Genomic DNA, 70457 nt, shown 5'->3' with positions numbered 1-70457 from the left:
ACCATTGCAACTCTGGTTATGTAGATGCTTCTGCTCTCGTTGAACAAACCAAATGTAGCTGGTTTGTTCTATTGTGACCATAATCACAATCGCATCCTGCTGTGGGGTCTTGCATTTTGAATCCAGGACTCTTTGCTGAAACATAATTTCTGGTAGTGACTTTAAATGGCTCTAGACAAGATTGATGTCTGTGTGCTGAGGCATCTTAAGCAGGGCATTGTTTCTGGGTGAGGGAGAGAACAGCAGTGACAGTCTAATTGTCAGGAGGATAGAGGAAGGTCTTTCAGCATCCATCATCTTCACACAGAGCACCCTTGGGTCCAACCAGCACCCTCATCTCTGTATCTCCTCCCGGATCAAACAGACCTTGTAAAAGTCCCGCTCAAACAAACAAATACAATAAACACACCCAAGGTTCTGTGCTCGGCTTCAATGAGGCAGCGCTGTGCCCTCCGCCATGCGGTCGTTCAGCCATACATATGTCTTCATTTATTTCAAGGAAGCTGAACAGATGTAGTCTCTCCATAAAAAAGCATCCCATACACATAGCTTTAATCGTGTGAGAAGCCACAGGTTACCACAGCTTTTAAGGATCTGGTACACTGTACTAATCCAGACTGTTTTATTTTCTGTAGATCCATAATCGAACTACTTACATTCCCTTGCAAAACATAAATTTTTAGTATCATCTTTAGTAGATTGATTGTTGTGCCGCACTCTTTTCAGTTTCTGATGATGGACCGAGATGTGCTTCATGAGATATCCAGAACTTGGAGTTTTGTATTTTTGCCTTAAACCTCTGCACAGCTTTATCTCAGAATGGGCCAGAGTTCTGCATTCGGTTTGTAGCAGTTTCTAAAAATGAATCTCATCACCGTTCCTTTGAACTTCTGTTTGCATTGAAACAGATTGTATCTTAGAAATTGGATTGATCATTTTAAGCAATATTTTGATAGTCACTATGTGACTCAGAAAAATCTGCGCTATTTGTGTCTCACAAGAACAGAAGTTCAGATCTTTTCAAATTCATAGGGAGCAGAAGTGTTATCATCGCAGTTAAAAAAAACGGTAAAAACCGACTACCGGGTGGATGGAGAATACATTTAAAATCTGCATCGGCACACTGATGGGAGATGGATGGAAAGATACAAGGATAGCAGTAAGAAGCTAAATAAAAAAATTTGCCCTCAGGAAGTAAACAGCCAGCGGGGCTCGTTCACTCGAAGCTTATATGATTAATGGACTCAAGACAGAAAGAGACAACGGAGAGGTCCAGCATTGCAGCACGAAGCACTGCATTTGTTTTTTTTACCTCTCACCAGATTGGACAAGTGAAGGAAAATTGCTCACTTGCCCAAACACAGGGATTAATTGCCTGAGGCAAGTAGGGGCTGGTAAAGTCAGATCAAGACTCTTTTTGGTCCTCAGTAATAATCTTGGCAGTTTTAGAACAAAGGCTGTAAAATTGTTATATTCTCTGAGCAGTGCAGATTTTGTTCACTGCTTCCAGTGACCATGTGCATTTATATCTCAGATGTGCTTATAGAGCCACAAAACACACTACTGATCTGCTGTGTTGGGTATTCAACGGGTCTGGAGCCACACTTCAAACAGATGTCTCCAAAAAACCCCACACATGATGTGTTAAATTTTAACACATTTTAACAACACATGTTGTGTTTTTCATGACAAAGCTAATGTGTTTGTCATTTTAACGGAACAATTTTGACTGTCAAATCAACACAAAAGTGGGCCAAAATGTGTTATTTTGACATAAATGTACATATAAAATGTGTTTTCACAGGTAAGATTAACTAAAAATTGACATTTCAGTTGAGGATAATAGAGATACTTTAGCACTTACATTCATAAAGCTGGAGCAACTACTTCATGGCTCAAATATTTTAAAAGAAATATGAATCACCAAGTCAAGCTTTTTCAACGTTATCTAACACCACACCTTTTCAACAATCCTATACTGCCTTTGTAATAAAATATTTGTGTAACATTCAGTGAACATTTATGAGAACCATGACAAGAAATTTAATAAATAAGATCATCCCTGCCCCTTCCAACATTTATCAGTGTTTCAATTATACTCAGTTGGCAGCATGTGTATATATCGTCAACCTGATCCATGAGGGAAGCTAGAACTGAGGTTTTATTTTATTTTATTTTTTAAAGTTCAGAAATTCTCCTCCAACTTTGTAACTTATCTGCTTTAAGAGTTATAACCAAAAATATGGGGGTGGGGTGGGGGGTGGGGGGTCGGGGGTGTGGGGGGGGGGGGGGGGGTCGAGGAATATTTGAACAATAATATGACTCAGCATCAAACGCACAAAGCATAAAGTGACAATAAATAAGTAGTTATTTCAAATTCAGATCAGGACTCTCAAGTTTGCGCTCTAAGAGACATAGCAATGCATATTTTCCATCAGTGCATATTCATGTTGCATCTGCTGAACTATGTGATTTAGCCGCATCAGTATATGTTATTCATCAATGCAATCTCTGCACAGAACAGTTTGATCTTGAGCATCGTGTCTCACCTTCATCTGATAAGCTGCAGCATTAGAAATGAGGTGAGTAAGGAAGTGAGTGGGAGTAATCTGCGCGCGCTCGCTGCGCTTTTTTGGACAAATAAAGAGCAGTCACGATGAACCTGGATTTCAGGGAGATGTGGCTGAATGAGATGGGGAGGAATACAAAGAAGAGCGGCTGCTGATCAGAATGTGGAGTCATTAAAGAAAGTCCAAGTTAAAGTCATCAGGACTCTGAAGGATGTTGAACTGTGTTCTCATGACAAATAATTTACAAACTTTTTTAATAGTCTGAAAGTTTTGTAATGGTATTCTGAATTCACACATCGTCAATAGTGGTAGTAATGACTTTAGCAGTGGCCAACCTGGGAAGCAGCTCCCCAGAATATCTTAATTAGCTCTTAAGTACTTTAGGCATGGGCAGGTCTTGGGTTCAGATCCCAGCCTAAGGTCTATCTGCTTGTTCTCCCAGTGCGTTGTGGGTTTTCCTCTCACGACCCAAAACAAATCTATAATTAATCTATAAGTGTGTGGATGGTTGTTCATTTTGTGCGTCTCTGTGATGGGCTGGGAGCCTGTCCAAGCTGAATCCCAACGACTGCTGGAGATACGCACCCCTTCCCCTCATGACCTGTAAGAATTCAAGTATATTTATCTACTTTTTATCCACCTACTTATTTAAATAATTGCTGGGTTTTGGGGGGTTTTGTCTAGTCATTTATTGGTTTGTGCTTATTCTCCAACTTACTGTCTCAAATATGACTTGAATCTATGTTCATTGTTGTGTTAAAATCAGAAATAAATCACAATTAGGAGAACAAGGTGTATAGATAATGGTTGGATGAAGGTTGAATACCCCTGGTCCAGTTAAATCAAGCTCCATGCATCCTGTTTTTGACACCATCAGTTGGTGTCCTTGTCTTCTTCAGGTGTTTTCTTATTTTTTGATTTTCCCTACACTCTTTTTTCTAAGTTTTGATTATCCTCATCATTAGTAAAAACTTTATTTTTTCACTTCCATGCCTCATGTCTCCTGCCTGTATCTGACTTCATGACAGATTTGAACTCAACATTGTAGTCCAATGATGAGTTTCAGTAGCTTTCTTTCAGCCAGCTGACTGGCAGGAAACAGCAATTAGGGTTAAGGAAGCACCACTCTCCATGCTCTCAGAGACAACTGGTGACTTTTCCACCATCTGTTATTAAGGTTAAGCTGTATGAACCCTATAAAATAAAGTTGTAGTAGTTTTTAGACAGTAACTGTTTAAAACCTAGTGTTCCCCAATATTGATAATTCATCTATAACTTTTACCAATTGTTCAAAAATGTGCTCTACTTTCTCTAATGAGTATTGAAGCACAGATCCACTACTATTGATTTATGGAAGTGTTTTACAAGATACCCTTATTCCTTAACTACAAAAACATTCTCAACAACTGAAACTGAAAAAAAAAAACAATCAATAAAACAAGGACTAAAAATAAAATTAACACTCTTCAAACTCTTTGAAATGTCCTGCAAACCGATGCAGCTCAGCTGATACACGATCATGTATTTCACAGTCATGATGCTTTGGTTCTCTCACATTACAGATGTTCTCCTCTGCTCAAAGGCTCTGTTTCTAACGCAGTAAGGTTGACACAAAGGCTCCTTCGTTCGCCGTCTGCCAGACCGTCAATGCCGTGATCAACCTATGACTCAGACACACTCACACATGCGTGCACCAGCATGACCGCAGCACGTTCATGTTCGCCTCTGCTGGTGTTTATCCTCCACCCCAAACAGGCTGGAGAGTCTGTATTATCTAGGATGGCAGAATACCCAGGGCGTCTCCCTTCTCCTCCTCAGATATCCCAGTATGATCTATTTCTGTCCTTGCATCTCTGCTCTCAGCGAAGTGCCTCTGACGTCTCTGCCTGCTCTAAACAGATGAACGCTGTCAGATCACAGCACACAGCAAAATAATTAAATTAAATCCTCAACCTTTTTAATTTTTTTTTTTTTTTTACCAGATTATGTTTACCATCGCAGTCACTTTCCTGGAACAGGAGTGATAATAGGACCGCGGATGTGTGATTTAAATCAGCTGTCCTTCTTTGCTTTAACTGAGTCATTATCGCAATGAGTTGTTATTTTTGCACACAGAATCAATTTAGTAATGAGACATGCAGAGTCATTGGAAGCAAGCAGGAAAAGTGGGGGAAATTGAGTGTGAAAAGGGCACAAAGGGAGTGAGGGGGGTGGAGAGAGGAGAAATGAGAAGAGGAGATTATTTACAACAAAAAAAAAGAGATTTATGTCTTAAATTGCTGACTCACAGAAAGCTGCGGACTCTCTTTCTTTCTCCTTCTGGTGTTCGTTTTCTCACCCACAGGCCCCACAACAAGTCACAGAGCTTGTCCCCCTCCGCCCCTGAGAAAAAAAGGCGCACTTACGCACACACTGGCAGCCCGGGAGGAAAGGGGATGAGGAATGTTGTTCCTACAAAGCTGCACTGTTGTATTGACTTTGCTGCCGTCATGTGGATTTATTCTGCCTAAAATAGAAAGCAAAAATATATATACGTATGCAGAACTAAATCAACAGATCAAAGGCCTCTCGGATGTGACTGGTTGGTGGGAAGTGTGCATGCTTTGGATGAATTCAAAAGCACCATATATCAGCACCACATTAAATCAATTTAATTCAGTTTATTTGTATAGAGCCAATTTGCTGCACATCATCTCAGTTTGCTCAAATTCATATTGTAATCTAGAAATCCAATTAGCACCTCATTGCTTCTATTTTACACCAGACACAACTTAAGGACAACAAACGTTAATGTTTCTAGTGGACATCATAAAATCTTGATCTTAGTTCCATAAAAAAGTTTTGTTAAAAAGGTGAGTTCAAGCAAGGCAGCCTACAAACCTGATCCAGTTACACTACTTCTGTCAGGAGAAATTTTCCAGCTATTGCAACATGGAAAAATACCCAAAGCATTTGATACTTTTAAAGAGCTAATAATAACCAAATACTAAAGAAATGTTGGTAAAGTTGTGAATTGAAATGTTTTCTTTTTCTAATTATTTTCCTCATTCTAAATTTTCAAAAATTACCAAAAAGATTTGCTGGTAATTTTAATTGACCTAAAACAGTGTATCTGGTTTTAACTATATAGATACTGATACTGAAATACTTTAGTAATTATTGTTTGGTTTTAAGCCAATGAAACATTTCTAAGAATTCATGAAATTTTGGCATTTCTCTTTAGAGACTTTTGGGAACTGAGGAGACTGACTGATGTACTTTTTAGAGAAAAATGTTTCAACATTTTGACTGACAACATATCTTTAGTGTTTCTTTGCTTCATGGCCTTGTAAATTATGCTTAGGAAACTTTTTGAGTGTCCACCTAAAACTAATTTGCCCACACCACTTCTTGGTTAACTAATGTCATCTATAGCTACAGATTTCTTTATTAGAGGTTAGATAAAAATTGCAAACACACATCTATACACAAACAAGCAGAGCTCCCATGGCATCAGCACGCAACATCAGAAAGCAATTGAAGGTGCAGCACCCTCTGCTGTCTGCGTAACAGGAAAAGAAACCATTCAGGAGAGAAGAGTCGGATGTGATACAGTATGACTCAGGGCTATGAAGTCAGAGAGGGTTTATGTGGAGATTAAAGGATTGAGCTAGGGAGACAAAATGTGGGCAGGAAGACAGACAGCGAGTCTATGAGAGTCATGAAGCCCACTGGAGAGGCTGCAAAAAGCAACGCAAAGAGTTTTTCTTCCAAATTTATTCTAATCAAATTCAAACAATGTCTGTGCAAAACACGATGTTTATTATCTCAGGGTAAAGTGCATTCTTCTGGGTCAAATCTCACAGATAACTGAAGCAAGTTTCTGCATGCTTTGACTTTTCCAATACAAATAAAACATTTTCATTCAATCTCTTAATGTCATGAATGCCTTTTGGAGAGCTTCGGAAAGGTCTCGATTTTCCGTTACGTTTTTCCTATTAAAAATACTTTCACTGCAAAGTAATCTAAAAGTATCTGTGTTTTATTTAAAGGACAAACAAGAACAAAGGTGGTGTCATGTTTGTCCAAAAACAGCAGGTACAACCAGTATTTTAAATTAAAACCTTAACGTAGCGCTCATCTTCAAAGGAGGTCCCTAATAGTGATGAGTCAACAGATTGTTATCTGCCCTCCGAGTTGAGCTTGGTTGGTTTTTGGAGCATCTTTTCTGTCGCTGGCTCACAGCTTCTCTCCTGCAGCTCTCCTCGGGCTCATAAACTCCACAAGCTGTTTGAAGCACGATTAAGTTTAAAGCGTTACTATGCTCTACCTTTCCTTCGTCAAGCAGCCTCTGAAGGTAGCACGATATTTAAAATTTAACCAACAATGTGAAGGAGCAATTTGAATAATGTTTAATTTGTTTTGTTTGGGGGAGAGTTCAATAAAATAAGAAGAAAGATATACATTTCGGACGCAGGATCTTAACAAAAATGAAACAGCAGGTGCAGGAGAGTTATTTTTGTCTTTTGTTTGCAGAGTGGCATCAACTCCAGGACAACCATTGGCTTATTAACTAATCTTTTTTTTCTATATAATTAATTTCTTAAGGTAAAAATTATTATCTATATGGATCACAATCTTGCTAAATACAGCAGAATGCAGACAAAGCTCCAGCTCGCTCAGACTGAACATATTTGTAAACAGGGGTATTTATTAAATTACAAACTGGATTTTGGTCTGGGCTCTGATCTTTACTTTGACTGGACTATTTTAACACAAGAATATACTTTGATTAACACAACTTCATTGCAGCTGTGGTTGTATAACTGGAGTCTTTCTCTTGCTGAAAATGCTCCTCTGCCCCAGTCTCAGGTCTCTTCCTGCTTATGGTTCTTCATACAGGACTTAATCATCTACCTTTCTGTTCTGTCAATTTTATGAACTTCGCTTTGTAAGAAGAAATTTTGGTGTCTTTGCATTTGCCATTTTTTTGTGTTTTCTTCTGTTTTTTATGGAAACAAAATTGTGTTGCTCTATGCATGTCTGCGGCCTCTAGTTCACCCGCCTCGCCTGCTCCTGGTGGTCAGAGGTAAATCCCACATTGTGTTATTTTTGTCCGTTTGGTGTGCTTGACTTGATTGGGGTCAAAAGCTCCTATGTCACATGCACAGACACAGAAGTGTGTATTCATGTTAAAGAGGCGGTATTAATTAGAGGTGTGAGCAAATGGAGCCAGATGTACCTCGACCCTTTCTTAGGGTCAATTCTCTCTGACAGTAAGAGCTTCAATCCTAAGACCCAATTAATATGAGGATTTACTTATTATCACACTGAATGAATGTAATTAGACTGAATCATTCAGTGCTACAGTTAAGTGCAGGATAGCAGATGTTACCCTTAGCTGCTGGAAAGAACAATTAGTAATCATGCAGTTATTTCTGTAGCACTTAATTCATACTTTGCAAAAGCCGTCATTATTTAATTGCCCACTTCTGTCCTGGATATATCCCAGTATTTCAGCCTGAAACAGCAGAGAAGCAACATGATCTGAGAGTTGATTTGATATTTTAAAGAAAAAACGACGGAAAAGATAAACTTACAAAAACATAGGAACACAGGAACCGGCTCCGAGAAAACAGCAGGGTGTAAAGGAAGGAACCAGCAAGGAGAGAAGGTCAAATATTGAGAGAGTAGGGTGTGACGTGGTGGCGGAGGGGTTAGTGCGACCCACATTCAGAGGCAATGTGGCCTCAACGCGGCTGTCGCAGGTTCGACTCCCAGACCCGACGACATGTCTTTCACCCTCTCCGTCCCCCTTTCCTGTTAGCCTACTTTGAAAAAAGGGACACATAAAATATATATATATTGAAAGAGTGAATGCTGGAACAGTGGACCGGGCTGATTGGCTAATAGGTTGCAGGTTTGACGAGAGAAAGGATGGCACAAGGGGGCAAATAAACAGGGGAACAAGGAAAATGACCAACTGTAACAAAGACAAACTACACAAGGAATAAATACACACAATCCCTTCCTTTCTTCCTTCCTTCCTTCTTTGACTGAACAGCTGCCAGCATAATAAAACCTGACAGTATTGTGGCGATTACTACTTTTCCCACTCTTGGTTCCAGGAGAGCTTCAATAAATATATGATTAATGTAATTACAGTGGGTGGTTTTGGGATAATAACTGCACATCTTTGTGCAACTATAGTGTCCCAAAAAGTATATTTCAAAATAGGTGTGTTTTTTTTAAGTGTATTATTTGTGTTTGTGGGGATATACGGTTAGCTAAAAAAATACTGAAAAGGAGTTGTAATACTTGAATAATTACTTTCCCCGTCATTCCAATACGTACAACAAAATGTTGTGGTTTATTTTAAGCTCATATTGTCCCATATTTTAAGTTATATATTCCCAAGTGTTATGTTATTTTCTCCCTGAAACAATAACCCACAGCTATGATGTTTAAAAAAGTTATATTCTGCTAACATTGCACCTGCTGTTTAATTAGTGTTTATTTCTTAGAAACAATCTGAAATCATCCCCACACACGGTTCCAGTTAAATCTAGAGCTAGTCAGAGGTTTTGTTTAGAGTTTTTCCAATAACTAAACCAACCTGCTCTAACGTTTGTCTTTAAGCTTTTGTTTTAATCGCACTGTAGTCTTTCAACATTGACATTTTTTGACCAATTCTCACCACTATTAACAATGTTTGGCAACTAGACGCCTGTTCTTTCTGCTGAATGAAGAAGTTTCCAAGATGGGGAAACAGCCTGCTCTATAACAGAGAATCAGCTCTGATCTGCAGAAAAACAAAGCACAAACAGGCTTTTTCAGCTCATTACAAATATGAACATGGGCAGTTTAGCATACACAGATCTTGCAGTCTGTCATAATTCTATATCTTCAAAGTCAAAGTGTACTTAAGATGGAGAATCATGGTGATTTGTGGTGATTTGGCTCAAGATGGTTTGTTTTTCATTCACTAAGAGGAAAGGTACATTTGCCACACACAGAAAAAAAACAAAAACCCAGATACAGTACACAATCTGCAGCACCTCTCGTTCAACATCTACAGGATTTCTTAAACATACAAATCGGCATGATTGCAGTTCAGCTCTCGAGACATTTCAATGCAGCATCCGCTCGTAATGTTCCCTCTTTTGGAATTATTGCTAGCAATATTGGTTCCTAAGAGCCAATCTTATTTTGTGCTCTTTAATCTCCCAGCAATATATGTTTAGTCTCAATGAATGAGTGGGCAGATGATCTCTGTGTCCTTCATCCCGTGAAGCAATGCATAGATATTGTACACACAGATGAACAGCGGAGACTGAAGGAGAGGAGAGGGTTCCTCTATTTTTGGAGTCAGTGTTCTCATGGGTTTCCAGGAGAGAGGCCCGCTGAGGGCTCTCCCTCTCCTCTGATGGCAGAGCAACACAGAAACCTGCAAGCTCCAGAAAATGTCAGTCATCCAGACAAGTAAACACAGGGCTTTGCATTCTTGGGGGTGCATGTAAAAGCAGAACATCCGTTATGACTTCAAGAAGTAAAAGGCAGAGTGCTAATGTGAGCAAATAAAATTTTGATAGCAGATGAATATCCTCTGATTAAACAGATGCTGTAATGAGGGGCAATAGTGAAAAAAAATTGAAAGAAGACGGCCCAATTTTCCAGCATCCATGTTTTTCTGTTGCTGTGACAACAGGAAGGACCAGAGGACGCAACCTTGGACACCAGACAGCTTTGTGTCAATGCAACACTGGCTTCTTCACAAAGTGCCTTGAGCTTTTCAGTGCTCCAGCGTTGACACGTCTCAGAAACCGTCTCTCAGAAATGACTCTGAAACTGGTGCAGCCACACAGTTCAAACCCAGATCTCTAATTTCATTCATTCATTCATTCATTTCAGGCCTGGTGTGTAACCTGAAATGTCACAGATGATAAAATGAAAGAAGCAGGAGATTGGAGTTCAGGTACTCAGAGTACTTTGTTTATTTAGGGATCCCCATTCATCTCCACCAGAGAAGAAACTATTCGTCCTGGGGTCCACACCATAAAATAAAATTAAATCATCTTTTACAGAGTGTAAAGGTCCAATGTCTGTAAATTACTCAAGAGGTCCCAAAACTCGATGAACTCATTTAGAGAAGCCATCTCCAGGTCAAATCATGGTCCAAAGAAGAAATTACATTAGTTATGTTAACATCATGGCAAGAATGACTCCCATCCTTGCATGTCTTTCATTTACATCAGGAAACTTCTTTCTGACACTTACAAAATATGGCAAAAAACCCCTATATCTCCAAGCATAACCATGTTTTTGATTGTTGGATTCAAATAAGTGATCAAATATTTCACATTTTTGTGTTTCTCATTATTGTTGTGAACCTTAATATTTAGAAAAATGAACAGTTTTTCATTAGTCCAGGTATTTAAAGTGAAACCAAATAAACTGACAGAAACAAATGCCACAGTTGCAAACGTGTTAGTTAAATAGACTAATAAACAATAAACAATGCATAAGAAATAAGAAAGCAAACATAACCTGTAGATATTATAGACTGAGTTGCAATAAGAGTTAAAAAAAAAAAGATGGTCTGTTGGTTTGTCGATGTTCGCATGAAAGAAATTCCAAAATCTTTCCTCCTAAAATAGCCTGTCAAGTGGATCCCAGGATACTTGATCATTTACTGTCCACGCTGGTTTATGATCACAGTGTGTTAGCAGCGGCAGGGACAAAGATTCTGTGTTTAGAGGGACATCTTGTGGATGAAGTCTATATTTCAGCAACCAAAAGACCATTTACGACTCATGACAGCAGCTCATCTAAAAAAATATTGGTGATAAAATTCTTGTACTGCAGTTTTGATTAAATAATGTAATCTCTCAGGATGTAAGACAAAATATTATTACAGTACATTTTTGTTTCGCTTTTTGATCAAACAGGATGTAAACCCATAAATCATACAAAACGTCTCCTTTTTGGTCAATTTATAATTTAAAACAATAAAGACATTTTTTTTTTTTTCAGATTTTCAAAAAGTTTGTCTTCACATTCTGAAGTTTATTTGCTAAATAAGCACAAATAAGCACTTTGTGAAAGCTTGGATGATGACGTCATGGCTTTGTAACCTTCTGAAAGGTTCATTTGCATCAGAGTTAATTAGATGTATTCCAAGACAACAGCTCAAACACAAAGCCTGAAGATGCATGGCACTCAGACTGGAAACCACCAACCAGGAAGGTGGCAGCATCCTGTTATAAGATCGTTTTGCCGTCGGAGGGACTTGGTGAGCTTCACAAAACAGTTGGCATCTTGAGGAAAAAAACAGTTTGGAAATACTGATGCAAAATGCTAACACTTCAGCTCAGATGCAAATAGCTCTTCCTAAACAAAATGACTCTAAGGATGCCTTACGCAAACTGAAAAATCTGTTTCAAAATAGATTTGAAACATATTTCAGAGTAGCCATCATAATGCCCTGATCTCAGTACTATAGAAAATGTGAGGAGGAATGGACCAAGGTTCCAGTAAACTACTGTAAAAGGATGTCCAGAAAAGTTTGATCTAAGTCAGGTGATTCTACTAAATAAAAAGAAAATGTATGTAGGGCTTTGATTTAGAATAATAATTTAGCAAATTTTCGTTTTGCTGGAATTTAGCAAATATAAATAATTTTGGTCATTTTAAATGATGATCATCAGAGTTTGCAGATATGATATGAACAAAAATGGTTCTTTTCATGCAGCGTCTAAACAGACAGGATGCTGGAGATTAAGGACCGAAGAGGCTTAACCAGCTTGTAAAAAATGTGGCCTTTGCAAAAGATAAATTATTAAGTACAAGTGGAGACTTATTATGGATGCTGCAGAAGATAAAAATCATGTCTAACTTCGCCTAACTAGCATTCCCAGAGGGCTTTGCGAGCTGCGGCAGCCTCCTGGTAATTGTAGTTCCTAATACATTGTCGCTTCCGTGTAGCCTACGTTAGGTGGAGGAATCCGCTCAGCAAAGACAAATCACATGTGAAATTATTGATCGGGCAGGACAAACGACTTCTCCTGACGGCTCTTGAACATTTGACCCGTCGTCCTGGTAAAGGCTGTCAGCTCATTCAGTTTGCCTGGTTCTTGTTTCCATGTTGTTGCTGTCGCAGAGGTGCAAAACCAGCGCGTACATGGCGATGCGTTTCCTTTTGTTCGGCTAGCTGCTTATGTGCAGCAATGTAGAAACCACTTTCTGTAAAATGTGTTGTATTTTACAGGAAGTGGCGACGCGAACGCTCTCTGGGCTTTAGTCGTCTGACTTTGTTACATGTTGAACATGCAGTGGGGTTTTCTATTTTTGAATGACCACGGTTGTGTTTATTTAGCAGCACTGTGCTAAGTTATTTAATAGCCATATGGTTAGCAGCATAAATATGTAACCTGTAGTTAGCTTCAAACCAAGGTAGTTAGCTCTGTGGTTGGCTTGTTTACATCCGGTTCTCTGGTTTCCTCTGATATTTTGCATATCTGCGGGTGATTAAGCTTGAACTGCTGGGCTTAACTTGATCACTTTAACTACTTTGAATGCGGTTTTCTCCTCAGTGACTTTATGAGCTTGAATTATTTTTCCGAAACTTATTTTTGAACTAACCAATTATTGTTTTACAGGGCCGTGTGAATTTATGGAAACATGTCAAAGAAACGTGGCAGGTAGGCTAAACTCAAGCAATTCCGCCTTATAATAAAAACATGTCTTTTCAAATGACTGACAATATTTGACAGCTTAATTAGGATGTTGTCCAAATTTGCCAGACTTGCCTGCCAAAACAAATAATTTAATTCTGTAAGGCCAATATGAGAAAATTCAAATAATTTGAGGTAATGTGGTTCTGCTGTGTGGAACAGTTGGTAGCATTGTGATTTTTCAGCAAGCTGGTTTTAGGTTCAAATCTCAGCCAGAGGTATTTCTGCTAGAGGTTTTCATGTTTTCCTTATATCCACGGGTTCTCTCTGGGTACTCCCTCCCAAAGTCCAAAAGCATGACTGCCAAGATAATTGGTGTAATAAATTGGGCTTAGGAGTGAATGTTTCTATGCATGATTGTTTTGTCCTGTGTGGGTGGTAATTTATGAATGTCAAGTTCATAATGTGAAGTGAAACTTTAGTGAAAACACAAGAGCAGAAATCACAAAATGTACATATTATTGTAAAATGTTCAAACAAACCCATGTTTGATTCATGTTTCCTTAGTTTTTCAGCAGGAAGAAGAAATATGAGTTAAAGGTAACAGTGTTTCAGCAAAAAAAGGCTCATGTTCTTTAATGTAGCATTTTATTTTGTCATTCAAATGTCACATTTATTTACATAGCACTTTAAAACAGGTTTAAAACTGCACCGCAGTGCTGTACAAAAATGATGATAAAATAAGTTGATGAAAAGAAAAAGAAAAATAATGCAAGAAAAATATATGTATAATGTTAAAATAATCAGAGTAATAATAACTGAAGAAAAAAAACAGCTACAGTTAATATTTTGCCTTGAAATAAAACTTTTTCTTTCATAAATAATTTCTTTATCAAAGCAAAAATGACAGTTCAAAGTAAAAATTATTTCCAATTTTGTACAGAATCAGGATCTTGTGCTGGGTACTTTAGCTGGTTGATTAAATCAGTCGACTTTTAGCACATGTTGTTTTTCTTCCAGTCAACATTTGACATGTTCATGATTAAAACTGACTTGTTTTGCTTTGTTGTTTTTTTTTGCATGCACATTGTTGTTTGTGTCAATAGAAAAAATTAGGTTAGCTTCCCCTTCTTTTTGTCTCTTGTCTCTTAATCATAGTATCTAAGAGACATGTAAAATTAACACTTTCAAGGACAAATTGACCTTAGTCAAGAAAATTAAAATAAATTTCATCTCTATTACTCTTTAAAAAAGACAAACCGTAAGCCCTTAATCCAAGTTTAATGGGGATTCAAACTGTGTCTTTAATGTGATTTTATGCATAAAAGCATTTGGATCTGTTGATTCTCCAATAACAGTCAATCAAAAGTCAATTTTCCCTAAATTGACTTCCTAAAACAAAGATATGCTCTGTTGTGATTAAAGGAAGCGTAGCAGTGGAGAGCTGAGTGAAAGCTCAGCGTCGACCTCGAGCCCGGACCCGGATAACCTCTTGGGCCGCAGGATCCAGCACACGTGGAGGGAAAAGGGCAACGTGACCAAATGGAAAGGCACAGTCCTGGAGCGCCTCACTGTCAACAACTCCCTCTACATGGTCAAATACGATGGCTTTGACTGCATTTACGGCATCGAGCTCTTCAAAGACAACCGGGTGTCCAACCTGCAGGTTTTGGCAGAGAAAGTCGGTGAGCCTGTTGTAGTTCAAGTCTGAATCTTTTAGTTTTATATTGCAAGCATTAATGTAACTGTAAACCTATCTACTTTTTTTATTTTTTTACTTCTGTTTATAAAAATGTATCATTTGATGCCGACCGACTTAGAAAACCTTGTCGGACGAGTAAACTGTACAGCGAATGTCAACTTAGCTTCTCGCTTTTCTAAGATGGGAAGCAATTTCAACTCAACTTTTAAAATCTGATATTAGCTAATGTGAAGCAATTTTCAATATATTGCACTGATGTTGGTATTTTTATGCACCGATTAGTTATTTTGGATCTACAAAGCTTTCAGGCTCATTAAAGTGACTTCTCTCTCTGTCGCAGTAAACAATAAGATCAAGGTGCCTCCTGGGGCCGAGGAGCTTGTGGGTCGAGCGGTGGAGCATCTGTTCGAGAAGGAGGACGGGGAGAAAAACGAGTGGCGGGGCATGGTTCTGTCCCGAGCCCCCATCATGACCCACTGGTATTACATCACCTACGAGAAGGACCCGGTGCTGTACATGTACCAGCTGTGGGACGACTACAAAGACGGAGATCTCCGTGTCCTGCCGGAGTCAGGTACAGTAAAGAGCGCTCTGGTATCGCACTGAATGTTTTAGGACATTTTGTAACAGTTTCTAGTTCAGGGAAAAGAATGAATTTAAATAGTCTGAGTCAAACAATATCACTTTACTGCCTTGTTGTCATCATGTTCATGTTTAGCACATTTTTCGTTTAGAATTATTTCTTATGTTCTTTTTCATATTTATTTCATTTTTCCAACCACAGCTTTTTTAAGGATTTAATGTGGCACAGCAACACAAAGTTAAATGTAATTATGACTTAAAAAGGAAAATTACTTTTTGCTGTTTTTTATTTTTTTCTTACAAAGCTGAGCAAGGAAAGTATTAAACAAAATAACAGCTAAGAGGTCTGTGGTAATTCTTGCTTAATTGGTGAATAACTGACTAGTATAAAGTGCTTTGGAGTCATTTACTAATAAAAAAAATATCTAAAAGAATAAAGTTTGCCTGAAACCAGGTAGAGATCAGACAGTTACATGTAAGAAGGTGCTTTGGTCAGATGAGAATAAAATCAAACTTTAAGTTCTAAATGAAAATAATTTTGCGTCGACTGAAACAAACCCTGAACACAACATCCTCACAGTGAAACATGGGGATGGCAGCGTCATGCTGTGTTCTTCTTTAGCAGAGACGTGGATGCTGTTGAGAGTTGATAGGAAGACACACATTGGGCAATTCTGGAAGGAAACCAGTTAGGGGCAGCAAAAGATTAAAAAAAATTGGGCTAAACACACAGCCAGATAATAAAATGGTTTAGATCAAAGCATATTTATGTCAGAATTGCCAAGTCAAAGTCCAAAACTTAAGGAATTTAGGGCAAAAGTTAAACATTTGTTTGCGCAGATACTCATTATTCATTCAGCTGAGTTTGAGCTACTTTGCAAAGACCTGGGTGGAAAGCTTCGGTCTTGATATGCAAAGCTGGTAGAGACATACACCAAAGGACGTGTAGTTGTATATGCAGCAAACTGTGTTGTTTTTCTTTCAAATGTATTTTAGATCCAAATGCAAGTTAGCATTGTCAGGTTTTTTTTTATTTTTTAATTTTTTTATTTAAAAAAAAACAGCTTTAACACCAAAACAGCTTTCTTTCCACTTTGCAATTTTGTGCTACATAAACTGCTATAAACTGCATGTTTCAGTTGTACCGGTCTGATGTTTCTTTTTTTTCTATCTGCTTCCAGAGAACAAACACCTGCTGCCGGCAGACAGGAAACCAGGTGAGGAGCCAGAGAGCCTTGTGGGTAAACAGGTGGAGTACGTGACAGATAACGGCCTGAAGAGAACGGGGCTGGTCATCTACCAGGTCCCGGCGAAGCCCACCGTTTATTACATCAAATACGACGACGACGTCCACATTCATGTCTACGACCTGGTGAAGACCACCTAAAAACTGTGTCCCCGTTTCAGCCGGTGCTCATGGCTTTCGCTCGCTCTCGTCCGTCGTTACCTGCTCAAGTGTTAAAGATGGACGTTTTTTTTTCTGCAGCAGGAGGAGAAATGTCCAACTTCAAAACCCCAAGACTTTTCTTCTCCTTTGCCTACTTGCTTTACTCTTGCTTTACAACATTGCTTACTTTAAAAAAAAAAGATTATTACTATTAATTTTCAAGTTTAACTTAATATATTACTTACATATTTTTCAATGTAAATAAGTCATGTCTGAGACCTGTGGCGTTAGACATGTGTTTTAGTTAAATCAAACTTCTTTATTTCAACTCCAAAACTCCAGTCTCAATCAAACAAAGAAAAGTTTATTTTCCTGCTTATCCATCTGTGTTTCACTTTTGATTTCATTTGACTTATTTATTTTCACGTGGTGCACCTTTGCCTTGCTGCTGGTACCAAAACGAGAACTCGGCCGTGCTTTATGGCACTGAGTCAGCCTCAGTTTGTTCAATATCGGAGTAATATTCATTTAACTACTGTGCTTGTTTTCTCCATCCCGGTGAACTCCATTTTTTTTTGTTGTTGTTGTTGAAGTGTGACGGCATTCATGAGACTGTGTCTCACATTGTGAATAGAAAACGGTGTGATCTTTAAAAAAGAAAAAGCAAAAATTATGTATCATATTTCTGTTTAGTTTCATCATGCAAACCATGTTTTCTACACTATGATCTTGTATCAAAATTACTGTTGTTCATGTGGGGCTGTTTCAAATTGTTTGTGCTGCACACTATCTAGTTGGATTTGGCTACTTACATTGCTTAGTATTTTCAACTTGCATCTTTATTATTTGCCAAAAAAAAAAAGAAGAAATACTACTCAATGTGATCCTGACTATGTTTTTGTTCTGTAAATATAATTAAACATTTTTAAGAACATAAACATATGATTTAAAATCTGTTGTGTTTATTGATAAATGTTTCTGGTATGGATGGATGTTTAGTTATTTCATGTGGGTGTTTAATTGTACAACGGTGAGTGAATCCCTGTAAAAGTACACTTAAAATATACAGTTAAAGTTAACATACATATTTATTTTCTCACTTTCTAACATCGAATCACACCTCCTTTAGGTGAGCCAGGAGTACCTACTTTTTCTTAAATATTTTTTTGATTTTTCTGCAACTCTGGGCTTGCTGAGACTTTAGCTCAGGTTATTAGTGACGATTGCATGAAGTTCCTCAGACTGCAGAATAATCTGCAAGATTGTTTTGATGACATAAAATTCACCTGTGATGTCAAACACATTAAGTAGAAATTTGCGTTGGTAGAATGATGTATTACCACGTTATATATAGTTTTTTAGACAGTGTGAGTTTGCATCTGATTCAGCTGTACGTCACTTTGTGCTTAAAGAATCCAGATAGCACACAATATTCATGTTTTGAATTAAATTACAGAAATAGGTACACTTTTTCAGTAGGGGTGGGCGTTTACAGTACCATTTATTATTTATTGTTAAAAGTTTCTTATAAGAATGTTGATGTTTTTGTTACGATAAATTGATGGTAAATTTATAAAAACTAACGGTATGATCAGAAATGTTGCTTTTGCTCTTTTCTCAACTGTTTGTTCCACGAGAGCATCAATAAGTATCAGTAAATCCGAAAATATGATTAGATGTGGTTAATGTGAGTAGTTTACTGAAAAAATCACACTTTTAAGTCAGAGCTTCAAAAAGAAGCCAATTTCAAACTGGAATATTTTTCAAGAACAATATTTGTGCTTACAGATACCTAAAATAAGTAGTTAATATTTTATCATAATCTTTATCGTTGTCACAATAATCCCACAACATTTTGCGATAAAATTTTAAGTCCATGCCGCTTACTCCTGTTTTTGACTACTGACTTAATACCATGCACCACCAATAAACTGTATTCTGAGATTTTCAAGTCCTCAAATAATTACGGTGTACACTGTATATCATAAATTGCACATTTTTAAAAACTAACGTCGAGCCATTGTTTATGTTGTCCATCATAAAGTGATAAAGCTTTCTCTTATACAGAGATGAAGAGAGATCTCTCCTTGGCCTTTAGGATTTCGCTAAAGGCCAAGGAGATAAATGACGATAAATGAGTTCAGACACATTTATATATTTAATCTGAAATGTTACTTCAGTTCATTTTTACCAAAACACTCAACTTGAAACATTCCTTGTCTTTTGACAAAAAAAAAAAAAAAAAGCATTTTAGGAGTTCATCAGATATTGACTCGAGCCTCCTGAAAGTTATTATTTTCTTCAAGGCACTTGGAGCGGAGTTTCAATCAGAGATTCAACCTTACTGTAGCTTGCTCCATCAGAGTAAAAAGAACATTGAAGGACAGATTCATCAGAGGTTACTGGGTTTAAAAATGCATTCATAATTTCTGAGGAACAGTTCAGCTTGATCTTTTAGTATAAATAGATCTCTGTTGGTAGACAGACTAGTGTTCAGTCAATGAGGAAGCCGTGTGAGATCTTTTCTCTTCCATTTCTGACTTTTAATTGTGTTTTACTGGTAAACTGGTCCTGCTCAATTGACTGACTGATTGATTGACTGACTGACTGATTTAATTGATTGGCCTTTTTCTTTTGGTATTTAAGAGACCGCTTAAGTAAACCATGAGACAGGAGCTGCTGTAGTTCAATAACAAGATAATTTGGTCAGAAATTGCATGTCAGTCATTACGTTAAAATAGAATTGGTAAGAAATAAAGAGGCATCATTTCAATAAAGGTGATAAAAATATGCAATAGTCACTTTCCTCAAGAAAAACACCTTTAGCATGGAGTTTACTTTAAAACATCCCGTTAATATTCTGCTTTTCTCTACATTAGAGAAAATCAGAATTTACATAAAGTCAAACATAAACTAGATGCTACGTTATGTTGTATGAAACCGCCTGCAGTGATTTAGAATAAAGATGTTCAAGAATCCCCTGAAATAAATTCTTCTTTTCTTGCGTCGATATAATCTCTTACTGAAAGTAACAAAACTGTGAATAACACAACTAGGAATCAACAATGCATGTAAATCTGATGCATGCACTTTTGTGAATGGAGTACCTGTACAGGAGTAGTTTAATTTTGATCTTTTGCCTTCTTGTTAAGAATAGAAATGGTAACAAACCACCTTTTGTTCGTGCATACATTTTGAAGCTGTACACTTTCCTCAAAAATATCTAATTTTCCTCCACTGCACTTAGGGCACTTTAATTAGTTTTGAAGGTATTTTTCTCCTAAATCACAGTGCATGACTAAGTGACATTTAATCACGGCACTTGAAAAATTACAGGTCATTCTGATATCCTGAGGTAAGATGTTAAATTATAGCCTACTCAATGGTTGTTTGTAGTAGCAGATTCAGCTTATGACCCACAAAATAACAGTGGAAGACCGTCAACTATCGCTGATTAAAGCAAACAATTGTCACTTTCAAGCCGAGTAAGAAAGGACACCTTGTACACTTAGTGAATGCTATTTTTGTCTGCTTAATCAAGCCTTTCATTTTCTATAACACCTATAGATCAAATATTGCAAAAGTTTTATCAGGCTCCCCCTAATATCTCATACGTTTTTGCTTTATATCCCCAATTTTTTAAAACTATTCATCTAGAAAACTAGCAGATGTTGCCAACAGCTTATGATCTGAACGCTTTAGACAAAATAAAGTCAAAGCCAGTGTCTTGTCATGCCCACCTGAGCAAGAGAGAGAATAATTAACCTAGTACCTTGGTGCAATTAGTGTTCAAGATTAATATTATTAGTATTGTGTTTTTATTATATTTTAAGTGTAGAGCTAGCAAAACCTCTTAGCCAGGCTGCCAAACAATAAAATAATATCCTGTCTGTGTTGTGCTTTAAAAGTCAAGTATATACTAGTCAGAGTTATCCTGGCGTCTGCTACAAAACGCTTTTGATGCTCATTTTAATCAAATTCCTAATTAGCTTCAGCTTTTAAAGGCCAATAAAATTAACACAGAGAAACAGCCCTAAATCACACCGTAACACTGAACCAGCTCTTTTAGCGGGGCTTAATTACTCTACTTTGATGCCTTGCACAGGGAACTCTGCTTTTTCAAATGCTTTTAGACCCGTTTGGGGATGTGGATCATTATAACCAGATTCACATTTGGTAAACCTGCTTGATGAAGTTTGATCCTTTTGTTTGATACTGGAACACCTGGTTGGAAACAAAATTACTAGTTCCTGACAGATCCAAGTTTATCTGTTCCCTTAAGAGACTGTACCTGTTCTATGTCACAATCCGTTAGTGCTTGGGTTTTGATTTTCATTTGTATTTGTGTTCTTTGTTATCTCTTAAAAGGTCTTGCCACAGTTAGTTCATTATTACAAGGTTTAGCCTTATGGGTTCTTCTCTAGATTTCCTGATGGATTCTTTTGTCTTATGTGGTCTGTTTCCCCCCTTGTTTATGAAATAATCTTAGTGCATTTCTGCTGTACATTCTTTTACTTTATTAAAGTACTCTGCTTACAACCATTCTGAACCCCTACTCTGTATTTGGGTCCTTTTACAAAAAAAAAAAAGAAAAAGAAATTCTGTTGCTGCTTTCAGTTTTGGGGTTCCTCAGGGATCCCATTTGGGTCATTTGTTCTTTATTCTGTATCCCCTCTTGCGACTATGTTTTTGAGAAGCTCATTTTTGTTAAATTGTTTTGTTGTAAAACATTGAAACCAATAAATAAAATTAAGATATACAAAAAGGTAAACTTTCTCAATCTTAACGAGCAAGACGGCCCAATAATTTTACATGAGAAATTATTTTAGTCTTTTTGTTGTCATTTGTTCTGCTGTTATGAATTTGGGTGTGAGACCTGACATCTCTAGTAACTTGGATAAAAAGATAAGACATGTAAAATTAATGTGTTTTTGCTTTCACTGACCTTGAAAAGATTTATTTGTGCTTTTATTACCTCAGGTCTTAGCTGTTGTGCGTTGTGTCAGGGTAGCTCGGTCCTCGATGCGGCATTTTTGAAACTCTTCGCACACAGCAGGTTATAAACTGATATAAATGTCCAATTTTTGCCTGGACTTTCTGTTCTACATTGATTTTCAACGTTTCTTACTTAATTTCATGGTTCATGGTTTATCCTCCTATTTTTTATGTGATCTTTTCAACATCGAAACACCTGCAGGACCGGGCGGTTTCTCTTTTTCCAAGATCCATATTAGGTTGCAGGGCTGATCGAGTTTTTCCAGCAGCTGTTTCAAGACTATGGAAAAATATTCCTCCCCCGTATGCACTGCTTTGAGTATAGATCCATTTAAATCTCTGAGAAAGATTCTTTTCTTTTCTCTGGCTTTCAGCTTGAATACATTGTGGGACCTTGAATAGATTTTATGTACTAGCAGTCCATATAAATCCTCCTTGTCATTTCACTTGTGCACTTGATATATATTATACTTTTTCTGTTTCAATGTCTTGCTTTGTTGAATTGTATACCTTTCTTAGCTTTCACGGTTTTTATTTGTTCTCTGAGTAGCGATATTAAGGTAGGTTAAATCACATTAATGTTCATAGAGCAGTCAGTCCGAAAATGTATTCAAAGTCAATGTGAAATATAAATGTTTTTCCATTTATCACATATAAAGAAGAATCTGGACATTTGCTGCATAATATAAATTAATAAAAAAAGGTGGTTATCCTTTCAGCAAAATCAAAAAGATCATTGGATACTGATCAATAAATTGCAGAAATAAAATTTAATAATCAAACAAAAGAAACATACACAAGATAAATATACGACTGGCTAATTGTTCCACAGACTACCTGATAACCAAAAGCTTATTAATGAAGAAAGAAGCACTCAGAACAAAATTAAAAGTGATTAAATAATAAAAAAATATTAACTTTTTTGTTTGTTATTTTATTAGATTTGAATCCCTAGTTCTAAGTTCTTATTCGTAAATTTTTATGCAAAACAAGGTTATGAAACCAAGGGAAATGAAGTTTTAGAATCAGCGTTGCTCTGTCCACTTTCAGCACCAAACATGCCACAATGGTGCTGAAAAAAATAGCTTTATTGGATCAAATATGGGCCGTCTGACTCTCAGGGAGCCAGTTTGCATATTTACTGTTCCCACTCAATCTCTATTGGACTGGGAGATAGTGAGGTCTGTACTCCAAATGCAAAGGTTGTGGGTCGGCTGTCATAAATGTTTCAACCAAGTCAATGTGAACGAAAATCTCAGTTATGTTTTTCAGGTCCTGTTGAATTCATACCACAGAAGATACAGTTTGAAAGGGAAAAAGGCTCCCATCTGGTACTAGCCCGTTGTGTACCCACTGTAGTAAATCAGAACCACTTCTGCAAGGATCTGAGAGTCAAAGGAAGGGAACGCCAAAGTCTTGGAGTCATGGGTTCACTAATGGGGGTCAGAGGTGTAGTCGTCCAGAGATGTTGATCTTGAAATGCTCTCCATTGTCTACCAGGAGCCATTGAAGTTATTTTAGCAATGGAGTCGCTTGAAAACATTTTGAAAACCAGCAGCATTTAGTGCTGACTGCAGCTCATGTTTGGTCAGGAAAGCTCGACCGTTATTAGTAAAACTCCTGTGACTAACAGAGCGTTATTAGAAATGACCTGGCTCAGATATTTGTCCTGATTTAACATCGCACGCAATCTGCCATTTCAGAGGAGCTCCCCGTTTGATAACAGTGTTGTTCTGCTGATCAAATGTCAGCCCCGCTTTAATGTCGACATGTTCTCGCCCGATTCCTGATCTCCCTGATCTCACATGTAGCCACATGCTGACTGCCTCTTCCCGCCCCCGGAGTCTCTACTGGGTGCCAGGGGCTTTGGCGACGGGTGCCAGTGCAGACATCGGGGAACAGTTGGCATACCATCACACCAGGCCGTACGCCCAGATAGTTATGAAAACAAGCAGGGAGCACACGAGTTGCCGAAGGTCTGCGCTCTTGTGAATGTGCATGATGTAATTTTGTCACCTGTTGTGCACTTCCCTTTACACATCCATCACTAGTTACTAGTGTTGCCTTTTCTCATGAAGCCGTCTGCCAGAGCTCTTAGCAACAGCTTTCATTGTTTAGACATCATAATTACACGCATATCTTCAACTGTGGCTCTGTCTTTTGTGTTTGAGTCTCACAACACTGAGTTGTACTTGAGACAAAACAAAACAACAAAAAAAGAAGAAGATGCATTTGTGCTGTACTGTGAAAAAGTCTAACAGATTTCTTCTTTTCTTCCTTTTTTTCACGATGAACTGTGAAAATGCAAAATACGTCTTTCAAGTAATTATCCAAACTAAAGAGCCCCACTGTCAGCACATAATTGACCCCCATGGTAAATGGATTAAAATTATGTAGCACCTTTTTCAGTCTTAATCACATCTTTAAGCACTTTACACTACAAATGCATTCACACTCACAAACATGAAGACATTTATAGGCAGGCAGCATACGGTTATGCGCCTTGTCGAGGGGAACATCAACATGTGACAGGAGAAAGCTGGAATTGAACCTACAATCTCCCAATTGTAAGACACCTACTCAACCACTGAGCCGCAGTCAGATTATTTTGGATTAACTGTGATTACCCAAACTTTTAGGGGTTCAGTTTTACTAGCCACACAGGTTTGATTACTGCAGCATCTATGGAATAATGAAATTGATTAAACAGGACCTACCTGACAGCATGAAGTAGGCCAAAAGATCTCAAAAATCTACATATGATGCTCTGATCTAAAGAAATTTGAGAACAGGAGAGAAACAAATGAATCTCTTTGGGATGGCTTCCAAAGGGAACTTTGAGACTCCAGTGAACCATCATGAACTTATTATCCAAAACCTTCCCGTTGATGGCAGGCATAACAAAACTGGTACAGCAAGAGCACATTGAAGATTCATCCAGGAGGTCATAAATGAACCCAGAACAACATCTAAGCACTGCAAGCCTCACAAGAGATTGGGCAAAAATGGGATTCCTGGAGCTTTTCAAGGTGGAAGTCACATTTTAGTCACATTTACTAAAATATGTCAAAAAAATGTTGATAATCTCAGAGACGTTTGGGGAAATATTGCGTAGACGTGTCAGAATAAAGTGGAACACTTTAGCCGGTGATGGAAGAGTGAACACACTATTTTAGAAAAAGTCCATTGTACTGACTGTTCAACATGGAGGTGATACTGTGATGGTTTGTGGATGAATTGCTGTAACTGACATAGCCATCAAACTCTGCTCTCTACTGGAAAATCCTTAAGGAGAAAGTGAAGGTTTGGGAGTGGCCAAGTCAGAATTAGGACCTTTCCAAATGAAATATTGTGGCATGACTTTAACTATTACTGCATTACTGACCCATCCATCAGTCCATCCATTTTCTAACACCCTTGTCCCTAGCGGGGTCGGGAGAGGTGCTGGTGCCTGTCTCCAGTGAACATTTCGGGCGAGAGGCGGGGTACACCCTGGACAGGTCGCCAGTCTGTCGCATACTTTTCTCCCCTTTTTATTTTTTGATTCTGCAAAAGTATAGCAAATCTTATCAATCACCAAAGAGATACATAAGTATTAGAGGTAAATATGCCTTTTTTAAATGATATCATGCAACAAATTTTGCTGCACATTTGCAACTGTCAATACCTGCAATAAAAATAGTATACTTAAAAAGGATAGATGGTGTTAATGCATTATTCTTAGTGATATATATGTATATGTATATACACGCATCTATACATTCACAGGCTGGATATGAAAGCTTTCTACGGAACAGTTCTCCTCCTCTTTTTCATCTTATTATTACAGGGTCTTCCTCAAAAACCTTGAAACTTTGCTCGCGTTCTTATTGGCCGATAAACAAATGCACTTGACTCTTTTGTGTTGCTTAGCAACGGAAGCCAGTCCCTGTTTTTTTTTTTTTTTTTTTTTTTATATGAAAAACCAGGATGCTGCCAATCTGGAGACTTACAGGGTGCAGTGTGCTGGAGACGCTGCTGAGACCCATTTTTAATTCTATCATTGCGAGCTTTTATTAGTGAAACGAGCTGAAGGCGCTGACAGGGGTCGACCTCAGAGAGCGGCTGAGTTTAGCCTTCAGTCTCACTGGAGATGATGGCCTTTTATTGTTCAAATGTTGCTTGTATTTGGCTCCTCTTAGCTTTAGATTTCAACAAATCAACCCCAAATGTTTAGGATTTATTAGGTTGTAGCAGAAGTGCATGTCTCCTGGTCAGTAAAAGCGGGTTTGGTACCGTGTTCATTAGGGATAACAAAGACTGGGATACTGTCAGCTCAGTCATGCAGGTTTCCTGGTAACGAGCAAAGGTAAAGTATATGTGGTATGTTTTCAAATTAATCTCTATAGCCTCAAGCCATAGCTCATTCAGCAATGAGGATTTTGTGTATTTAGGCTGCTCTTTTGTTCCTTTTTCATCCCTGGTAGCTTTATGACAGACGAGTACATGATGTATTTTTGCAAAGTGGGATGAGTAGACTCTTTTAAACATCTACCTGCCACCTAATATATGTTTTTTTCCTGTTCACTGGGTGTCATCTCTTTACAATTTTTAACATTAAGCAAGGTTAAAAGGCGATCACTAGAGTAAAGATCGCAACGCGTCTGCTCTGCTTCTTATCTTCAGCAGATATCTGATGTTTGCTCAAGTCTGTTTACAGATATTGATGTAACCTTACTGTAGGCCTCATGTGCAGACTAAATACTGGCAGTGTGGAACAAAAAAGGTAACAGAAATAAGACTTGTTCTATATTTTCATTGCTTTTTACTTTCTCTGGCTAATATGTCCATGACTTGCTCATGTTTATATTCACACATTCTGATGTCTTATTCTGGTGGTTGTACATCTTCTCACCAAATCTGTGAATTTTAGTTTTACAGCTTGATAATTTCCATCTTTGAAGCACAGGAAAGGCTGTTTCCTCAGTTCACAATGGGCCATCCTAGAGATGTGTGATCTATTGTATGTCTAAGTGATGTACAAAGTGAACCCATGACTACAGCTCAGGTCTCCTTTAGATAAAATGCCTGATTCCACGTTTAAATACACATGAAACCTTCCAGTTGGGTCTCGTTGGATAATCCTGTTGCGATAGTGTTGGTGCTGACGTGAAAAAAACATTTGGAACACACATAAAACTTTTAAGGGTTTATTTTACTTTATAACGAACTGAAAATACACGTTCCATCCGAGGTAGTTGAATAAATGATCTGTGAACATTTTCAGGAACAATGTGCCATGAAGATACACAGTCTGGAAATGGGAGGAATACAATAGAACAAAGCTGCTTCCCTGTATTTTTTTTCTTTTTTACAAGGCACTTTATGACATAATTACAGTTTTTCCCTGAGCAGCTTTCACCACACGATTCAGTACCATGCCTAAATTATCCTTTTTGATTGCAATTTTGCCGGTAATTAACATTACTGAATGCTGGTTCGCGCAGGGACTGAATCAGAGCGTTTTAGGGGGATTTTAAAGGACAGCTTGCTGGTGAAAAAAAACTGGAAATCTTGTCATTAACGTCAGCGCCGACTGTGCGTGCAGGGGTGCAAAGGTGGTGCATACTGAAGGGCACTTGCTTGTGCTGAGAGGTAGACTGGGACTTGTTGTTCTTTGATGAGCGTCACAACAAAATCACTAGTCTTCCACTCAGCATCACCAATACTTCATCCCAGGCTTGACTGCGTCCTCATCCTCGTGCTTCGGTCTGCGCTGAAGGAAGAAGAAGAAAAAAGCAAGGAGATGGGAAACTTGAGTCAGTTTTTTTTTCTTCTTCTTTTTTTGTCTCTCATTAAAGAGCCGGTGCTTCATGTGTGCCACAGAGTGGATTCAAGAATTAGAGGCATTTGCGTGTGTCGGCGGTGCTGCGGAGCCTGAGCTCCCACCGTGTCAGGTTGTGAACTTTAGTCGCAGATGGAAAAGGTACATGCAATATCCATCTCTGCGCTTCCCTCAACCTATTTCTCTCTGAAGCCTGTTGACATTCCATCCTTCCTTTGTTGTTTTAATGCCAACCTTTCAGCTCCTCTCAAAAGAGCGAGACAGGAGGGGTGCTGGGGGTTGCGAGGAGGGGTGGTGGGACACGGAAACAGAGAAAGCGGATCACAGCACAGAAATCTTACACGGTGCACAGCTGAAAGCTCGTGGAGGGTTTTTGTGTGTGTGTGTGTGTGTGTGTGTGCTCCTCTGTCTACCAGGACACATTTGGACCGAAAGAGAGAGAACAGACGTGGAGAATGTCCTGCATCCCCAGTATGTGTTTGAGCTGGTAGCTATGCAACAAGACTGGGAGTGAGTGGGAGTGGGGGGATGGGAAGATAGGGGCCAGTTTAGCAAGAGGAAGGAAGTGAGGCAAGAGGGTAAAAGGGGAGGGTGGGTGGGGGTGTCCTTGAGTGCAAACCAGAGAAAAAGAGACTATTTGTACGAAAAGGAAAAACCTGTTCAGAGATAATCTATAAGACTAACCAACTTATTTGTTTTTTGGTGTCGATTTAAAGTAAATTAGGCAACTTCCTTGGCAGAAGGAAAACGTCTGCTCAAAAAGAGTCCATTTGATTTTTAAGCTAGGTCATGTAATCAGTGGACGTGCTACGGTGACCAGCAATAAATCTAAACAATGTGGAAAAAATAACTCCCAGATGAAGCTGTTATTCCCACCGGATCGGCAGCTTGGAGGGAGGGGAATGATTGGCCACAGACGTGGGAGCTGTCCAGTGTCTCGGTGCTGAATGACGCCCTACTATTCCTCCATCTCCTCCTCAGCTCCTCGCCTCGGCCCGGGAAGAAAAGAGACAACAAGCCACCTGTTGCTGCACCCAACTTTTCTCTCAGGAGGCTCAAAAAATGGGCCAACACATCTCTCCTGTCTGGGATTATAAAATGTGCCGCGGTTTGGAAGTGTTTGTATGTTTGTTTGCCTATTTTTTCCTCTTTTTTTCCCCTCCTCCGTCTCAAATCACAGCTACACATGACGACACGATAAACACTTTTTCTTCACGCCAGGCAGGAAGGAGAGGTTGTGATTTCACATCGATATAAGACGCGTTCAGCGTTTTTACTTTCCCCCCTCCCCTTTTGGTAGCAAACTGATTTTAATCGCGTTTGGTCGAAAACCAAACGCGATTAAAAATATATATATAAATATATATATATATATATATAAATTAAAAAGACGACAGTTTCAGCGGTCAAAAGAAGCAACCCGGGCTGTTTCAGTGGAATAAATCACAATAAAAACAATGATATACTCACCGTTCAATTATTCCGACGAACCCCTGAGCATCCGAGGCTGGAGCTGTTTTACTGTTTGCGCTTTTTTTTTTCTTTCTCTCTCTCTCTCTCTCCCCCAGCTTCTCTTTCTTACAGAAATCAGCCACAATCTGAGCCCTCCCATCTGAGCTCCACGTAATGGTTATCGTGATGTTACTGGGTAAGCTGGAGGAAGATGGATCAGCCGTGTTTATATACGTCTGCTGCCCGGAGGAGACAAGGAAGAGGAGGGACGACGAGGAGTGACGACTGCGCGAAGAGACCAATTGACGTGATTTTTAGCTCTTTTTTTCTTTTCTTTTTTTTTTAAATATTATTATTATTTATTTATTTATTTATTTATTTATTTATTTTCAGACCGCTGTAAGGGTGTGGCCCGAACCGGTAGCCAAATTACATTATATGAAGGTTAAAACTATGAATAAAACATACGGTGAGTGAGGCTGGAGCTCTCTGCAGGATGTTGATATTGCCAATATACTGTTTCTATTTCAAGATGGTTTTTTCCCCCCTGTATGGCTGAGGTATTATTATTATTATTATTATTATTATTATTATTATTATTATTATTATTATTATTACTAAAATTTTGGTCGGTAATTGAATTTGGTGAAAAAATTAACAATCATTTAAAAAAAATAATATGAAATTAATTATGCCCAACTCAGTACAGAACAAGCAGTTTGAGAACATAAATGAACAAACAGCATCATGAAGACCAAGGAAGACAGAAGGTCTATTGTTCGTCCTTCAACAATAAAGGATGAAGTTGTGTATAAGGCTAAAGCCGAGTTAAGTGATGAACAAATATTGAACATCTCAGAGTATAATCCCAAAAGTGTGAAAAAGCACGGCACAATCACAAGCCAACAAAGGTCTGTCTTGTCATTTAGCAGGCAGGCCACAGAAAGAGACAAGCAGCCAAGAGGAGAGCCACGGTCCGTTGGAGGATCTGTCAGTAGGTTGGTTGTTTGCTTCACCGTTTGGCCTTTCAGAAAGTTTAAAACTGATGCAATTGCTTAAAACCACAAGAGGACAAATCTAAAGTTTGCCACAGATTCTACAGGTGACACTGCAAACGTGCTCTGGCCAGATGAGACTGTAGCTGAACCGTTTTGCTCAGATGTTGAATGCTTTGTGATCTTAAAAAGCTACAACTGCCCATAAGCATGGAGGTGGAAGCATAAATTGTGGGAGGATGATTATCTTCAGTATGAACAGAGTGGGAGAATGGTAAGTATTGATGAGGAAAAAGTGACTAAAAACAGGACAAATTCTAAAAGAAAAGCCTGCTTGTGCCTCAGATGATTTGAAACTGAAATATATGTTCATTTTACGCCAAGATAGCAACACTAAAAATACAGTCAGAGTTCATTTTTGAATTATTTTTTTAAACAGTCTTCATGTATTGAAATGGTCAAGTTAAAGTCCAGAGCCAAGCCAAGCTGAAAATATGTTTGTTTTCAGTATTTAACTGAGCAGTCTGACTGAACTGGAGCAAATTTGCAAAGATGAATCAGCAAAAATGTAATTCTATAAATGCACCATTCCCAAAAGGATTACTGCTGTGATTGCAGGGAATATGCAATCAGCGACAGCAAGGTTTTCACAATGAATACAGAAGGGCACCGCTACTTGTAAAATATTTAGAAGACCACGCATCATTTCCTTCCCCTGACGCATATTAACGCACTGCTTTTAGTCAGTCTTTCACAATAAGATCAAAATAAAATACGATTAATTTAGTGGTTATAACGTGACAAAATCTGAAAACGGTAAAGAGGCATTGATAGTTTAGGTACAGTGAGTCTAATTAAATAAAAGTTTGACTCTGAGATCAAGATTACAGTTTACATTTATTTTTAATTAAAAGAAAAGCCTACCTGTTGCCTGAAGAAACTGAACAGATACAATGACAACACACTGCAATCTGGGTAGGATAGCATCACACCTCAATATAATTTTAATTTGCTGCAGAGCAGATAAAGATGTTGCCCTTGGATCAAGTCAAACAAAAACAGTAACTACTCTGTGCTATCAGAAAGGCAGTAAAAGATACGAGTGCAGTGAGTAATAGAACCAACATGCAACAATAAGCAGGGTTGTTTAATGAAATAATCAATACGAAAATTTGTTAACTCTGTCAATCACTTAAAATAAACAAAAATGTTGATTGCAATAATTTATGTTACTATTTATAGAGGGAATATTTGAGAGAAACTCAGATGCAAAGTTGAAAGTAAAAGGGAAAGAAAATGACTGAAGTTGTTTCAAGTTTATTTTTCAATTCTGCATGCTATTCTGAGAAGACACATACTAAAAATGAAGAGGAATTCAGCCATGTCTACACAAAAACTGTAAAAAACCTTCAGAAAGCCTGAAGAAATATGAATAATTAACACTTTTTAAGGACTGTATGAGAGTCGAGGCTTCTGAAAGCTCACTGCGATGGAATGGAGGATGTTCTTCTGCAACTCAAACAGGTCCAAGTTTCTCAGTGAGAAAGCTCAGAATCCAGAAATAATTAACAATAAGCAGGTCAAACTGGAGAAGTTTCTCTGGGACGTAATGACATTAAATGCTGAGGCACGTCCTCACAAGTGTCGGACGTCTGAGAGCTGCTGCTCACAAATAGCCTCTTGCTTCTCAGAACATCTCAGAGTGAAGCGGCTGGACCAGAACACGTCCTCTAGCTTGTCCACATAATCTTAACACCTCCATTTGAGTTGCTCATTTTTCATCGGATCACTCAAGCTACATTCTTCCAGGCCTCCTCATGTCTTTCTTGGCACGAGTTTGGCATTTTCTAACTAGTTTTCCATCTAATGGGCAGACAGACCGGGGCCAAGGCGAACGCAGACCGCTGCCATCTTACAGCAGTTGCAGCTTCAAAAACAGCACAGCGGTTCATTCAGACAAACATTTTTTCAAGGTAAAGCTAAAAAAAAAAAAAATCGTCACAACTGAACACCGAGATGCTTTGAATGGCTTGTTAAACCTTTTACACATTTGTGCACAGTTTGATTTGGACCAGTGCTTATTTTCTTACTGTTTTCAATTTGCTTCCTTTCAATGTGATTAGTAAATTAGTTAAAAATGGGACGAATAACGGCTAGAGCAAATGGAAAGTTGTGTGCTCAATTCCAGATCCTCTTGTCAGATGTTGATAGCTCCTGGACTAGACAGTGAACCTTGTGGTATGCATATGATTGGCTGCTAGAAAAGCTCAAATTATGTTAACTTACCCTCTATACAGTTTAATATTGAGGGCTGGTAGGCCATCTGACTGTCAGAGGTCAACACAGAGAATGCACATGCTCACACTAAGAGAAATTTAAACCGGTGGCATATCTGTGGAAAGACAAAACACTGAGTACTCACACATGCAGAAGGAACTTAGTCAGGGATTTGAACCCCTAAAAGATTTTTTTTTGCTGCAAAACAGCAGCGCTCTAACACCTGCACCACAATGCAACACTCATTTCTGAAGAAGAGAAAAAGAAAATAAAGAGCACACCATAAAGAACAAAAGAATCCTATCCATGCTCTTGGCGGATTTAGGTTTGTAATTATTTTCAGTTAAACAAAGAAGAAAAAAAAGAAGAAAAAATTCTATCATTAAAATGTATTATTAAGTAGGCTTGTTTATACTTATAAATAGAAATGATTTGATGTTCATTAAGATAAGGGTGAATTTCTATTTCTGTACGTAACAGTTAAGATAGATAATGAACTATTATAATCGCTTTATTCACACACACGCTTAAAGACTAACACGCAACACGTTTTACCGCGTTCCCCATTGCAACACAACAAGCTTAGGAGGTAATCACTCCTCCAAAGTACTTTTTTCACTTTGTCTGGGACGTCTTAAATAAAAATCAATTCTTCTGTTTCTCTTTCACATCCTGCATGAGCGCGGCTCAGTTTCCCTTTCCCGCCTAATGAACTTGTTGAAGCATCATTAGAATACAGAGCTATTTAAATCAGAGCAGCAGGAGTCATTTGACAGCTCGTTGCAGTTTCCAGGCTGTGGAAAAAACACCCAACCCCCCGTTTTATTAGAGCGTCAAAAAGGCAGAACAGAGGTGAGCGACTTTTCTCTACATGTAAACAGGGCCCTCATGGGCTCTGTGCCTGTGGACAAAATGGGCAAAAGAACAAAACAAAAGAAGGAGTCTGGTTGCTGCAGCTAATAGTGATCACAGAAGCTTTGTTCCTTTGATATCACTCTCGCCTAGTTATCAAGAACACACAAGAGTCAGACTTAGGGAGGAACCTGGGGAAAGATCCTGTTCTCCGTGTTGAAGGGCTTTGGTGGAATAATGTGCATCACACTCTGAGTCTCTTGATGGGAACATCAGGAGGCAGGATTATGCATATTAGAGTTCCCCTTTCCCCACTGCTTTCAGGGGGCTTAATGTTAACATCTGCCCACTGTGATGAGCAGCAAGACTGTGCTGAAAGTCCTCCATTCTGATGATTTATCTGATCACTATAATGGAGCAGGCATGTAATTCCGATGACATTATAATGGAGTCCGAAAGGGAAGAAAGGCTCGGGCTCTTTGGTGTTGATAGAAGCTGAGTCACCCGGGCCCACAGAACCTGGCACAACCCCCCTTCCCCCCAAAAAACAACAAAACACCTTAATTTTTTTTTCAGAGTAACTCAGTTAGTTGTGATTATTGTGTTTTTCTTACTAAATTCAACTTTTTCAGCTTAAATGTTGAAATCTATTTGTGATGCGTAAATTAAAACAAGAGCAAAAAGAGTGTAATTATTCACCCATCATTTTTGCATGTATTTGGGCCCTTCAGCTGTTGTTCATAACATCCATTTGCTGTTTTAATGGGTGACAGTGAATTTGGATGAGCTGCGGGGCACCTGCAGAGGTGTGGGAGCATTTTAAGGCTGAGAACATTTATTGTGCTCCATCCTCTGGGTCAAAACTAAGCCTCTGTGTGTGGGCTGCTCCAGGAATATGATGGAAATTTACAGACTCCCAGGAAACAAGGTGATACAGAAAATGCCTCATGGCAAGAAAGTCTTATCCTACTGAATGCGTTTTAATCTGAATTCTCACTAAAAAATAAACTGGATGTTCTGCAAGAGTCACAGATCACTGAACCTAATAGTGTTTTATTTTAATTTTATTTTTTTAACAAAGTCTGAATCACAGAGAGTATGCTAGATCTGAACTTCACCTTCAAGGTAATTTGTTTAAGGTTGAATGCAGGTGTGTGGAAGCAGATGTGGATTTGAGTGGCTCCCTCTGGTGTTTGGATTTGGCGTAGATAAGGAGACGGCATCTAGAAAGTGTTTGGATTGATGAAGGATGATAGGAAATAAATGATAAGTGAATAAAACTCAAGTACAGCATAACATTCTCATTAGTAAATAAAACAATTTTATGTCGGATTTGATGGTCTAGACCAAAGACAAGACATTTCATTTTTGCCACAGGGGACCTAAATAGTCAAGCTGAATGATCTTGAAAATAAAATTATATATATATTACATATATATATAATTTTATGAACTTACAATATTTTAATGAATTTTTAAAAAAATCTGAGAAAAGGACTCTGTAAATCAAAAAGCACATTATTAAAAGAAACGCATACAGGGACGCTATATGGACGTTTTAAGAGTGCAGCTTGCTGAATCTGACTAGAAAGATGCTATAAAAGTTCAGTCCATTTACCGAAAGCTCGGATTTGAAACAAAACAGCCGAGCCATGGCAGACTTGACAAGATATGGGCATTTATTTGCTGATCAAATCTTGGTACAGAAAGTTTTCCACTTAAACAGTCTTTCCATAATTTACATTGGCAGGATAAGTTTGAAGTGGCATCAAATGAGATGTTTGCAGCAAATCTGCTCATCTTTTCCTCAAACATGCTTCACTGTATAGAAAAATAAAAGTCATTCATTTAAACCTGGCACCTCAACTGGACATTCCAGGGAGAAAATGAAAGCAGGTGATATGATACGGTAAAATATGTTTATCCAAAAAGCATGGCTGAAGGGCGTTGGGCTCAAGCATCTCAGCAGATAACGCAAAAGTTCTGCAAACATAATTTGTTTGGATTATTCATTTTGTTTCTTTTTTCAAACTGTAAAGTTCAGTCGAGGTTACAAAGTACAGATGAACCGAACTGACTTTTTAAAAAATGTTCCTTGTCCAATAATCCACAAATGAACTAAAGGATAATAAGATAAAAAAAAAAAAAAAGAATCCCATACAAGTCGGACTAAAACGATACAGCTTCACAGAAATTACTCCTGTAATATTGTCCTTATGTACAGTTTTCCATAAGTCCTTTTCTTCTTTAACTTATGATATTGAGAAATAATGCCTGAACATTTATTATCCTAAAATAAGGCTTTTAAAAAAAAATGAAATCGACTTGTCTTGAGATTTCGAAGCAAAACTGGTTGATGTTATTTGTAGTCTTTATGCGAGACACATCAGAACTGAATAACAAAAAACGAAAAAGGATTTCCTGTCAACAAACCTGAACAAATCCAGACTTAGTCCAGACAATAGACTGAAAGCTACGGACATGAAAATAAATCCATCAGAATATATCTTTAACAAAAAAAAAAGTGTTAAAAATAAATAAACAAACAATCAAAAGGACAAACGTAATATATTTTGGCAGGTATGCACAGAGTCAGTTTGTAAACAAAACAATCACACAGACAGCTCCAGAATGCTCCCCATGGTCGGGGACCACAGGTCTGTTGGCAGAGGCAGTGGTTCACTCTGTGTGCGCTGTACTCCTCCCTACAGCTCTCCACAACCTGACTGTGCATCTCTGCAGCACCTCCCAACCTCAGCTACAACACGACTAAATTATTCAAAAGGAAGTGGAGGGGAAGGGGGCCCCGCCTCCCCTCCTGAAGATGGTCCGGTCACAACGCGATGCGTGCAGAGATGAATCCCCCTTCCCGCCGCCGCTCCCTTGCAGAACAGACTACCGGATCCTGGTGAAGAGGTTCAGCACCGACACCGATTCCTGAGAGGGAGAAATCACAAAAAAAATCGTTTTAAAATGCCACGTTGAGCATTTAGGGGAATGGAACATTTTGAAAAAGGAGTTGGGTCGCTACCTTAGTGGATCTCATTTTACTGAAGACGTTCCAGAACCGAAGCGTTTCATCTCCCGCCCCGGTCACGATGGCTTCTCCATCGGGTGACATGGCCTGCACAGAGTGCCTTATTACACATCCAGTACACAAAATAAAGATCGGGGTTATACTGTTATCATTCTAGCTACGTTCCAGAAAAGCTGACTGTCTATTCATTATTTTCCAGCAAAGCAGCTCCATCGCCCAACCAGGAGCTGGAAGGAGAACCAGATTTTAACTGGTTCTATAAAAGAAACGGCTTGGCTTCCCATAGCAACATGATGCCGTCACATTACATCACTGCAGATGTCTCCACCAGTAAATGTTTGACCCTCTCGCGGCACAGTTCCAGATTTTTTGTAGAGGATCATAGAGGAAGTAGACGGTTTGACTTCACAGGTAATATCTATTAAAGCAGCTCTAAAGACAGAAAACCACCAGAGCAATTTATCTAGGATCAAAACCACAATCAGCTGTTCTCTGCCTGGAGCCAGAATACTGCAAACAGCATCTACGATCATGTGGGAAAAAAAACATTAGGCTGCTCTAATTTGGAGGTATGAATACTTTAATGAATTTTAACAACATTGAAGAATTTAAATATAAACAATGAAAAGAAGAAAATTAATTTTGAGGGTGAATTTGATGGAAAGATTAAGATGCTCTGGAAAGGATATTGTAGCAGATTTTGGGTCTAGTGACAAATTTAAAGAGGCCAAAAGAACTTAAAAATTAGCTAATTTACTGTCCTTTCAAATTTAAAAATATGTACACGTGAATTAATATCCAAGCAAAGATTCCCCTGTGCCTATTATTATCCTTCACCAACTTCTTATAATAATTGTCTTCTATGGTTCAAATTAGACAGTTTTCTTGTTTATGGTGGTTAAATCTCTGTATAAATTGCTTACCAGGTAGAGTACTCTGTAGGAATGCCCGGTGAGTTTTGCCACTTGGGTTAAAGAGGGATACTTCCAAACCAGGATTTGGTTTTGGGAATAACCATGTGTGCTAACCTGGAGAGAACAACAAACAAAAGAAAAGCAAACAAATGAGCAGGAAAGTGGCTCAGAAGCAGACAGGAGCAAACAGTAGGTGTGATATTGAATAAAAGCAGTGAAAAAACAAAACAAAAAGCTAATGGCAGGGTCACAACGTTCAAAGAAACACCTGTTACCCTGGCAAAAGTCAAATATTTAAGAAACAGCAACAATTTCCACTTTCTTAGTAAAAAGTGAAAGCATTCTGGAGTAAAAGTTAAATGAAAAAAAAAATTGATAAAATAATAAAAATTTTAACTGCGATCTCAAAGAACCTCCAGCACATTATCTGTCTCATGTGTTCAAGTCAATACAAATGAGGAACTTAAACTGTACTGGCAGCTCAGACCTCAGAGAAAACTGAAAACTGGTATTTACCACAAAAAAAAGCCTGATTTAAAATCCTTTAGTCATTTCCAAGCTGAGCTTTGAGTCACCAACATATCTGGAACCAACTGCACTTTTTCCCCCCCCTTTGCAACTATTTTCTTTCACATCAACAGCATCAGCATCAGAGGACTCACCAGTTCATTGGTGTGCTTGGACCAGGCCAGGTTGCAGACCTGAGAGCCGGTGTCGGTGCACTGCAGCGGCTGGCCGGTCAGAGTGTTCCAGAAGCGGATGCAGCGGTCGGCCGTGCCGCCACCTGAGGCCAGCAGGCCGTGCTGGTGGGGCGACCAGGCGATGGCCTTCACTGCAGCCAAGTGCTCTGTGTATTGCTGCACGGGCAGCACGCTCGAGTGGTTCCACACAAGTAGCTATGGAAACAGGGAAATGCAGGACATTAGGCTGCTCTCCATTCGTTCAGTTCAGCCGTCGGAGGAACAGGTAAGATCCTTCTTCTGCCCACCTTGTTATCGTTTCCACCTGAAGCCAGCAGCTGGTGGTCCGTGCTCCACTTGAGCCCGCAGACTTCCTGCCTGTGGCCCTGGAGACGGCGCTCCGACTGCAGAGGTGGCGCTCTGATGTCCCGCTGCAGGATCACACGATCGCGGCTTCCAGACGACAGCTGGTCGGCGTTCCACGCCAAAGCACCTGGCAGCAAAAAAAGAAAAACAACGAAAGGCAGGTCAAAGGGGAGATGATTCACTGGGTGAGAACGAGAGACACTGATAACAACTGCTAGGAAATATTCAAAGCTTCTAATAAATTTGTCTTCGCACCGTCTCCTCCTTCATCTGTCTTACTGTCAACTCACCCACTCTGGCCGTGTGTCCCTCCAATACAGAAAGCTTCTTCCCTGCTGCCGCGTCCCAAATCTGGACGTAGCCCTTATGGGTGCCCACCGCTACCAGGTTACCCTAAAAACAACAACAACACACGTCCAGTCAAACACAGCTCAGCCCAAACACTTAGATATGTGATTGTGGAGTCAGATGACGCATTTAAACCTTAAACCTTCAACTTTCATTTAATTATTGAAAAAAAGAGGAACAGAAATTTTGTGCTCTCCTCAATAATAGATAATGGATATGTTTCTATTTCAATAACCTTTTTCTGTAAATCATGGGTAGCTTTAATACGACGTCCATTTCTACTCCCATTGACCAGAATAGAAACTTGATTTTTAAATAGTGAACTATTTAGACCATGACTTTTTAATCATGGTCTACATTTAGACCCAATCCAACTTGACCAGCAGGCTTTATGTCTAAGCCCAATTCAACCCTACTGATTAACTTTAATTATAGGCCTGAGCCAGAAGAAACCCGACATATTATTTTAATTAAGATTTTACTGCTTTTTTTTTTTTAGGCCATCAATTAAGTCAGAAGTAAACCTTCTCCCGTTTTTAGCTTTTGTTCAATGTCTTCCGGCTCCATCCTGTCGCTTGTTGTAACCACAGGGTGAGTCATGTTGGGACGCGTGATTGATAGGAACCAATCGCTGCTGCTGTTTGAGTGGAACAGGGCGGAGTCTGCGTTGATACATTCTGACTAGAATCTTCACCCTATTTATATCCTTTATTTCCTCAGAAGGTTAACTATTAACTCCTTTATTTAGACTATAATAAGCAGATTAACACAACTGCACATTGTGTATTCTTGTTTGGCTGTCTCTGTCCTCTATGTATTCACTGGTTGGGGTTGGGTCATAAATCTAAACTCTACATCATAACCATAAAGTAAATCTTCTAGTTAAGTTTTTGCCCAACATTTATTTTTTAACAGTTCTTATATCGTGTAAATATAAATATACACAACTGCCCTGGTATTTTATTTATTTTACAGTCAAGGATTTGGACTGTAAAACAAATGCAGTAGCTCAGATAAATCATGTCGACAGGCAATAAGTCTCCACAGAAACCAGAAACATTCCTGCATATTTGACAGACTAAGTCTTTGTGCCTCTGGTCACATCAATTTTAATTTGTTCCACTTAATTGTGTGGATAATATTATCCAAAAGATAACCAGCCACACTCATGAATATTAGGCAGTACTGATTGGCACAAGGCATTTGTAAGTTACATGGAAATGTAACAGTTCGTTTTATATTTTAACAAAAGGCTGTGACTTAATAATATATTTTTCTCTTTTATAGATGCATTCATAATTGAATTGAGATCTAATTTTGTGTATTTCCAATTAAGTCCCATCATACTTCCCATTCTAATAATTCATTTTATTTGTAGATTCATAAATAATGTGAATTTCATTGCCCTTTAAACATTTCAACTTATAAATAAGACATTTCTTCTGGTATGCAGTACTAACAAATACCTAAAACTGAACTAAAATAAAATTTGTTTTGATTTCTGGAGAAAAAATAAAGTCTAAAATAAGTCAGTGACTTATTTAGAGCTCCATCTTTTCATGTTAAGAGAGGTCCATTTAATTTTTTTTGTAAAAAGATGGGGACCTACCCTCTCTGACCAGCCCACTGACGTAACCGAATCTCCTTCTACAGAGAGGTCGCAAAGACGCGTCACCTAGGAAACAAAAAGAAAGAAAAAAAGGTTCTCGACACGCGCTACACAAAGATAGGAAAACGTTCAACGCCAGATTCAAAAGAGGCGTCGCACACCTGGCTGGTGCAGGCACTCCACAGGTAAACACAGGTACCCAGCCCCACGCTGAGCACGTTCAGAGAGGACCAGTCCACCAGGTTGAGGTAGAAATCATCCTGAAGCTCTGGAGCATCTAAAACTTTAAAGGGAATTTTGGAAATCTTGCGTGTAGGCTTTCTTGGTGACCGTAGCAATTTTTGGCTGCAGAGCAAATAACAAGTTAAGAAAAAAAATCATAGCAACAAAAAAACCTCCAAAAAACTCTTTGATTCTGGAATAAAAATGATTACCTGTTGCTACTGACGGGTGATAAAGAATACGGGGAAACCGTGTTGCCGTCTTCTTCTGGTAGAGCCCTCTTCGTACTTACAGAATACTATGAAACATAAACGGCAAATAACTCGGAGGAAATCCCCGTTTAAAATGAACAAATACGAATTACAGCCGTTTTCTTTTCTTACACTAAAAAGGCTCCTCTTGGCAGGAGTAGATGGCTGCAATCGACGGTCTTCAGACTGAGGGTCTTGAACTTTCTCGATTCCCGCTCCTAGCAGCTCGTTCTTCAGCAGAGCAGAGTAAGCTAGACCATCCACTGACGACAGAGACGCAGATGAGAGGTGAAAAATCTAACTGGGCTGTCAAAATTAAACAAATTCACCGTACTCCCTCTGCAATCTCACTGATCCGTCTCACATTTTAGCGAGAATATTTGCCTGAGCTGAGTTTAATACTGATTGCCTTATTCTATATGCCTTCTCACACTTTGTAAATAAAGGAGAGGTCAAGTCATTAAAACTGGCTTAAGAATGAGGAAAAGCTTGAGGAAACAGTCCAAAGTATTAGATAAAAATCAGCTCCAAATGCACATCTAAAACCAATAAAAAAAATCTGTTATGTTGCAAAGACTCACTGTCTTCTCTGGTGTATGTCGTTCACTATAAACAATTAATAATTTATCATTAATTAAACTTCACTATGATATGATATTTAAATTCTACTATGGAAAAAATACAGATTTTATTCTTTAGAAGAACATTACTAAGGGCTTCACAGCGACACCTTTGTTGCCAAGCACGGCTCAGAGATTTTGTTCGGCCGGTCATCAGGTTGGCAAACCTCTCAGGAAGGATTTTGGTTCGCTTCTCTGTTCAGAAATACTCTAAATCCTTTAGGTTTAGTGGTTGCTGCTAAGCAACACAAAGCTACAGCTCATTCAGAACATTTTTGGAGGACTAAGGTGTGGAGACCGACTAGGAGCCTCAATGACATTAACGTGGATCTCCCTTCCTCCCTCCCTCCTTGTTGCCCTGGCAATGCGTCCTGGGTCACCACTGACCAATCAGTGCCTCCACTATGGGAGGAATGTTCACACATGACATTTTTATGACTAGATGGGCCCCATCTATTAGTCCACAAATGTGTTGAATTCATGTTGTAACAGAAAAACTCCCTGATTTTTCATCATCATATTTTCCAACATTTCTGAATAAAAACAAAAACACACAGATAGTTGCAAGATTTACACCCTGCTCAGATTTCCTATCTTGTGCCTTTGACATATCCTGTCTTTCCATGGTGATAGCTGATATGAAAGGATTTATTCTGCGTTTGACCTCTGTGCCAAACAGACACGTGAAACCTGGCAGGGTCGCAGGGGATCAACACCTCATTTCATTAAAACCCTTCCTTTCTTTCCAGGTGAGCAAGCTCACAAAACAGCTGCGATCAGATAAATATTTCCTCCACTTCGTGTTCATTGAACAGAAGACGGCTAAACAGAAAAGTTACTGCTTCATAAGAGCTCTTTCAGTAAGGATGTCTTAGTACAAGCTCAAACATGCTTGAATCAGGTCAGGCGGCCCAAATTCATACACAGCAGCTGCAATGTTTGTCTCCAGGAGTTCCCCAACAGGCAGAGCTGAAGTAAACAAGGGTAGAATTATGCAATTTATGTAAGAGTTGTGTGTTCATTTACAGCGTTTTCTGCCTTGACTGACTCAGAATCCTTTAAGAGAAAATTTAGAGTGACGGATATCTATCTCTGATATTGCCTGCTTTGAGTTGTCAGGAGAAATGGATGCCGTTATGGATTTGTGCCAAAAATATACCAGGTTGAGAGAAAAACAAATAAAATAAATCAGGACATATAGTACCTTTATTGCTGTCAGTTGTCCCATCTTTGGTTTTCCTATTTTGACTGTGCGACTTTTCAATTTCCTGGATCAGAAAATGAAAAAAAAAGACAAAGCTGGACACTAAACGGAAGATCGAACAAATTGAGTAGCATGAAATATGTTTCCTAAGCACACAAACTGATCACTTTGATTCTGGAAGCGTTATGCGTTTGCTAGGACAGACAGCGAAGTCGCTGGTGCAGAGCGGCAGACTCACATTAATGCGGTGGAAGTTGACACTCCAGTTGGCTCCCGCCCGGGAGGGGATGAAGCGATCACCGTGCTTGCTGGGAGAGGACAGGGGGGAGCTGGTGGGTGTCAGAGATCGCACCGCTCCCACAGCTTTCTACATGAGGGAAGAGAGAAGACGGCATTTTCTGACTGGAAGCCAAACAGAAACGGCTCTTGGACACAGACTTGAAATCTTAATAACAAAACAGGAGGATAATTTATGTGGCAGATGGTGCATTCATTTGAGGTGTTAACAACAGGAGGCAACGTTTACAAAGGCCAATCATTTGTCCAATGAGGTCCTGTTTTAGCTCAACCCTGGAGCCACGGTCAAATAACTCATCTGTTAACTATTTTACTTTCACACAGATGGACAGTAACAAGCTCTTCCATTCTTAGTCTCGCGCCTATTACAATTATTCTTTTGTGAGAATTGTCAATTTTGTTCAATGATGATGAATTAAACATCCTAGTTAAGACAGATGGCACAACTTTCTGCGCCTGCTGCGGCTGTCTTCTTGACTGTCGCCTGAAGCCCTTTACATTCTCAGAGCTGAGGATTGGACCAAATAACGGCGATTTGATGCAATCAGTTGGCTTGTTTTTGTCAAACAGGCACTTTATAGATGCCAATATACTGAATATGAGTCGACAATCCGGTTATCTTTACAATAAAGGATTACAAAATTTGAGGCTTTGGCTGAAGATGCTTTATTTGAACAAGCAACTCTAAAAACTGAATGCACACTTACGTTGTATACAGGCAACAGACCAACAAACTTCAGACCCAAAAGCTTCTATATTGTTTTTGCTAACATGAAGCTAACGAGGGTTCTTCAGTAAAGCGCAACAGTCTGGCTCTCTTTTAAGCCGTTACCCAGCAATTCAACATTGAGTTGTTTTATCTTGTAAACCAATTAAACATAAATTACAACTGCATGCTATTACCTTTATACCATAATTACCTAGATTGTATTTTGGCCAAATTATGGTAAGATATCTGCATAATATTGATCTCCTTAAACTCCTAAATCACCCTGTCTAATTGCCTGTGAACTCAGCATATCAGAACCCAAAATCCATATATTTTGAACCTTTTTTCCCACATTTTATTTATGTTTTTTTTCCCTTGTTTTCCAAAAACATTAACATATGACTTGGGTAGTTATGCTATGAGGCCAATGATATTACACTCAGCAGCCACTTTAGACGCTGATTCTGCAACAGGGAATCAGCCAATCACATGACAGCATCTAGATGTGTTGGATGTCTTGCTGAAGATCAAAACAAGTATCAGGATGAAGTACAAAGGGAACTTGAGTTGCTTTGACAGAGAAATGGTGGCCGGTGCCAGACACGTTTGACCGAGCATTTCAGAAACTGATGTCCAAAATTTGGACATCTATTTCTCGGGTTTATAGACAAAGGTATGAAAAAGAAAATCTCCAGTGAGAGGTAGTTGTGCAGACGAAAGTTATTTGTTGATGGCAAAAGAGAAAGCTCAATAGTTCATTAAAACCCTTAAACGCAGAGCACAATCTGTGAATGCACAATCTGCTGACACTGAGTAGTGGAAGACTGCACTGGGTGTCACTCCTGTCAGCTGACAACAGGAAACTGAAGCTTCAGTTGATACAGGCTCACCAAGATGGAACAATAACAGCCTGGAAAACTGTTGCCTGGTCTGAAGAGTGTTGATTTCAGCTGTTACATTCAGATGGCAGTGTCAGACTCTGGTGAAAAACAATGTGAAACCACAAATCCAAACAGCTTTATTTCACTCTTTCGGGCTGGTGGTGATGTACTGGTAGAGAGAATACCTTTTTTGCAAACTTTGAGCCCATTAGTGCCATTTGTTGTTCAAATTTAAATAAAAACAGGAAAAAATACATTTTTTAGCCCTATTATCTTCTGTGAGATATTGGTTTTGTTTCCTATGAGAAACAAGATTTTTGGTTTAATAATAATAATAATTGGTTGAATAATAAATTCAATCCGAATCGTTCCAACGATTATTGTTGACCATCTCAATATCTTTATTTACAATCTACAAATCTTCACATGGATATTTCCTGCAGAATTATGCACCATGTCTCAAAGCTCACTACATCGCAGACTGGTTTCTTGAACATAACAATGAGAGCAATTTATTCTAATGGCTCTCAAAGTCCCCAGATCTCAATCCAGGTGAGTACCTTTGGGAGGTGGTGAAACAGCAGATTTAGAGAATGGATGTTCGGCTGACAAATCCACGATTGTGTAATGCCATTATATATTTATGGAACAAAATCTCTCAGCAAAAAAAAAAACAAACAAACAAAAAAGTCTCATAAGAATGTCACTTTGTGCGATATTAAAACCACAAAAGACTGTCTTTGGGTGAAGTTTCTCTTCAGTATGTTGTGCATAAGATGCCAAATGTCACAGTGGGAGTTGATAACACAATGACAGATCAGACAAAGAGCAACACAGAAAATCTGGGACCATCGCAAATGGTCTCCTTATTCCAACTTTTAACTTTTATGGCACAAAACCATGCAGTAAAAGTGTTTGGAAATATTCAGAAAGTTAAATACTTATTTAAAAATACCATAACTTTAATAGAGGAATAGCACAGAAAATAGAATAGAATGTATCGCCATACAATGGTATTCTTGTGCATTTATTCAACTCAAGAATAGTAGACTTTTTAAAAAACAGAGAATAAAATGGACACATAAAAAAACAACAGAGCATGTAAACATCATAGAGTGAATGTTTGCCTTGACATTTTCATGACAGATCAATGAACAAGCTGAGACCTGAATCTTGCTTATTTTGTGATACTTATTATTTTCTCCTGCATGTTCTACCAGCTACAATGAAAACAATTTTGAGGGAAAAGAAAATGAGCAAAGAAGGACAGGTAAGTTTCTTGCATACTTACTATGGGGCTTGCATTCTCGTTTTGAATATTTATTTGTCTCAGTAGCCGGCACTCATAGTCCTGATCCATCATACCTTAACAAAACAAGCAAAGACAACACAATACGTTATCCAATCCAACTGATGTTAAGTTTGGCTTTAACGTGACATCATTATTCATTTATTTTATATGGATGGAGTTCATTCGAAATAGATGCTAATAAGAGCACCACTATAATCTACTTGCCACTACAAAACTATTTACTTAAGATTTGAAACTGCATCTTAACCACACGGATTTACCTATATTTAGCATTAGCATTACATGTTTACATGTTAATTGTCATTAATATATAGTCGCAGTACTAAAGAAAACAAAAACAATCCAATCACCTAGCGCACAGAGCTAAGCTAAGCTAACGTTAGCTGTCAAGCTAATGCTTTGTCAACACTATTTGTGAACAACCTCCACTTGCGATAAGTCCTACCTTTATCTGATACACTCTCCTCTTTTGGTGCCGGTGAGCTCCTTCTGTCCAGGCGTGTCAAACTCAGGTATTTTCTTATGCCTTTAAAACAGGAATTAATAGAATACAAATATATTCTTTAGTCGAGCATTCAATTTGGGTTTCCAAAGCACCACGGGAAGGGCGTGACGTCACAGATTTTGAATTTCACACTTCCCGTTGCTAAGGAAACGTCTGCCACTCGTCGGTTCTGGTCTTCTTTGCCATGCGATATAATAAATTAATGTTTGCTTTCACAGCAGCCTATTGAGCTCTCATTAAGATAACGCATTTTTAAAACAAACCAAGGAGGCTTAGTCTGAAAGGAACTGGGCTGCTGTCACAGAAAGTATAATTAATAAAAAAAAAAATACGATTTCTTTTTTATTTTTAACCACTGACTGTGTGAGCATAAAAAGGAAAATGTGTGCACCTTGTTCAAATCAGGAGCAATTCACAAATAGCATTTCTTAGCGGCTGTGACATGAAAACTAATAACGAAATGATATTTCCACGTGAGTGATACTGATTTAATTATAATATATGCCTTTAAAAAGGGAATTAATAGAATACAAATATATTCTTTAATCGAGCATCCAAATTGTACACATGAGTACATGAATACTCATGTATTCATGAGTATTCATCATACTCATGAATACAAACTGAAATTTATTAATTACAATACTGCACATTTAATAATGAAATTGCAAAATTACCCAAGTTCTTATAACTGAAAGGAGCTTCCACTACAAGCTCAAGTCCTTTGCTGTCTTCGACAGGCCTTTTTTCCAGGATTGACCCATATTTATTTTCATCTTCAATCTGAACAGTTTTCCTGTCCATGCTACATGATCCTGACATCAGCATGCCTGATCATTGGGACGCTATTACCAGGCTAATGTGCAATGTCAGTTTTCTACCAAACGTCGCATTTGGCATATTGGAATTATTTTTAATTTTGGATCTCATCGGACCAGAACTCTGTCTTTCACATCTATGCTAACATGATTGTGACAAACCAAAACTTGACTTTCTACTTGTTCTTCAGTAAAGGCTAAATTAGAATTTTGTGTAATAGTTCTGCTGACAGATTTTTGTATCCGAGCTGTGAATCTCTGCAGCTCCATCAGCTGCAGAGATTACCATGACTGGTCCTCTGATTAATGCGCTCCTTCCCAGATTAAGAGTTTAACCATGTCTCCACTTGCAGTAAGTAGGTTGACTGATGGCACAAAAATTATTATATCATGCATAATAATTCAGTTTGAGAATATTTTCTTTCAAAGAGGACTGCATGAATATCTTTCAAACTACTTTATTGGTATAAAATGAAATGCCAGTGGAACAAATGTACTGCAAATAAGTACTAAAAGAAATAATATGTGCAAAAGAATAAAAAGAACATACATTCAATGACAAGTCCTGGAACTCTTGACAAACGGCATTATAATTTGTATGATATTGCAAAACCCAGTGGAAAATTATAACCAGACAGCAAAACTCCCAACTATAATTTACTCTAACTTTGTAAATTGTGACATTATATTTCATGAATAATGTCAAGTATGTTGTTTTCTAAATGGTCCAATAGCTTAGCTAAATTAATCTGATTCACAGTTGTAGAAAAACGTAGATTAGGTTCAAGTAAATGACCGTAATTCTACTAAAAAATAAAAAAAATAAAAAATAAATTTCCAGTGATATGTGCAAAAACAAATTTTAATGTGATGAATGTGATGAAATGTGATGAAAAATGGGGGCGGTGTTTAGCTGTGTCGATTAAGAATCTAATGAAGGTTAAATCAGAACAGTTATCTAGCAAAGTTTTTACAAGTATAATGAGAGCTAATAGTGGACTGCTTCTAAATTTGGTTATTTCACATGTTAAGGTGTCCTGAATTAGGCTGTATTAAAAATGATTGCTCACAAAATGAATGCAGGAACCCCATCTCGAAAACAATCTTTCTCTTAGCATCACATTCTCTGCAAAGTACACAGTATTTCATTAAAAAAAATATATATACAGTATACAGAAAGATTATTTAAAAAAGGAGTCTGACAATCCAACAGAACAGACCAATGCAGATGGAGAACATTGGAGGATAGAATCGCTGTTTTGAAGAAAAGTGAGTGATGGAATGGCAAACTAAACAAAATAATCTGAGCACAGCTTCCTGGTCTACAGGGAGGAGGTATCTCTGGTCATGAGCTGCGAACCGCTGTTGACCTGGAAGCGGGTTTCATCAGATATACCATACTGCTCCAATGGATCCTGCGCAGAAACAGACAGTCAATATTGACTAGAAGTGGCAATTAATTTTTATTACAGTGAAATTAAATATTTTTAAACAAGCCATTAATTGAAACAACACGAGATGAGAATACATTAAAGACTAAGTGTTGTCCCACTATATTTCACTGAAGTTTGTTTTTACAGTAAGCACTTCTAACAGTATGTAGTTAAACTAGTGGCTGTAAAAATCTCTAGGTGTGAATATGTTCCTTATGTCTCAGAATCCACAAAAATGAAGAAAAACAGAGTGCACTTCTTGGCATTTATTGCTAATAGCAGTCATCACCAAACAAATGGTAAATATCCACGTTTTTCAACTAGCAATCAGAATGCTCTAAAGGCTGGGCTAAGTTACTCCATGCTGCAACTTCAGAGACAAATCTAACACAAGTAAATGATAAGGACTTTAGCTACAGCATGTACTGCTCTAAAGACGTTTATCATCACTGTCTTCACAGTTTCAAGGAACTTTTCTTAAAAAAATCTGTAAAGACCTGTGGATTATTCTATTTAACCAGGAAATGTTCTTCTTGGGTTTGTAGTGCTAACATAACAGCAGAACAACAAAGAGAAAAAAAACAAGAAAGAAAAATTAGGATGAAGGGAAGAATGAGGAGAAGAAGAATGGAGAAAGAGAATGTGATTAAGAAAAAAAAAGTAGGAATGGAAGCAAAGAGAACAAGATTAGCTCAAAAGAACGGAAAAAAGAAAGAGGAAAAATAAAAGGAAGAAAAATCCAAGCTGACAGCAGATAACTGAGCATAATCTATTTCCTAGTTATTTCAGTACTGATACTTATGTTTAAAATATTTCAGTGACAGAAATGTTCCCTGTGCCAATCACTGTTCAAAGGTCGTCACCAGGAAAGAGGCTTAATATGTGTTGCTGCAAATCTCACCTTTCCAGTGAGCCTGTGGATTTCCGTTCGATAGAATATAAGATTCTTCCTCATGAACTCGTAGCTGCAAGAAATGACAAAAATTAATTGAGCATTTTAGGCCTGTAGTTAATTTTATAACAGTCAACTAGTCTTGGGATTGTTGCTGGCAAAAAATTATTGCTTTAAACGGAAAAACTCATAAGGTTACAGTATTTTTACACTGCAGTTGGAAAGCTACAAGAATCACGTAGGAGACCATATTTTTTCTAGTTAAGCAGGTAACCCAACTAATAAACCAGGTAATATTGGGAAATTAACTTTTGATGAAGTCTATAAAAATGTTTCGAAAAGTTCAGGATAAACAAAACATAAAAAAGTGTAAATAATAATTAAAGCCACGTAGCATGGGATGCAAACTAAGAAAACGAGACTATCCTTTTCCCTCTGCAGAAATATTTCTCATGTAATTACAAAATCGTGTCACTTTCATGTAAAACAGCAACACATGGCCGACCAAGCAGGGATATAGCTCAATAACTATAACATATTTAAAAACCAAAAAAGTAAACAAGAGAAAGAAACTGATGAAGTAAGATAAAAACAACTACTTTTCCCACTGAACAACAGCCGCCTTCAAGCAGTTGCAAAAGGAGACGCACTTCCAAAGAGACACCATTAAAAATGATATGGATGACACTAATGCCGCTGTTTCTCACAGCGATAAGAAATTAAAAATATGCAAGACGGGGATGCACAAATCAATTAGTCATTGATTTTATGATTACTGTAGAGGTTAATTGAGGTTGTAAGATCATCCCATATTTATGTTAAGCACTGTTTGTGTTACAAGAAAGAAAGGTGTTGGTCTTACCTGGCTTTGATAATAGAGTCCATCCACTCCTTACACTGCTCTTCAGAGTCGCACTCAAACAGATATTTCCTCTCTGCTTCATCTAGAAATGCTGGGAGAGAAACATACATCTAGTTAGTAAAACACGCAAATTGAAACTGTAAAACAGTCATGATTATTGGACTTTGCTCCTACATGGATGCACCTTTTAGCAGAAATGGGAATGAGATTGTTACTGGTGTCAAAATACCAAAGTTTTTCTTACAGGGAAGAAAGCTGATGAAAGAAAAAAGGCTCCGTCTAATTTAATGGCAGGCGGTGAGAATAAAAATGTGATTTATTTGTATGTGGTGTGCATAAATATCTGTTGCTGAGGGTCAGTGGCTCACCAATGGAGAAAGTTTGACTGTCCTCTCTCTCTACATGACACTGCTCCAACAGCAGAGCCCCGATTGGCTGTAAAGTAAACATTTACATGGAATTGAGCCAAGTCATCTACTAAAACAAATGCAATAATTGTGGTGTTGAGCAAAAAAGGAAGCAGTGACTCAAACTGACCTCCTCTTCATCAGTCCGGAAGTAAAACAGAAAGTTAACGACCAGTTTCACCAGCCTCCTCTTGACAACTGTACGCGAAAGACACACAGATAAACACTCTGAACTGTACACGTACGGATGTTAGCACAGCCAATAAATAAATGACGTAAACATTAGTTGTTGGAACAGAATACTCTAGAGTTGAACGAATATTGTAGTCAGAAGGAAATGGGTCGTATTTTACCGTCTCCTTTCTTGGGACCTCGCATTCCCAGCTCTGCTGCCATCTCTGAGGGTTGGCGGCTCAAACACACCAGCTCCTTCTCGTTGAAACGCATTTCGATCACTGAAGAAGGCGGATGGGTTTTTCTTTGGCTACGAGTGGATCGCTTTACTCAATAAAAACATTTCAAAGAAGTTCTTAGACGATAAATGTGCCGGAGCAACGTTGGTGTTTCTCAAGCCGAAGTTCGCTTCTTCCTTATCTGATGTCCTCGCACCGTGACCGAGGCAGTCCACTCATCTCTGCGGCGAGGCAGTTGAACATCCGTGACCACGCTTCTCCTTCTGCTGCACACCGGATAAACTCACTACTTTGGGCCTCTCTGGTAAGATTTGCGAAGGTTGTCAAGCATCCAGAACGCCCACTACCGCCATCTAGTGGGCTGGAATGTCAGGTGACGTGGCCGTCCATCCCAGGGGTCAGCAACCTGAGGCACTTTCCCCCCCTCCACCGTGGCTCTAGAAAATCAAATCAGGCAATAAAGAGGTTTTAAAAGTAATTTAATGTTAAAAATATGTCGTAGCTTGAAACTATGACATGGTTTTATGTGAACTATATCTATTTTTCTTCAGTTCCCATATTTATGGAAAGAAGTCACTCAGCTGGTGTCATTCCACTAAAAATGTTTTTTTTTTCAGTTGTAAAAAATTTAAGAATATTTTTTTCTAACGTCTGAAAATGGGAAAAATAGTTAAATGTTATTAGTTTTCAAGATAAAACATTGTATTTATGTTTATAAAGTTTCAAGTTTTTGAGGCTCTAGATAAATTGTATTTTATAGCAGTAGGGGGGAAAGCGGTACTTTGTATTGAAAAGTTTCCTGACCCCTGATCTATCGAATATCAAAATGTTATCAATAAATAAACTTTCAAATAAGTTACTTTGTCAAAGTTAAAATAAATTGGAAATAAAAATGAATGCTATAATCATTTAAATGTAACAAAGCACATATTCATAATTAAAACAAAAAAAACATGTGATAACAATTAGAAAATTAACTCATTGAATTTCTTATTCAATGTGTTAATTGACTAAAAACAAATGCAAAACAGCAGATATATAGTTTTTATGTGTATATATATATATAAAACTTGCCCCAGCAATGAATAACTATCTAAAGACACTCATAAGGAGAAAATAAAATCACTTTGAGTAAATGTATTTGATATGGACCACAGAACACCAGCATTATTTTTCAGAAATTTGCTGCAAGCTTAAATTGATTTTATTGATGTGTAACTATTAGAAGAAGTTTGTGATTTGTTCAGTCAATGTCAAACACAAATTTATGTCATGCAATGTAGGGAGGAAACTTATTGATGATTCGATCATGTTCTTTTAATGCCAGACATCAAATGATTCATTTTAAGGTGATTAATTGCCAGTATTACGCACTGACTTGCTATGAATAAAATGAAATAATATAGGAGAAAATAAAAAAGGAAAGAAAAGTAATGAGAAGAAAAGAAAAGGAAAAAATGAAAAAATAACAGAAGAGAAGAGAAGAAAAATACGTTAACATTAAGCCTGGACTCCCAGTCAGTAGGTGGCAGTATTCAGTTCATAAATTACTAAAAAAAAAAAAAAAAGAAAGAAAGCTAACTGCTTCTGCGTTCTTCTTTCGTTTGAGTCGGTAAGTGTTTTGGAAAACGTAGTTTCATTGTTATATATCGACAATATTTTACTCTGTGCGTATCTGTAAATAATTATATATACATGTATGCTTTGTTTTATGATTAGTGAGGGAAACTGGGAGAAATCTGCTTCTGTATGCTAACATTGTTAGCTTTGTATTAGCATGCTTACAATGTAATCTAAGCTAACATAGAGCTAAATGCGTTTCAAATGGATTGTTTGGTTTTGAAACTTTTGGTCCTTTGTGGAATAGTAAATTACGATCCATGTGTTATAAATGACGTTGGTCAAAGTGGATAAAAGAAAATATTGTTTATGAAGCACGTGAACTGGAACCCTGAGTCACATTAATACATTAGTTTATAGCGAACCTACTTAAAGTACGTATTTCATATGTTGTGTTTTACTTAAGCTGACTTTTGGCAGAAACGTGATTAAAACAAATAGATTGGTTAAATAAAAAAAGAGAAGAAATACACACTTGCACACTGTGGTGAAACTGTCAGCTGCAGACTCGCTGATAGCAACTTTTTTCCTGGGTATACTGAAAATGTAAGAGTTTCGACAATAACATATACTTTGTAAAATAAAATTATAATTCGTCAAAAACAGCGAAAGGTTACAGGCTAAATAATTTTCTGTGATACTGGTGTTTCACTGAAAATCTACAAATGCAATAAAATTCTTTTTATGAATGTGACGGAGGTATTTATTTTTTCAAAATTTACCCATGCTAAAAGAATTACAACACTTCTGATTTTCTCTCCAGGTAGAGTAATGGTCCCAAACCAAAATGTAATGTGCAACTTAAAACAAGATATTTTTTTCCTCCTAAAACATTGTTTAAAAAAAATCAGAAAAAAGCTCTGATTTGTTTTTAGTTGTTAGATGCTACCATTTGGACTCTTTTGATGGATAAAACAGATTATCAAAGTAAAAATGACCAGATTTTGGTTTCCAGACAATAGTTTTCTCTGCGTTTCTATTAATTGTTCTATAAGTAAAATGGTCTGTCGTATGCTTTTTATGATCATGTTTTCACACAGGAATTTGCTCCAAGTCTAATTTTAACTGGACGGATTCTGTTCAAGTGGTTGAGTCCATCCACCCGAAAACATGGATTTCCAGCATCGAGCCGGAGGGAAAACCGGCAGCGGTGGGGTGGCCTCTGCCTCCGAGAGTAACCGTGACAGACGGGAGCGCTTACGCCAGCTGGCTCTGGAGACCATCGACATCAACAAAGACCCCTACTTTATGAAGAATCATTTAGGCTCATATGAGTGCAAACTTTGTCTGACGCTTCACAACAATGAGGTGAGAATACAAATGATCAACTGGCTTGTGCAGTGTTTTAGATTTATGGTTATGCTTCCATATGTTTGTACACCTTGTTTTTTTTGAAGACAACTTAAACATTTCTCTGGTGTGTTACAGGGCAGCTACTTGGCTCACACACAAGGAAAGAAGCATCAGACTAACTTGTAAGTGCATCTCACTCATGCTTTTCCAAATGCATCATTATTTTTCTTGTTCAGAAATATAAATATTTCACATTTACTTGTTTATAACTATAACTATGTATATACAGTAAATATGTTTGTGTTGCAGTAGCACCTACATTATCATTTCTGTGGCTCAGGCAGCAGTACAATGCTGTGTCACATGTTGCCCTCACCCTATTGACGGTTTGATACTTTGTGTCTCAGAGCACGGAGAGCAGCCAAAGAGGCAAAAGAAGCTCCTGCTCAACCAGCTCCAGCCAAAGTAAAGGTTGAGGTCAAGAAGTTTGTCAAAATTGGTCGACCAGGATACAAAGGTAGGCTGGCTGTGCAATAATCAAATCAGGTTTATTGTGGTTCTCTCATATTTTGCTAATGCAATGCTTTCTGAGTGCATTGTGTGTTTATTCTTCTTCTTAGTGACCAAGCAGAGGGATCCAGAGACCGGTCAGCAGTCGTTATTGTTCCAGGTAGGAACTTGATATGAAAACCAAAATCAGTTTGTTCTGGGGAAAACTCCTCAAGGAAGATGTAGGATTTAAATATTTTCAGTTTCACAACTACATAAAACCAAAAAAAAAAAACAAAAAGAGTGTAAAGTTATTCTAATAAGATGTCAGAGGAAGTATTAGATTATTTCCTACTATATGGAGTATAAAATGATGAGGGATTTCCTTCCCCCCACCTCGTTCTGTGCACTGCCATTCAGCTGACTGGAGGAAGGCTTTTACAAGTTTAACCTTGCTTTCAAAAAAGATAAGTTTGACTGGAGATATTTCCAGCTTTTAAAAAAATCAGTCATGTAAAGCTAAAGCAGTGTCACTTATCACAATTATTAGTCAACGTTGTTGTTTACATCTCTGTAAAATAAGTGACTTCAAATACTAATGAAGCAAATAATTGTATTAATAAGTAGGAGATCAGCAGAAATATCTAATATTCTGCACAGTAAGAAGTTTATTTGAACATGATTAAGTTTATGGTGCATAATCTGGGTTATTATAATCAGTATTTTCTATTTTTGTTTTACTAGATTTGTTTTTCTGTTTTTAATAAAAGCATATAAAACCTAATCTTCCCGTTTTTTTTTTTTTTTTTTATTAGAAATTTTTTTTTTTTTTGCAATAATTGGGACACATCTGCTACTAATTAAATTTCAAAAGCCGTTGTCTACTCCAGATGTCAGAAAAATAACTTCCTCTCCTTAGCAGCCACTTTAATCTGAAAGTCAAACTGCTCCAAGTAACTTGCAGCTAATATTTCATATCCGTCTTGATCAGATCGACTATCCTGAGATTGCAGAAGGAATCGGACCAAGGCACCGTTTCATGTCTGCCTATGAACAGCGCATTGAGCCTCCTGATCGCCGCTGGCAGTATCTGCTGTTCGCTGCCGAACCTTATGAAACTATTGCCTTCAAGGTGAACTACTCATTCACTTTGTGTAATTGTTACAGGATTTCTGTAAGTATGTAATTGACTACACCTTCCTTCATTCATTCATTCATTCATTCAAGACAAGGTCTTCCTTCATTCATTCGGACATTCTGTATTTAAAGCTGCACCTCGACAGAAATGTTTCAATTATGTTTATGATGATGTTTTGTATGTATACTTTGAGAAAATGTGCAAAACGTGGAATGCAAACTGTGATGGACTTTCAAAGTATAGAAGTTGGTTATGAATATTTGTGCAGGAATTATGTCATTGTGCCGACGGCACCGACGTAACATGTTTGCTCTTTCAGGTTCCCAGCAGGGAAATAGATAAAGCAGAAAATCGCTTCTGGACCCACTGGAACAAAGAAACTAAACAGGTACTAATACACATCCAATTATGGCAGTATACATAAACTGAAGGAACTTAAGACTCATTCAATAAATTGGAATATTATTGAACTTTATTTCAGGAACTTTATCACCAAGTGAAACACATTGTATAAATTAATTACACGCAGATGGGTGTTCAATAGTCTTTATTTCTGTTAATTATAATTTTCCACTTGCAGCAAATGAATAGAGGGCATTTAAAAATACAATGTCCAATCAAACCATTAAAAAAAAACCCTGCTTTCAAAAACAAAAATGACATGTTGACTTGGTGAAAAGTATATTGAATGCCTGCTTACAAGTTATTGTCAGAAGTTATTTTTAATCTGACAAACAAGACTTGTTGGGACATAAATTTTAATTTATTGAATATGACTGTTTTGACACCGTGTTTTTTTTTTTTGTTGTTGTGTGTGCAGTTTTTCCTGCAGTTCCACTTCAAAATGGAAAAAGCTATTTCCCAGTCCGGCGGTCCAGTTCCTCCTCCCGGCATGAAGCACCCACCTCCCCTCATGAGCGGACCAGGATCTCGGCCACCTAGTGATTCGCTGCCCCCTCCTCCTCCAGGAGGGATGTCGGTCCCTCCTCTCCCACCCGGGGCATCCCCACATATGCCCCCACAGATGCCCATGCCCCCCATGCCCATGAGGCCACCACCTCCAGAAGGCCTCGGAATGTCCAATTAATTAATTTACTATAATTGGTTTTATAATAGTTTTTTTTTATGGTAATTCCTGCATTTGTCACAAAAAAAAATCCAGTTTGAGCCTGTTCAGTAGATTTTCTTTTTTTTTTTTAAATCAATTTTCAGGATAAAATATGTTTGGTCAAATCTCCAACATGTTTTTGTTTTTTTTCCCCACCAAAATCAGTACATAATGTGAGCTGAAAACTTTTTTGAAAAACTGTTTTTCTAAATAAATACCAACAAAAACAATTATTTTGTCTGTGTCTTATGACCGTGAAGATGTTACTGTTTGAAGTCAAATTTGTTTACAAGGATAAAGCTTCAGATTTAATCTCTTCAGCATCTCCTCACATATAATTTTCATGTTTATTTCAATACATCAAAGGTTTGGATTTTTTCCCCCCACTTCTTAAATTACTTTTTAAATTCAATTCAAGAAGTAATTTATTTCACAGTGATACATTTTGACTCTTTATGTTCTCCTGAACCTTTAAAAATTACACACCAATAAGGGGTTTTTCCTACAGAACTATTAGCTCATTGAAAACTATGTGCTCATATTGTATTTGCTGTCGGTTCTAGATTTGGATTCGACCTCTGTATGTTTCCTTTCCCCCTTTATATATACTGCATATATTCTCAGTAAAGCAGTTATTGGTTGTTTTGGACATGTGGACGGTTACTTTTGTCCTGTTGGCAAATATAATCGGCTTTATCTTAAAACTTGACAGCAAACTCGAACATGAAATGCTATCAAATTTCTTACTAGAAAACTTCACTGACGTTTAACCTGAAAAAAGGATAACATCAGCAGGTGATGTGGGTCAAATCACCGGCTGGAAACCTCACACTTTGACCTCAGGCAACTTGAGTTCGCTTCTTTTTCCACTCTTCTTCCAGACTCTGAAACGTTGGTCTCCAGATGAATAAAAAAAAAGTATTTTCATCTGAAAAGAGGACGTTGAACCACTAAGATGCTTCTCAGACATCTCTGGTTCAAGAGTTGCATAGATCACATAATGCGACAGGTAGCCCATGTCCTGGATGTGTCTGTGTGTGGCGGCACTTGAAGCGCTGACTCCAGCCACAGACTGTTTACTGTAAATCTCCAACAAATCATTGAATGGATTTTATTTCACTGTCCTATTACAGTAGATTTGAATAGGTGTTACTTGGACATCTATTCAAACCCACTTTTTTTCTTCCACTAAACTATCCATGATCAGTCTTGTATGTGACCTGAACAGCCAGCTTCTTCAGCAGTTTCCTTTCTTGACTTCTCAGTGACAGCTGGACGTCAGTTCCAGTTCCAATGTCTGTTCATAAGGTGGGTTTAACATCTGGCGTAAAAATCCCTTATTTTAATGGTCTTCTGTAGTCAAATTTTCTGAGAGAAAATTTTATTTTCTCTCAGATCATCAGCAGTAACAGAGATAAACTATTTAAACACATCAGACGTTGTGGTGTATCTGCACGAGCTTCAGTTTTAAGTTTTAAAGTAGTAAAATAAATTAACCTTTTGATGACACCTTTTGAGATTTCACCTGAAATGTGCAGATATCAGCTAAGCAGTCAATTCAGAGCAGAATTTTTTAAAACATCTTCTCCAATAAGGAAGCAGGGAACATATTTGACTTTCATTTTTAGCTTGACATGTTAAAACAACTTTCCATGGAAGCACCACTGAGCTTTAAAACTTTGTGCCACTTGATTAGGCAAACATTTGAGACTCCATTTGATGTGTAGTAGGAGCAGAATAAAAATTCTGTCTGTTTTTTTTATTTCCCATCTTGCAGCTTATTCTTTTTTGCAATTGTCTCCTCTTCTCTTTCATCCTGTTCGTCTGCTGCCTCTTCAGGGTCCTCTTTCCTGGCCATCCCTCTCTTGTCTTTGATTTTGTTAGCCCTGGCTTTCCTGGCCCTCCTGTCCTTTAATTTCCCGTCTCTTTGCTTTAAGAGTTTTTTCTCTGGCAGCGGCCTGTTCCTGAGCCCTCTCGATGTTCGTCTTGTTACTTCCCTCTTTGATTTTCTTCTTTTGATCTCTTCATCAACATCCTCGTCTTCGTCTTCATCATCAAGGTCTGGCAGCCACCAAAACATGACTTCCCATAGAGACGTCTCTGGCTTTAAGGAAATGAAATGTGTCTAGCTTAGATGGGCTTATCAAAGTCATGGTGATGAAACACCCGATGTTTAATTGTAAAACCTGCAACAGAGACCAGCTTACCTCCGGCAGACGGCCTCTGTGACGTAACAACTCTGATCGTCTCATTGTTAGTCCAGCTTCCTCTTCTTCCTCTTTTGTTCCCTTTCCACGTAAAGTTTCTGTGGGATTTTGAAATATTTTATATTCTTACATTTATTTTACAACAATTCAGTCATTTCTATACACAACTGCTCAATATCTTGAAACCAGGGATCATTTTCCATCCTGCTGCAAGAGACAGAGTTGGCAAATTACTGAAGACATTTAAGCTGCCCATCAGCTAATCAAAGTTCAAGAACAAAAGATTAGAAAGTCCAAACCTGGATGCTTAAAATGGCTTTCGTGTTATTTTCTGTCTTGCATTCACACTCTCTTGACCCCCAGATGCCAAATGCAAAAACGTCTCTCTGTCTTTGAAAGTGCAATGATTGTTGAGCCATTTTAGAATAATTCACACCTTGAGGCAGGGCCGTGCAGAGACCTTTGGAGGGGCAGGGGCTCAAAGTTAAAAAAAGGGCACATTGAACAAGATCTTAAAACACCGTACAGAAACATAGCAACAACCCATATTAATCAAAAATCTAATTGGATCCTGCTGTATCATTGCCATCATGCGGGGACAATGCAAAGCAAATGTAGTCTATTTTCCGCAACAGGTATAAAGTTGCTGTTTCTGCTACTGACAGTCTTGGAGGTCTGAGTTGATCTGAGACTGTGGCTGTTATACAGACCATCGGAGAGAAGGTCGCTGGTTATGAATAAGCAAATTTGCTGCTATTTTACTAATTAAGCCCTAATAATATATATTTAACCTCTACAACAACTTGGCTGCAGACTGATTTATAGATCAAAAACTCTATAACTATATAATTTTTTTATGTTAGCACCTCTGAGATCTAGAATTGTAAGATTGGGATAAATAAAACTCAGTAGTCGCTGGTAGGGGCCCTCCAGACATTCAGGGGCCCCTAGAAATGGTTTAATTGTAACACAGACCATAGAAATTTTTATTTTCTGACAAGAAGATAAAAACAAAAGTCATGATGGATTCCAATGTCACTGGAAACACCAGAAGATCCCACTGGACAGGTGTCCTACAAGCGGACATGAGTCCATCATGATCTGGGAGCTTTTTCCTTTAGTTGAACAATTGAGCTTCAAGTCAACTTTGAACTTTTGCATCAAGCGTCTGAACTACTTTTTGAAGTGATCAACAAGAACATCAGGGTCACTCAATTCTCCACCTTGTGTTTCGTTTTGTTTTTTCGGACTTGGTCTTAAACTGATGAACAGTTTACATGTGTTCTTCTGTAAATTGTCTGCTCAGTTTTGTTCGTCCCTGAACCTGAACCTCAACTTAAAACCAGGTTAAAGTCCAACAGCATGGGAACATTTTCCCAGAATCACATTTTGATCGGAAGCTTACTTTTATGTATTTATAGTTTAGTCTACTTGCCATGAAGCTTCTGAAAGCCTGAGGTGAGCACCAGGATGGCGATGGCTACAAAAAGGCAACGGTTGAGGGTGACGTTTTCCCAGGGTGTCTCTAGCTGAGTCAGGTTCTGGATTGAGAGGGTTTTATGCAAGGATGCTGGAAGATGTGAAGAAAAGGGAACACTTTTAAATATTGAACTTCAAAGATTAAAGAGTTTAAGAGGAAGTATGTAAATTACTCACTAGTTTTGGTGAAGCTGGGTTCTCTGGGTAAGATCTTAGGTTCTGATATTGGTTGCAGAGACACAGGAGGCACTTCCTGTCGCAGAACAACTTATCAATAAAGGATCTCAGTATGAACCACTTTTGTAAATGTCGGTTGCTTCCAAACTCACCTCTCTGATTTTTCTTGCAGTGTACATTTCTGAAATAAAAAGGATAAATCCACTGAAGTGTTATACAATATAATAACTAAAAACGACAACCAATAATAAAGGGAACCCACCAGAATAAGCCCTTAATACTATATTTGCAGGGTTCCATTATGCAAACATGTGACTGGTAAATGCATGTGTCATTTCTGTAAGGTTCTTCTTGGGAATGATGTGTGAATCAATCTTTGTCGTCTTTTGTAAACCTTTCAATCAAAAAGGACAAGTTGTGAATTTGCTTCTTTTCGTTTTCTCTTATTTTATAATATTATTTAACGGAATATAAGGCTAATCTAAAATGGTGCTTGATCTTAGTGGCAATGGATTGCCGTGATTTTGAACACAGTTGAACATGCAGGCATCAGTGAGTCAGTGTGTGTGATTTTGTACGTGCCGCCACTCGCTCTGCGGATCTGTCGAACAGGTCTCTGTGGAGGAGCGTCTGCCCTCGGTGGCCATAACTCCTCCTCAAATGTCTCATAGCTTTCCTCCATTCCTCGTCTGAAAAAGATAAAGACAAAGAAAGACAGAATCGGCATAAATTATTATTCTTTTATTTAAATTATGTCTGAAACTTCAGGCATGCACGTTACATAAGGTTGTAATCAGACACCAGTTTAGCACATGATATTTTTTCTTAGTGCTTCGGATTTGAGAACTGCTAAAAACAGTATTTGAATATTCCTAGTGTTAAGGTTATTTATTTCACTATATTTACTTTTACCCACACTAAAACAAAAGTCTGAATAAATCAGTATTCAGCTTAGCTGCACAGACTTGTCAAAAGAAAAAGGTTAATTTCTCCCCTTTATGGACAAAACTGATTCATTTTTCTTGACCTTCACATTTAAAGATGAATGCTGTAAGGCCCTCCTGTCTTACATGACATTTCTACACGAACACTGAGCTAATGTCCTTGTAGGCCTATAAATAGATGGAGCAGGGCCACCCGGAAAGACAGATGGATTGACAATATAAAAACACATGAAAAGAATATGTTGGATGTAACAACTGAATGCTATAAAATCCATTCGGTGAAAATCCCCTGACAGAAATAAGGACCTACCTGCCTTGGCATTCGGTGTTCCTTGTTTGGAGTCAGGAAACCTTTGTCACGGGGTTGTTGTTCCTCTACAGAGTCTTTGGGCCGTCTGACAGCCAAGCACAGGTGCAGGAGGATGAAAAAAACAAAACGTGTTGACTGAGACAAGCTTGAAATTACCATGCCACTTTCAGCTGTTAGATATTATGCTGTAATGTAAGAATAAAGACAAATATAACCTGCCAAGAGAAGGTATGTAGAGACAGTTTTACAACCAGACCTTTGTTCACATAAGTAGTTATATAGACTCATTAGTTTTTATTCTAAAGACTTTTGTAGTCTTACAATGTTGTCAGGACAGGAATTAGTAACCCTTTTAATTCCAAGAGCCCTTTACAACTTTGATCCTTGATTTACATGCAATGATTTACATGTAGTTCAAGTGCCTTTAAACCTACTTGACCCTTTTTTTAAAAAAGACAACCTATTGACAGCAATGTTAAAATATATACTCAAGACATTAAGTGATTATTGTTCTAAACAATCCCAATTTATATCAGAATTTCATACAGTTCTGGACTGAAATAATCTGATTTTGCAGCACAGTAAAGTTAGAAATATGATAGTAAATTATGTCAGATTTTGTTTTTATTGTAGACAGCCTTTATAAATGAAACCTGAAAACAGCAACAACAAACAAACTATAAGTAAGATGAGGGAAAGAGGAAGGAAGGCAAACGAACAGAATGAAGAACACAAGGATGAAAAGGTGCAAAACAGAGTTTTTAAAATTATTTTGTTTATTTTTGTTTCATATTTAACCAGAACTGTAAAATACATTAATAACTTTCCACACTTTCTCCACAATTTTTCCAATCATGCTTTCACATTTTTATCGACGAAAAAAAAAGCACATTGTTTGCAGTTAGGTGATATAAAATCATTGAACAAAATAGGCATCCTTTGCACCATTAGCGTCTTTATGTTTTGATTATTCTATTCAGATATTCCATAAAAACACAAAGAGGAACCTTTACGTTTAAAGACATATGAGGCATCGTGTGCAGGGAAGCGATCCACATGCAGACTTCTCCACTTCTCTGATCTTGGAAAATGTGTGGCTGTCATGTGGGGTATTCACCAGCAGAGAGCGCCACCGTTCTTGGAAGCTCTCGGAAGGTCACTTTGCTTTTCCAAGTTGGGTTGCAGCTCATGTCTGCTAAAAAAAAAACGTCAAACAAATTAACTTCAGTCTTCTGAAAAACCATAACAGTTTCTATAGTTTATCTTGAGACTACTGTGATTCATTGAATATGTTTCTCTTGCAGCTTTGGTGCATCTCCCTATTTCTTTAGGTTAAAAAAGAAAATAAAATTATGGCAGATGTTTGCAAACTGTGTGTTTTGTAATTGTTTGAGGGGAAAGACTAGCAGGCAGCTAGAACAAAGCTCTATGACCAGATGTAGCAATGACCGGGTTTTTATCAGGTTTAGGTGCTTTCGGGCCTCTAGTATGTGGGAGTGCAGTGGAAGTGTTGGTAAACAGGCTTGTGGCGATATATGTTAGTGACTCATGCATCTGCTGGTGTCCAGTTCCAGATGAATCACACTTTTCTTTATTCATCTGTAATCCCAATTGGACACTAGCTTTGCAACCTTTGATATGTGTAAACTGGTCAAAAGATGGCAGAGAAATACCCAAATCAGGGACGTATGGCTGAACAGCTGGCCTGCGGTACTTTATCTTCTGTAGTGTGATGTCTGGCTTTTTATTCAGCATAAGGTCAGTTTGGCGGTTGTACTCAACCAGCCTGTGGCTTGCTTTGATATATATCCCTCTTCTAAAAGTCAATTCAACTTAATTATAAAACTAAAGCAGCCTAAATTGAAGAGTTTCTATTCCAAACACCTCAGTAATACCAGTTATGTTTCATGTTGCTTTTTCATCTTCTGTCTGCACTCAACCCTCTGTTCTTATTAGACCTAAAAAGGTTGGGAGGATCGACTGTAAGTAGATCCTCTGTGGACTCAGTAGTTTCACTTAACACTGGTGGAAAAGGCAACTTTTTGGTAGAGACTCGTAGTCAGCTGAGTAAGCCTTTTGAACGAAATGTCTTCGAAAAACAATATAAGTCAATATTCTTCTATTTAAACAGTTATGATTGGTTGAAAAGGCCTTAACAGGCTTGTAAAAAATAATCCATGACTTTGCTTCTTATTATCAACTCATTTTAACTTTGTGCTTGTACTCCAAGCACTTTTTCAGATAAAAACTAAGAAGGTTAAAGTGACTCTTTGGGGTCAACCTTTTAAAGAACGGTTTGAGGTGAATAGCAGCCCCTTGTGCAAACATCTCAGCACATAAAGTGAGCAAACATCGCTCACGGCAAAAATCTAAGTTCCAGATTGAGGCACCAGAGAGACCCGATGAAGCTTTCTGCCCCATTTTGTGTCCTTTTTTGTCCTTCCACAAAAGAGGACAGCCTAATTATCCAGCAAGCAGCTCAATCCCTTCCCTCCCCATAAAATATTAGACTAGATCTAGTTCTTATCAAAATTAACTGTTTGGCTTGTGTTTGGATTACTATTTGATTGTAAAAGACAACCCTAGTCAATGAAATGATCATTTTTGGCTTGTCTGTTTGGAGAGTTTGGTTGTGACTAAAGCAATCTCTTGTTTTGGCTTACCTGGTTACAAACATTCAGAATCATTCAGATTTTATGGCAGCACCATAATCTCACTTTTAAAGAAGCAATACCTAAAAAACAACTAACTTAAATAAATGTGTTACAGGTGGAAAAGAAATCCCACATTAAGAATATGTTATAGAGTACTACTCTAAACATCTGGTCACTAACTATCCTAACAGCTGCATCCGACAGGTAATCGCTTACCTGTTTTCACTCCAGCCCAGTTTCCAGTCATTTGTCAGATCCTCTTATTAACCTATTTCCAGCTTGATGTCTTGCCAGTAGCTCTTTGGTCCCTTTTTGGCATCTGATAATTTTGCATAAGTTGTTTTTATATTAAATAGCCACAGTGTGAAATAAAGTAAAAAATCTTTTTACGTTTTCTCCATTTTTGGATGTTGATGACCCTCACTGCGGTTGGCTTTAGTCCCAGAGTCATAGAAACTGCTTTGTGATCAGTTTAAAACTGACAGAAGTAATTGATTTGGTATTGTTTCATATCCCTTCTTAAATTTATTAAGGTTGGGGCATGAAGTGTTGCTTTTTGAGATCCTTTGGTTTACTTCATGTTGCCATATAAGTTATGAGGGAACATACTGCAGAAGTAATCTCCAAAGCGGCAGTTTGATTAATAGTTGTGTTTACTTCCCAAAGTAAAGAGATTTCCCTGGAGAGCAAGTAGTTCAGCCAAAACATTGTCCTTATCTCAACTAATTTCTGGATCCTGAGCGAAATGTCAGGTTGAACAGAAATTAGGTCATAAAACATAAAGTGCATTTTGTAAGCAGAATAAACAGCCCATCTACTGTATGTGCATAAGAATATTGCTGGTCGGGTCTGTTGGAAGAAACTTAAACATTATCTCAGAGTCTGCCAGGGGATAAATTCAATTTCACAGCAGAGTAGCAGCTTTTCTCCCCTCACATCTCTGACCTTTATCAAATAGTGGCAACATAAAAAACATATTTTAAAAAAATTGATGAAAAACATTGCATACCATTTGCTAGAAACCTTCTAGGGGAACCAAAAGTATGGAAGATTAAGACTGAAATTTTCTCGTCTTGCCAACATGGTCAATGCTATGTGGAAATTTTCCATGGTAAAGCTGTGGTGGTAGTGTTATGTTGTGGAGATGATATTCTTTAGCAGGGAAGCTGCTTAGATTTGGTAGAAAATGGTTGGAGGTGAAGACAGGGTGATACTGGAAGGAAACCAGTTGCAGTGGCTGGAAAAGACTTGAAGCTGGGGTGGAGTTTCACCTTCCAGCAGCATAGCAGAGTCAGAGTTACAATAGAGCAAAGCATTTTAAAATTTTAGTAGGGCCTTGTTCAGACATAAAGCATATTGAATATTGCTTGAAACATGAAGGTTATGGCTTTCCACCCAGTATTTCTGAATTTGAGGTATTTTGCGAACAATAATAGGCAGAAATATCAAGGAAATAGAGACATATTTAAAAAGACTTATAATTTCAGAGACTGATTGCTCCTCAAAGTATTGACACAGTGACATTAATATAGAAGTCTCTCATAATTTTAAGATATTTATTTGCAGCATTTCTAGTCTATGACATAAAAGCCCAATAAAATACATTGAAGTTTATGGACATAATGCATATGAACACTATTAAAAGACATTGTAGCCATTGGTTTCCAAATGCATCAGTCCTTTCTTTTTCTGGACCACGCACAGTTGTCCATTTTGAGTGGGACACCTTGGGCCCACAATTGAAAAAACGTATATTCAAAACAAAAAAGATTTAAGCACTATGTTTACTCAAACCCAGAAATGTGCATTTTGCTAAATTTTGAGAACTTTCAGAAAACCTACAGATCTATTGACTCAAGATCACTGGAAAAGATTGCCAGGAAGCTGACTCTTTAGAAGCACACAGTACAGATATGAAGGATGACTCGAGACTACTGCTTCCTGAAACCAGCAGTTGTCAAACATCGTGAGTCAACAGGACTCTCATCTGCCAGGCAGCCTCACAGGACAACCTTTCCCCCCTCCAACATCAGTATCTGCCTGTGTGTTTAGCATCCTCCTTCACCGTTATGCTGACAGTGTAAAACTAGCATCTGAGGAGAAGTGACACCAGATCCACGAGGGCTCAGAGTCATTGTCTCTTTGCTGCTTGCCTTTCTCTTCGCATCTTCAGAGCAAAGGCTTCCTGTTCTCCTGGAGCTGCTGTGGGACTCTTTTGTTTCCCACATACTCTGTATGTCTTCAGGCGGCTCGTTGAAACTTTGATCTCCAAGAGACCACGACATGTAAGCGCACGAGTCCTGGTGGTGAAGAAGGATGGACCCTTCTGCTGCTCAAGCCGCGCCCCCAGGCAGATATATGTTCAACTGTCTAAACAATGTGATACTCTGCCTGTCACAATTTTATCACAGGAGAGGAAAGGTAAAACATCTCGAGAGATATCTGGGAAAGAGCTAGAGGAAGGCCAGGACATACGTTATAGAGGATGGATGATTTCAGAGAACAAGATGAAAGATTTCCCCTCGTGCGGGGCATGTGCCTCTACTCATTGATCTTTTCCTTCCAAAATATCTCCAAGCCTTTTTCATCATCACTAAATAAAAAGCACACAAGACACTGAGGGATGATGTGTGAACTGAGAAATGAAGAAAGAACAGTAATTTTTGACATTACATGGACTAAAATCCAGTCTATATTGATCGATCGTAAATGCTCAGGTCTGAAATATCATCTCTTTGTTCCAGAGTCTATTATCTACAATTATATGTGGCTTTTATTCTGGGTTGTTAACGTAAAAATCTTTTTTTTAGCTATTCTTCATTTCCTTCATAAATATTCTCCCTTATTGGACTTTTCAAGGCTGCTTTAGGACACTTCCTCCATTAAAAGTGTTTGTCCAGGGATGCATGACTGAGTTACGGGCCCCTTGGCAGCCCATTGCGCATCTCTTCCTCTTTCTCATTGTGTCTTTGGGCTATTTTATTGACAGAGTAATTTGCTCTGTTCTTGTACTCGAGTCTCGTGGGTGCGATGTGTATTAATTACCATCTATTCATCTGAGGCCATTCGTCCTTTCAGCGTGTCACAAAGCAGCACTTTCAGGCTAGCTGTTCACAGCTTCTGTCACGACCCTAATGCTCCGGCAGAATCCTGTGTGCCTGTGGGAGGCGAGCTGTGTGAATCCTCATGCACTAATGAATGAGAGATATATTGCTGGAACATTGTGATTGGTCTGGGAGCTGCAAGATTTTGGACGTTTGATGAAACACAATGAAATATATCAGATTTGACAAAGTTATCCCATTTCCTTTTCTGGAGTAGACCACATAAAGCTTGAATGATTTCTGAGTGTTTAAGCGCTATTGCTAATCAACAACTCATTGGAGTCATTTTATCAGCTGTGTATTTGTGCTGTTGTATGTTTTACAATTTCCCTCTTGGAAATGAGAGTATGAATCTCAACTTTTATAAATAAAGGTAAAATAAATGAATAAATAAGAAAACCAATGCTCAATCTCATTTTTTCCCATCTAACTAAATACATAAAAGTTTTGTTTTAACGTAGGGCCATCTTGGTTTCCATAACTTGTTTTTTCCATTATAAATAAATGATCATTTGAAAACTTCATTTATGTTTACCCAGTTATCGTCTTCTGATATACAAAAGTTTATTTTTATGAATCATTAAATGTGACAAAAAGCAATCAAAAACAGAAGATAGTCACATAACAATATTATTGAAAGCACAACATTTAATTATATTTAATTTTGCATCAAACCAATAAAAACATTTTCAATATAAAGATATTGATTTATGGAAAAAAGGGTTTAAGGTCGGGCCTAGTGTTAGGGTTAAAGAGTGAAGTTAGATAAGAAATGCGAAGTTGGTTTAACATCACTGTCTCATTATTAACTATTGACTTTGCAGCAATATTCAAGCAATACATGTTAATATTGTAACAAGGTGGACATATACTGTAGATGCTAACGCATTAAAAAAATTAGCTCAAACAGAAAAAAATATTTGCCCAGTATGTGTTTTATCTTAGATCAAATTTTTAATAGTTTTTTAATTGAAGTAATTTTGTTTAAAGATGTTTAGACCATTAAATTGAAGCCACAGAAATTCATCCATTATTTTGTTTTTTAAGAGTTTTTAGCCCTGTGTCATCATGCATAATAATATATGTTTTTAAAAAATTTGTTTAGCATTTTTCATGGTGTATCTTGTGATTAAACCTTTTTATATATGCAAAGTCAAATTCACCACTAAAAATACTAAATCTCTGCAAAAAAACAAAAAACAAAACATATATATATACAGCTACTTTAAGATGCCATGCCTATAGGATTTTGGCAGTAAGCTGCTTCGTTTTTGATAAAAACATGAGTTTGTGTAGGAGGCATAAAGCTTCAAAGATGGCAATCTCCAATCTTGTCATTTCCTTGTCTGATTTTTATTCACATTCTACTCTGGTTTTGAGTCTACTGCAGGAGCTTGGCGTCTGATCTTTTCTGAATCCAACATCTCTGCCATTTCCCTTTTCTTTCCCGGAGATGTTTCTCCCTTCATGCCCGTCGACGCCTCTCTCATCCTCCACCGTGTTTGTGTGTGAACAGCTTTTCAGCCGGCCCCTGCTTGTCAGCTGATTGCAGATAATTACAGCTATTTGACTGCAGTATACACAGCCAGGACTTTCTGCAGGCTCTTACAGACAGAGAACATGCCAAGCGGATGCCCTTAACCGCCTCTGTGGATAACTACAGACATAATGGTGCTCCAAATGTGACAGAATAAAAATAAGATATCGAGTGCATGTTGGTGATCTCAAGTTGTTGCACTTAATGCTAAGAACAATTCTGAAACACAAAATGTTGGCATTGGAAGTGAAATAAAACAGTTTGTTGATTTCAGTAACAACATTAAAATACCATTTAAATTATGCTACTGCTGTATTGTACACTATTGTATTGGTCACAATATGTTGGCATTCCCTCAATGTTCCATGAGACATGGTAATTCATCCAAGTCATCCACGTTCTCAAGTAGCACAGCTGTCCCAAAGCATCACACTTCCACCGCTGTGTTTGACTGTCACCACAATGTTCAATGTTCCACTTTTCTCTTGTCAGTCCATAAAATGCTGCTCTAGAAATTTTGGGTTCCTAAAAACGGCAAATGGCTGATGAGTCTTTGGGTTTCTTTTGAGCAGCAGTGGTTCTGGTGTAGAAACTGTCCGATAGATGCCTTGTTTCCCAACACTCTTTCTTTTTATTGGAGTCATGATCCCTGATTAAAACATGTATCATTTTCACTGCTGTAGATATTGTCGTAGGTACTTTTGAGATGTCCTGGATAAGTCATTGACATCTTCTCATGTAAATTTTATTTTAATTGGTGAAACATTCACTCTTGCTGTGGACTCAGAGCCTTAGAAATGGAATTAGAAATAATTCGTTTTAGACTCTTGTGGTTTCTTACCTGTTCTCTGTGTTGTTATATATATATATATATATATATATATATATATATATATATATATATATATATATATATATATTTACCAATATATGGCTAGTTTGGCTTTAATAAAGCTAACATTTCAGTGAGATCATAGTTTGAATACCGTTTGTATTTTTATTCTATCAAAACACAAAATAAATGTAACACAAAAATAAACTTGAAGACAAAGTTGTTTTTTTTTACTCCATTTGGGATTTTTTGTGAAACAACGGATGGATATGTGGACAAACACCTCATTTCCACTGACATGCAGGTAGCAGGATCTTTGATGCAGAGGGTATGTTTTCCTTCCATAAGCACATGAAAACCGATTTACAGCCCAAGACATTTCCTAGTAAACTGAAAACGTCTTGTCATTGAATAATTCACCAGGGATGATCTGAAACAAAAAGCAAAATCAACACAAAAATGGTTCATCATTATATAAAAGTCAATCATTTTCAATG

The 70457-nt window shown here is 37.9% G+C and overlaps 5 protein-coding genes and 1 long non-coding RNA gene across 9 annotated transcripts; 2 read left to right on the top strand and 4 right to left on the bottom strand.

The window, feature by feature from the left end:
• The first annotated feature begins 12499 nt into the window (after positions 1 to 12499).
• On the top strand, positions 12500 to 17831 carry LOC114146979 (spindlin-W-like). Of its 2 annotated transcripts, XM_028021455.1 has the most exons (5): positions 12500 to 12647; positions 13208 to 13249; positions 14648 to 14907; positions 15265 to 15498; positions 16688 to 17831. In XM_028021455.1, the coding sequence occupies exons 2-5, from the start codon at positions 13230 to 13232 to the stop codon at positions 16891 to 16893; spliced, it is 720 nt and encodes a 239-aa protein (XP_027877256.1). In that variant the 5' UTR covers positions 12500 to 12647; positions 13208 to 13229; the 3' UTR covers positions 16894 to 17831. The 2 variants fall into 2 exon arrangements, with proteins under 2 accessions (XP_027877256.1, XP_027877257.1); XM_028021456.1 differs by lacking the exon at positions 13208 to 13249 and having other exon boundaries at positions 12508 to 12647.
• Positions 17832 to 27063: 9232 nt separating this feature from the next.
• On the bottom strand, positions 27064 to 29352 carry LOC114146036 (uncharacterized). Its single transcript, XR_003595830.1, has 2 exons — positions 29183 to 29352; positions 27064 to 27643 (listed from the first exon to the last, which is right to left on the bottom strand). It is a non-coding gene; the product is annotated as an uncharacterized LOC114146036 (long non-coding RNA).
• Positions 29353 to 34945: 5593 nt separating this feature from the next.
• On the bottom strand, positions 34946 to 46368 carry fzr1a (fizzy/cell division cycle 20 related 1a). The gene is made up of 14 exons (XM_028021668.1): positions 46184 to 46368; positions 45718 to 45791; positions 42778 to 42906; positions 42540 to 42603; positions 40848 to 40978; positions 40677 to 40762; positions 40404 to 40587; positions 40243 to 40308; positions 38576 to 38678; positions 38228 to 38412; positions 37902 to 38135; positions 37249 to 37353; positions 36320 to 36412; positions 34946 to 36225 (listed from the first exon to the last, which is right to left on the bottom strand). The coding sequence occupies exons 2-14, from the start codon at positions 45787 to 45789 to the stop codon at positions 36184 to 36186; spliced, it is 1494 nt and encodes a 497-aa protein (XP_027877469.1). The 5' UTR covers positions 45790 to 45791; positions 46184 to 46368; the 3' UTR covers positions 34946 to 36183.
• A 1135-nt stretch (positions 46369 to 47503) lies between these two features.
• Positions 47504 to 51363, bottom strand: plekhj1 (pleckstrin homology domain containing, family J member 1). The gene is made up of 6 exons (XM_028021788.1): positions 51009 to 51363; positions 50786 to 50853; positions 50617 to 50683; positions 50249 to 50339; positions 49396 to 49459; positions 47504 to 48476 (listed from the first exon to the last, which is right to left on the bottom strand). Exons 1-6 carry the CDS (start codon positions 51100 to 51102, stop codon positions 48384 to 48386), a joined length of 477 nt encoding a protein of 158 aa, XP_027877589.1. The 5' UTR covers positions 51103 to 51363; the 3' UTR covers positions 47504 to 48383.
• A 1210-nt stretch (positions 51364 to 52573) lies between these two features.
• On the top strand, positions 52574 to 56880 carry sf3a2 (splicing factor 3a, subunit 2). 2 transcript variants are annotated; one of them, XM_028021590.1, is made up of 8 exons: positions 52574 to 52680; positions 53774 to 53996; positions 54117 to 54163; positions 54389 to 54498; positions 54602 to 54651; positions 55462 to 55602; positions 55928 to 55996; positions 56429 to 56880. In XM_028021590.1, the coding sequence occupies exons 2-8, from the start codon at positions 53799 to 53801 to the stop codon at positions 56693 to 56695; spliced, it is 882 nt and encodes a 293-aa protein (XP_027877391.1). In that variant the 5' UTR covers positions 52574 to 52680; positions 53774 to 53798; the 3' UTR covers positions 56696 to 56880. The 2 variants fall into 2 exon arrangements, with proteins under 2 accessions (XP_027877391.1, XP_027877390.1); XM_028021589.1 differs by having other exon boundaries at positions 52597 to 52680; positions 53729 to 53996.
• Positions 56881 to 58319: 1439 nt separating this feature from the next.
• On the bottom strand, positions 58320 to 61930 carry LOC114147057 (uncharacterized). 2 transcript variants are annotated; one of them, XM_028021592.1, is made up of 7 exons: positions 61834 to 61930; positions 61162 to 61268; positions 60732 to 60760; positions 60580 to 60655; positions 60359 to 60493; positions 58924 to 59021; positions 58320 to 58820 (listed from the first exon to the last, which is right to left on the bottom strand). In XM_028021592.1, exons 2-7 carry the CDS (start codon positions 61259 to 61261, stop codon positions 58476 to 58478), a joined length of 783 nt encoding a protein of 260 aa, XP_027877393.1. In that variant the 5' UTR covers positions 61262 to 61268; positions 61834 to 61930; the 3' UTR covers positions 58320 to 58475. The 2 variants fall into 2 exon arrangements, with proteins under 2 accessions (XP_027877393.1, XP_027877392.1); XM_028021591.1 differs by having other exon boundaries at positions 61838 to 61930.
• Positions 61931 to 70457: the final 8527 nt, after the last annotated feature.

The sequence above is a fragment of the Xiphophorus couchianus genome, chromosome 6 (assembly GCF_001444195.1).
Source record: "Xiphophorus couchianus chromosome 6, X_couchianus-1.0, whole genome shotgun sequence".
Taxonomy (NCBI): Eukaryota; Metazoa; Chordata; class Actinopteri; order Cyprinodontiformes; family Poeciliidae; genus Xiphophorus; species Xiphophorus couchianus.
The sequence above is the reverse complement of the archived record's forward strand: the minus strand, read 5'-3'. Positions and strand labels throughout refer to the sequence as shown.

Coding starts and splice junctions, on each gene's coding strand:
- LOC114146979 (XM_028021455.1), top strand. CDS start 13,230: ATGTCAAAGAAACGTGGCAG. Junction 13,250..14,647: donor ATGTCAAAGAAACGTGGCAG/GTAGGCTAAACT, acceptor TTGTGATTAAAG/GAAGCGTAGCAGTGGAGAGC. Junction 14,908..15,264: donor GGTTTTGGCAGAGAAAGTCG/GTGAGCCTGTTG, acceptor TCTCTGTCGCAG/TAAACAATAAGATCAAGGTG.
- fzr1a (XM_028021668.1), bottom strand. CDS start 45,789: ATGATGGATCAGGACTATGAGTGCCGGCTACTGAGACAAATAAATATT. Junction 40,588..40,676: donor TCACCCGTCAGTAGCAACAG/GTAATCATTTTT, acceptor TTTGCTCTGCAG/CCAAAAATTGCTACGGTCAC. Junction 36,413..37,248: donor CCTACAGAGTACTCTACCTG/GTAAGCAATTTA, acceptor CACTCTGTGCAG/GCCATGTCACCCGATGGAGA.
- plekhj1 (XM_028021788.1), bottom strand. CDS start 51,102: ATGCGTTTCAACGAGAAGGAGCTGGTGTGTTTGAGCCGCCAACCCTCA. Junction 50,340..50,616: donor CAGTCAAACTTTCTCCATTG/GTGAGCCACTGA, acceptor TTTCTCTCCCAG/CATTTCTAGATGAAGCAGAG. Junction 48,477..49,395: donor TCCACAGGCTCACTGGAAAG/GTGAGATTTGCA, acceptor GTTTCTGCGCAG/GATCCATTGGAGCAGTATGG.
- sf3a2 (XM_028021590.1), top strand. CDS start 53,799: ATGGATTTCCAGCATCGAGCCGGAGGGAAAACCGGCAGCGGTGGGGTG. Junction 53,997..54,116: donor TGACGCTTCACAACAATGAG/GTGAGAATACAA, acceptor GGTGTGTTACAG/GGCAGCTACTTGGCTCACAC. Junction 54,164..54,388: donor AAGAAGCATCAGACTAACTT/GTAAGTGCATCT, acceptor TTTGTGTCTCAG/AGCACGGAGAGCAGCCAAAG.
- LOC114147057 (XM_028021591.1), bottom strand. Junction 60,656..60,731: donor CTGCAAGAAAAATCAGAGAG/GTGAGTTTGGAA, acceptor GTTCTGCGACAG/GAAGTGCCTCCTGTGTCTCT. Junction 58,821..58,923: donor ACAGAGGCCGTCTGCCGGAG/GTAAGCTGGTCT, acceptor ATTTCCTTAAAG/CCAGAGACGTCTCTATGGGA.